General features: G+C 38.7%; 2 protein-coding genes across 2 annotated transcripts in view; both read right to left on the bottom strand.

The window, feature by feature from the left end:
• Positions 1–2,903, bottom strand: part of LOC103049457 (phospholipid scramblase 1-like) — a 21,378-nt gene extending 18,475 nt beyond the window's left edge. Inside the window, exon 1 of the mRNA XM_007420797.4 lies at positions 2,357–2,903. The gene's annotated coding sequence lies outside the window, so the exon portion shown is untranslated. The remainder of the gene's footprint in view (positions 1–2,356) is intronic.
• A 22,289-nt stretch (positions 2,904–25,192) lies between these two features.
• LOC103049698 (phospholipid scramblase family member 5) lies at positions 25,193–36,716 on the bottom strand. Its single transcript, XM_007420798.2, has 7 exons — positions 36,704–36,716; positions 33,984–34,126; positions 30,176–30,218; positions 29,242–29,462; positions 27,999–28,160; positions 26,023–26,184; positions 25,193–25,231 (listed from the first exon to the last, which is right to left on the bottom strand). Exons 1-7 carry the CDS (start codon positions 36,714–36,716, stop codon positions 25,193–25,195), a joined length of 783 nt encoding a protein of 260 aa, XP_007420860.2.
• Positions 36,717–72,089: the final 35,373 nt, after the last annotated feature.

Genomic DNA, 72,089 nt, shown 5'->3' with positions numbered 1-72,089 from the left:
GCTGATGGACGCATGATTCCTTGTCAGCTGCCATTCTACAGTTATCTGCTTAAAAAGCTGGACACAGCAGCAATGTGTTGGGGGCATTTTGAAACTGTAGTAGCACTAGACTGCTCAGCTTTAATCTTTAACTGGTTAGGGAAAATCTGAACTAGTAAAACATGGAATGGGATAAAAGAGAAATTGCAGTGAAATAGCATTCCAGTGAAATGGTGTGATTCTACTCCAGTGTTTCTTACTGGAGAGTTGAATAGCTGGCTGGGGAATTCGGGAGTTGAAGTCCACACTTCTTAAAGTTCCCAAGGTTGAGAAACACTGCTCTACCCTGTTACAGGCTTCAGTGGTGCCACAGGCTGAAGCAGCAAAATGGTGGCAACATGGGACCAGGTCCTTGATCTCTCCCACACTGTCTCCCAAGGGGATCACAGAAGAATTTGGAAGTCAATATTCATTGCTTACATACAGAAGTAAAAGGAAGAGGGCAAGGGAAACACCAAGGAAAAAGTGCTGCTTATGACTCAAGTCCCTTCATGGCTCTGGTCTGTTTTAGTACTTTTTAAAACAACATTTAAAAAATGTAATTCAACTTGGGTTACAAGAGAATGGGGTGCAGGAGGAACAGCAAAGAAAGAAGCTTGAAAGAATGGACAGTGTCCTTCAGCTAAATTCACCCCATTCCTTCTGTGTGAAACAAGCACCACAAATCTCTCTGGGTTAGTCAGAAGTAAAGTTTTATTGGAAGTGTTTGCAAAGGCTGGCAGGCTTCATTGCAAATAAGAAGCCACACCCACATACACACTCCGGCCTAATTATATACATTCCCATCGCAAGTCCCTCCCGTTTTCCCCATTGGCTAAGGTACTCAGGGTGTACAGTCTTTCCTGCCGCTCTATGATTTCTTCCTGGTCCCTCCCACCTCATCCATTGCAAGTCTATGGTAATTTGCTCAAGGTTTCAGCTAATTGCATTATACTGATAAAGATTGCCCCAGGTTAAATTAATTTAAAGATTGCTCCATTGTCCCACACAAGGAGACAACTTCCTCTGCCATTATTTGATAACCATAACACTTAACACTACTTCCTTATCTCTCACACAGCTGCACTCTTAGCATGCTCAAGCTACTATTTCTTTGTCAATAATAACATATTTTATCCATCTCTCACACTTCTGCAGCCCCATAGCTGGTGAAGTACTTTCTCACCAGCCAGTGATACACAGGAGAAGGAGGAGAGCAAAGCCAGAAGGACTTTTTGCTTGTCATGTGCTGTACATGCATAATCAGGCCAGCACCATTCACCCCTGAGTTGGAATTGATAAAATAAAGGCAGTTAAGAAACTGGCAACAGGCCCAGCAAATTTTATACCAGTAGAGTTTTCTACAATTTAAAGAATACGGAGGATGTTACTTTAACTCAGTAGTGCAAAGATGCCCAAAGGTAGCAGATGTTATATGACTTGAGGCTATGGAGATGTCTGACTAAGGTGGTAAAATACTATATGAACAGCAGTACAGCTAACAAAGACTTCATCTTGCTTCCCTCATGGGACGGGGAGCAAGATGAAAACAATGTTGTGGGAACACGGCTGAAAAATCTATTTCCAGGTTGTGTCTGAGTCGTGGTTTGGTTCAGGTAGGGTGAGGCCATATAACCTAGGTGCAAAGACCCTAAATATATATAAGTGTACAGGCTAAAATCTTAAGGACCTATGGGGACCCCATTTTAGGTGACCATGATGTCTCTTTCTTCACTTCCTTCAACGTGTGGCCATCTAGATCACCTCTGTTTTGGGGAGGGTCCCAGGCAGCTCCCAGAGGGCACCACCATGCAAAGCTCCATAGGCCCGCTGCGATAAATGCAGGACGGGGATGACCCTGAGGCACACAGCTGAGTATCCCCTGTTGCCGCGGAGAAGCCAGATGCAACATGTAAGGCACAGCTACCCACTGTCTCAGTCGCCTGCCTGAGCTCGTGATTACGCCAACAAAAGGCGTGGAAAAAGTACAGTAAAGAATCATCATTATCGTTCTTATTTCAGGATGCAGCTGAAGAACGGGAGAAAGAAAGAACAGCAACAGCGAAACCGAAACCACTTTGGGAACCGCTGAGCGCTCGTCTCCCTTCTCCATCCTAAGTCGCCAAGTCGAGGAAGAAGCAACTATCTTGGCCGGAAAGCAAGCAGGCTCTTGGGAACATCCATCTACCAAATGCCCGATTCTGCCGCGGAAATACTGAACCGGGCCGGGCTCGAGTCTGTTTGCAATCAGTCAACGCGCTCCCCGCGTTTTCGCCATGTTCTCTTCCCCATCATTTCGCCAGCCGCCCTCCAGCCTCCATCCGAGTCAACGCATTACCTTGCGGAGCTCCTCCGGCTGTTCCGCCACTCCCTTCGTAACGACCTGACTCAGGCTAGTTAACGCACGATGTGCCCCTCAGATCCTCCTTTACCAGAAAGGCGCACCTGGGGAAAGAGGCGGATCAGCCAGCGGCAAGATCCTCCTTGAACCTCCTCGGGGCAAGACACTGGCGAGCGCAGTTGGAGGATCTCCGGGGCTCTGCTTTCTGGAGACCAAACACCCTCGAGCGCAGGGAGGGGGGTCCCTTCCTTCCTTCCTTCCTTCCGAAGAAATGCACGACGTCGGATCACGTGCTAGACCTGCCTCTAGGCGGAAACACCCGGCTGGGCTTCCCTTGCTCTGGAAGCAGGTTCGGGGACTGAGGGCGACCCTAGGAGAAGGAGTAGAAAGGGGGATTCCCTACGCGCTATAAATTGGAATATTTAACCCCCCAAATGTGGTGTCCCTATTTTGAGGACGGTTGCTCTCCAACTTATATGTTTACTGAGAAAAAAGTTTCACTATTTCCATTTCCCTAGCTTTCCCTTCTAATGTTAGAGGAGTCTTCAGCGCCAAACCCTGCCCTTAGCTTATCACTACAGGAAAATCATTTGCCGCTGGCGTCTTCCTGGATGTATTTTCGACTTCCCTGTTGGGGAGGTACATTCCCAACAGAGAGCCTCCCTTTACTGTCAAGGCAGTAGGGCATGCTGAAACCCCTTAGGGACTTTTGTTGACACAAGAAAAAAATGAACTTCTGATGTATGAGTGTGATGATTAGGAAGGGTAGACTACGGAAAGAAGGAAATTATGTTGTGACCTTACAGAGAGGGGATAAAATATAAAAGTAACTGCTGTTAAGAAGACCGGAAGCTGCTCCTTTATAACTTTTTCTCTTCTCTTTCTTTCGTTGCATTTTTTTCACTTACTTATTTTCTTTACTTTCCTTATTTTCTTTCAAAATTTGTATTATTTTTATTTTTTTTAATTCTTTCATTAAAAATTGTGTGTGTGTATATATATGTATGTGTGTGTGTGTATATTTTATGAAAGAATTTGCTGCAACTAGTCTGTGCTTTGATTTAGTAATTATTTACATCTGTCAACAGGAAAAATATGATAGGGACATACCAAACTGTTTCCTTTGCTGAGATCTGTTTATTCTTACAAGGTGCTGTTGCAATTAGATTAATGTTTATTGAACCAGGAGGGATGTATCAGCTTTGAACAAAAACATCAATACTCTTCCTATCCTGCTTTTTCAAAGTCCAGCTTTATAATTTATATATATATAAATTTTTACATTTTAATTTTTTTTAAATAAAAGCAACACAAATTTTGAAAGAAAAAAAAATATACAGACAGTAGCACCCCAAATCTGAACTGCAAAAATAGAGGGCCCCAAACAGATATTTCCTGGCTGGTAATGGTAGCTCTCTTAAAAGTGAAACAATGTCCATTTGCTTCCTCAAAGGGGTGGTGGAGTTTTGCTAACAAGCATCCAGTAATGAACCTGTAATAAAGAAAGAGTTGTATGTAAATATGTCTATGTGTCTATGTATTCTGGGAGATGTAATCCCAACACATCAGACAGCTGTTCAGTTGAGGATGATTCATATCCATGTCTCATTCAGCTTATGACTCCCATGGGTTAAGCTATGATTTATAAACTACAGAGCCTGGGATTACAAAACATACCAAAACTGAAAACCGGGTTAACAATTGTATTTTGTATTGTCCGAATGATGAAAGTGAGCTTAGTTTTTAGGGCTGCATTGCTAAAGCATGGATGGACAGAGAATTTGAGAAATACCACTTTATACGCCCATTGGCTATTTAGTGAGATTTCTATTCGATTGTCAGCAGCAAAGAAAGATCTTGAAAGTCATGTGAGTCTCATGTGAGACTGAAGAAGTGAATGAAACTTACTAATCCCCTGACCGTTCCTTCCCCCCAGCTTCCTTTATTTACCCAAAAGACAAAAACAGGGCAGAATCCCTCTTCTCTCTCAGTTAGCCCCTGGTAGAATAAAGGGAAGGAAAGCATTTTGAGCGGGGAGCCCATGTTTGAATTTTGAGCCTCTAGGGTGGGCAGACTCTCAAAATGAGGGTTTTGCCTATTTGCTACTTAGGGTCTTGACGGGTATAACTAGCCATAAAATCCATTTACCAGAAGGTGTCTCCCAGTGAGTCCCTTAACTATCCCAGTGCTGCAAGTAAATATGCTAGTGGTTGTTGCTAGTTTGCTTGGAGCCTGCTAGCTTCCTATTATTATTTTTTACATCACAATATTTTTTATTAAAAGATCAGATGGGGGAAGTCTGATATCCCTAAGTGAAGTGTCTAAAGTTGCACCTTGAACATAGTATTATCTACCTCTTTCTTATAGGGTGGGGAAAGTTAAATTAGGTGTAACACCTGGGGAAAAGTGATGCCAAGTTACCATTTATGGTGGCAGCCCCATGTTCTCTGAAATGTGGGACTCCTCCCTATGATATGTATGTGTAGCATTCAGGATAAAATATTTTTAAAGTATTTTTAAAAGTTGCTACATTTTAGTATTATATTCTCGTCTCTGTGTTGCATAGATAATTTAAACAATATTCAAGGAAAGAACGTGAGGGTAGAATAGAGGACTTGGCATGGCAAGATGCATAAATTAAGTCATATAAATCTGCTGATGTAGACTACCATCACATCTAAGTGCCCTTTACTGCAACTAGTGTGTGCTTTGATTTAGTAATTATTTACATCTGTCAACAGGAAAAATATGATAGTGACACACCAAACTGTTTCCTTTGCTGAGATCTGTTTATTCTTACAAGGCGCTGTTGCAATTAGATTAATGTTTATTGAACCAGGAGGGATACAGTATATCAGCTTTGAACAAAAGCATCAATACTCTTCCTATCTTGCTTTTTCAAAGTCCAGCTTTAGTTTATATAGAGTATCACAGGGAAAACTACTTCCTGAATGATTCTGATCTTTGTAAGTATAGTCACATCATGGCATGTGAATATGTTTTCCAAGCCGTCATAGCTACTCTAACAAGTGCTAGTCTGTGGCGTATTTTTGACTGTTGATAGTCAATCCTAAGAGGCAGAAGATACTCATTACTCCAATGTCTTGAATGTCAGTTCCAAGGCTGGTTACTGTATGTGTTGTCATCAATTTGGTGCTTCAAGGACCTGTCAAAAGTACCACTTGTTCAGCACTGTCATAACTTTGAATGGTTGCTGAACAAGTGGCTGTTAACCAACGACTACCTTTAAGGAATATCTTCTCAGGTGTCTTTGATGCTGACTTCTTCTGTACAGAATTTTTGAGTAAATATGCATCACATTGTGCTGTAAAACTGATTCCAAGGATATTTTAAAAGGGCAAGAAATTATTAAATCTCTGTTAAAAGGAAGAGGATAAAGAAAAATCCATCTTGCGTCATCATGATGGGCAGTCAAGGATGTGAGAGGAAAGAGGATATTGCTACAACTGAGCAATAAAACAAAGAAGAAGAAAAAACCCACCATACCTAAAACTTCCTTCTGCTTAACAAGTTCATGAGTGATGGACATTGCACATTAGTCAATGCCACTATTACTTGTCAAAGTGATTCACTATCCAAATGATCATCTCACCTGATTTTTGTTATTTTACAACTGTTGAAAAAAGTTAGAAGAAAGAGTAAACAGTACAGGAGGCCAGAGCATTTTGAATGACGATCAAAGCTGAAAGAAGTTGAGACAAAAGTGTAATTTCCTTGGACTCGCATGCTTCATCCAGACCAAATATATTTTGCAATTCTTTTAAAGCAGTCTTAAGACTGATCAAAGACAACTATTTTCTTACTGGTGAAATTCATTATCCCAGTGGATTTGGTGATCACTAGTTTAGGCCCTTTCTCCACTGTTGAATTAGAATACTTGCAGCTCATCCTAAATTCAACAGAAAACAGTACCAGGATTATTGTACCATTGCCAGTTCCCACCCTGCCTCTATCGATGGTGTTCTGTTCACTACAGTTTCTGAACTTCCCACCAAGGAAATGGGTGACAAAGCCTACAGGCTTTACATACCTTGAGGATGTCCTTGGACAATACCAGAATCAGGGAAAAAAACAATACTTCTTAACCCCAACGCAACTGAGGATGAATTAAGCCTGTGTCATTCATGGGATGGGGATAATATGAGGATATGGCAGAAAAAGGTGCTGCCAGGGTAGATTTGTGCCAGGGTTAGGTTCAATTGGGTAAAGGACCTTAGATCAGCTAATATCTTCATCATCAACAACAAGAATTTTAAGACAGGTTCGTAGGGTATATGCTTATTTACAGCCATAGCAGTAAATATTAAATCCATCTTTAGAGATAATATTATTCTGGTTACCAGAATTATGCACACTCTGTTGTGAATTTATGCATGATACATACTTGGCTGTTGGAAATAATCCTGGCCTCAATTTGACTTGTTTTTCTCTTTTTTCTGCCTAATCTAACTGATCTGTTCTTCAAGTTTGCATTGGTTAACAGCAGGGTTTCTCAACCTTAGCAACTTTAAGACTTAAAGTGAAAAGCTTAACGGTTGAGAAGCACTGCCTTGCAGTGATGTATGAAAATCTTTCCCACAAGACTGAACCATTTTGTCCCCTTGTTCTTGATTCAGGATCCTTTGATACATAATTCTTATCAGGGTTTTTATTCCTAATTCTTTCTTATCCAAACAAGTACTTTCTATGCCATCTTCTCTAATGTTAGCAGACTGCCATTGCATCTATACAATATGGTAACCAAGATTTATGGTTAAGAATGAATGTATGAACTTACGATCATGACTCAAGTCTTTACGTTGACTAGTCTCATGTTCAAAAGGCAACCATTGGGATCATTTTGGATTTAGTGTATCATCTGCCTGCTGCTTTCGCCATTCACCAATGACAGCAATTTTTTTGTAAAAATGAAAAGTACAAGTTGGAGGCATAAAATCCAGCAGTAACCACTAGAGTTTCATCAGGCTGAAGAAACCAACAGGTTATATTAGCTTGCACATTTATCCTGGGCTATAAACCACAGTTGACATGTCATGCAAACGTGGTATGTCTCTGAATAAGCAGAATCCAGTGAGTTATATACTTAACAAATTTTATTTGGCTTAAGAATAAAAGTATCTGGAGTACTCCAAAGCAGCAGAACAATTTTCAGAGTTCTCAGAACAGATCAAGGCCCCTTGCACATCTGGTGCGTGTGCATTCCCAACATTAATGTTACACTGCTGTGCTGCCTTCCTCCTCCTGTGAAGCTTATTTTCTTAAGTCTTGGCTGCAGCAAAACTCAGATAGCAACTTTTGCAATTTGCAGTGTTGGGGCTCTGTTTAGTTTTAGGCTATATTTGTAGGAACTCTTGCTTCACTCTGCTTCCTTTGACTTGAACCCAGATCTCTGTAGTAAATTTTACAGGAAACCTGTGAACAAATTGAATATGAATATTCCAAATTCTTGGTTCAGTTCACCTCCCAGACTCTGAAGTCAAGTAATCTGCTCTCCATCCAGCTAACAGACATACAAAGGTTTTACACTTCAATCTACAACTATAGTTGCAACTGTTGGGAGAAACAACACCTAGTTGCAAAGTGATGTTATACCATTGTCACAGCTTTCAATGGAATTTATAGGAAGGAAGGATGTCATCTTGACAGCGGCAGCTTTCCCTTTACGCAACCACTCAGATTTGTTTGCAAACCAGTCAAATGCGTACAGCATGCTCTGAAAACATGGGACTTGGGTGGAGTGGGGACTCTTCTACCCACATTTATTTCTTCTCCTTTCTATGTGGAAAGGTGAGAGGAGAACATGCCTTTGTCTGAATGATAATTTTTACTCTCTTCTTCTGGTCAGATGGAAGCACAGCACACACCAAAGCTGGCTGAAAGCAACTAAATATCCTAAGCACAAGATAACAAAAATCTAAATAAGGATTAGTCTTAAACAGTGACATGCTTAGTTGTTTCACTCTTATTCTGTTCAGAGCTGCCACTTTCTTCCTCTTTCTCAACTATCCACTTGTTCTGAATTGTGCAATATACAATGTGATAACACAAACAAAACTGCCTTTGATCTAGAAAAGCTGTAGCCTGTATTCCTGGAATCTCAGTAGTGAGATTCCAAGGCTCTGTTCACACAACAGGCTTAACCAGATCAATTAATAGCTAGTGGCTGCATTCTTCAACATACTAAGCTTGGTTAGTGTAAAACTTAGCTATTATTTTGTCATGGCTTAGCATTTTGTGCAAAACTGGTTCCTTTGTGTTTTTTTCCACTGTATTGTGCAAACCAGAAAAAAAATTAATTCAATAACCAGGTTCAGCAGGTTGAATGAACGCAGCCTCTGTGACTTGGCATGGATAGAAACAGGAGAGTTCTTTCATTTCTAGCTCCTCTGCTTTACAAGTTTTCTCCCCAGGATGATAAGCTGCCAGGAATGCTCGCAACATACCCACGTCTGCCTACCTGCCTCCTGAGTTTCTCAACCCAGATAAAGTGGCAAGAGGAAGTGTAAAGGAAGGCAATTCAGATTTATTTCCCCAAATCTCAGGAGACAGATTTTAACACAGCCTTGTGAAATGATACAAGGAGCAGCTTAGCAACTGTACTTGTACATGGAGAATGCCGTGGAGAGAAATTCCTTCTCTTAAAACAATTCTGCCAAATGTCAAGACATAGGGGGAAAATAACATGCATGAAAAGAAAGGGACAGAATGTATGAGGAAAGTTGAGTCATAATGAGCATTGCTTTTCTTTCTTTCTTTTATTGCCCAATCAGTATGAAATACTTACAGGTCCTTCCTGGAACAGTTCTGCTACATGTGTTTTCCGGAAGTCTAAATGTCCTCGGTTTGCACATAATAGTCAAGAGAATTGCAATATGACCTCTTTCTTTCAAACAAGGGTTTTGAGAGGCTGCTTGCCTAAACTTCCTCTTTTCTCACTTTAATGTTCTAATTTGGTGATCTGAGAATCAAGAACCACCAGTTTTGTCTGCTAGTTTAAATGGGCTTCAAAGAAGAGATCCATCGTGTGTTCCAAAATGTAATTTGTTTGATTTTGACATAGCTTGTTATAAATCTAGCCACTATGGCTTATTCAACAAGCATGGTTAAAAAAACTACAGCTTGGCAGAGGCTGAGCAAACTTGATTCTCACTGTCAGAGCATGATTTTTTTTTTTAGGAGGCTGAGAGTCCAAGTGGGAAAGGCAAAGCTACAACACGGCCTAAGATTTTCAGGTTTTTTTAAGATAATGTTTTAGGATGTCTGATGGGTAGCTTTGGGGCTGTCCCTATCTCTTAGCCCAACCCACCTTACTGTTGTTGTGCAGGGGAGAATAGGAGGAGGGAGAAATATGCTTTCTTCCTTTGGCATGACAAGATGGAGCCTATAGAACCGTTAAGCAGGCAATTCTGCTTTTTTCAACTGCCATGGGACGGGGAAATCAGATTTAATACTACAGAAAAGCAGAAGAATTCATCCCAGAATTCACCCTCATATTACGCTTATTGGGAACATATTGGGAAATATGAAGAACAACCCTTTGAAATTAAGCCTATAGCTTCAATTATAATCAGAGAGTATTTTAATGCTTGAGTAGATGGGCACGATGCCATGCATTTTAGACAGTTCAGACATTTTTATTCATTCATTCATTCAATTTATATAGCTGTTCCATTCACAGATGCAACTCTGGGTGGCTAACTTTGGGTTAACACTGACAATAAAAAACCCTTCAGAACAACAGGGATTAGAAGCTATAATACACCTGAAACCAATCTCAGTCAATTCAATAGCTCCTAAAGAAGGGGTCACCTGGTGCCCTGGCCCAACATTGAGGAGAAAACTCAATTTTTTTGTATCTTACAAAAAGCCAGCAAAGGCAGGACCATTCTAATCCCAGAGGTCAAGGGGTAGAGATATTTTCTTTTATGGGGCAGGCACTACAGTAGAGAAGGCACATCTCCTGGTCCCATCATAGGGCATTGTTTAATAGAAGAGACCTAGAACATCTCCATCCTGTCAGATCTTGTGGACAGGCAGAAATAATCAGAGACAGTCAGTCCTGCAAATGACCTGAACCTGTGTCGTACACTGAGATGAACCTTTCCTTCCCAGAACAGCAAAAGATGAAAATGGTAATCTAGCAAGATTTTGCTTGAAATAGCTGGTCATTTGCTTTCATCTGTGCACAGTTAATGGTTCATTGAAGGAAATAAACAAGCTGGATTTTACTTTCAGGAGTGGATGTTCTATGTTATTAATTGGGGTCTTACAACTTGCCCTTGGCCTAAGTGAACATGATGGTTGAGTCATGCTTAGATAGTGATCACATTTCCCTGGTTCTGTGCATGTGGCCCCCAGATAATTGTAGAACCTAATGTTAAAGGCCAGGGACATTATTATCTGGGTCAAGTGGAACAAAAGATGTACTAACATTTCTGCAGCATGGCTAAATTTTCCATTGATAGGAGAAATCTGATAAAGCTTAACAGATGAGATGACATCACCTAGGTATATTGGACCATATAATTGCTCTATTGACTATTTATAAAAGTTCTGTGTTATTGAATAAATGAGCAGTTACTTTAGACAAAGAAATAAAGGCCAGGCATGTTTTGACAAAGACTGTGTGGAGTATAGAAAGAAATTTATAACCAGTTTTATAGTCTACCAGCATAATTTGTTATTGGTTTCTGTCCAGGAGTTATCAAGTCTTGAAAAACATTAGAATACTCTTCTTAGGGAATAAAAACAGGTGGCCATTATTAAAAAAAATCCTGGCAGTGTTGATCCAGGCAATTAGGAAGACAGATCCTTCTTTTTTTCTGGCAAATTAATACCAACAGATTTGGTAAACTGCCAACAAGCCCAGGTAATCAAGCTCCAGTGCACAGGTGGGAGGAACACTTCACAGCTTGGAATACATTCTCCAACCTCAAGCCATCTGCTGTGGAACTGGGTAAAGATCTTCCAATTTGTCCAGCAGCAACAATATCAGAAAGTACCTGTAATGGGATGTGGGAATGACCTGAGGAGACAGGGAGAAGAGGTGCAGCCAAGGGAACAATCAGATAAAAAGGAGCTTAGCTCACAGCAAGAATGTGGGCAGTGCAAGGGACCCTGGCTCAGAAGGGACCCTCCCTAGTTTCTTGGGCTGTAAAAGGGACGGGGGGATAAATCTACATTCAGACTTGCAAGATTCTGTTAATGTAACCTTACAATAAAGTAGAATTAGCTTATCTGGCCATGTTTCCTGTCTGGTTCTCCTTGCAAGGCTGACACTACTAAACTTGATTGAGTCTCTGAAAGTAGGGAAGCACCAGATAGCAACTAGTGCTCTCTGAGCTAATTAAAATGAATCTAGATTGGTGGGCACCTATGTTAGCCTTTATACATATAGATCATACTGCCCCCGTCCCAAAAGACTGGGCTGTAGCAGTAACTGTACGAATTTATAAAAAATGTAACAAAAGTGAGCTGTCTAGGTACTATCTTATCCACTTACTGAGCAGAGTCAAGGCATAAATGAAAAGCTACAAAATCAGCTAGATTTTGAAAGCATATTAGGGGATGATCAAGGAAACTTTAGATCTGGGTATTCAATATCTGACCATATTTTAGTTTTATACCATTTCATAGAAAAATATACTTTTTAATTTAAATGATCTCTCTCTCCTTGTTGGACTTTAAATTTGCTTTTGAATCCACTCAATGGCAATTTCATGGGACAAACGTAAGAATCTAGGAACTTAAGAACATCCCACGTAGGGGCCCCTGCCCTACGGAAAATCCTTCCCCCTTAGATCCTATTCTCCTAACCTTCTGGATGGCCTTGAAAAGCTGGCTTTTCACACAAGTCATTGGAGGAGAGTCAGGCTGGAGCCCTTCGGTACAGTTGAATGCTGATGTGTGGAGGAATGCTCGCCTTTGGGATTCTGGGAATTTACGATATGGTTTTGTAGTTTTTTAATGTTTTCATTGCTGTTTTGGGAGCTAACTAGGGTTGTGGCACTTAAGATGGGTGACATATATAGATATCATCTTCACATCACATCACATCACATCGTCTGTTAATAGGCATCTTCTTTTTCTCAACCAGAACCTCTTTGCTAACTCCTCCCTAAAAGTGAAATGTAAGCCACAAGGAATGCTTTTGAAAATGGTATTATGCAGAAAGAAGTTAAGCGGAGATATGGGGCAAAAAAGTGGGGCAAAAAAGTATTTAGTCAGCCACCAATTGTGCAAGTTCTCCCACTTAAAAAGATGAGAGAGGCCTGTAATTTTCATCATAGGTATACCTCAACTATGAGAGACAAAATGGGGGGAAAAAATCCAGAAAATCACATTGTCTGATTTTTAAAGAATTTATTTGCAAATCATGGTAGAAAATAAGTATTTGGTCAATATCAAAAGTTCATCTCAATACTTTGTTATATATCCTTTTTTGGCAATGACAGAGGTCAAACGTTTTCTGTAAGTCTTCACAAGGTTTTCACACACCGTTGCTGGTATTTTGGCCCGTTCCTCCATGCAGATCTCCTCTAGAGCAGTGATGTTTTAGGGCTGTCGCTGGGCAACATGGACTTTCAACTCCCTCCAAAGGTTTTTCATGGGGTTGAGATCTGGAGACTGGCTAGGCCACTCCAGGACCTTGAAATGCTTCTTACGAACCCACTCCTTCGTTGCCCGGCCGGTGTGTTTGGGATCATTGTCATGCTGAAAGACCCAACCACGTTTCATCTTCAATGCCCTTGCTGATGGAAGGAGGTGTTCACTCAAAATCTCACAATACATGGCCCCATTCATTCTTTCCTTTACACGGATCAGTCGTCCTGGTCCCTTTGCAGAAAAACAGCCTCAAAGCATGATGTTTCCACCCCATGCTTCACAGTAGGTATGGTGTTCTTTGGATGCAACTCAGCATTCTCTCTCTTCCAAACACAGCAAGTTGAGTTTAGACCAAAACGTTGTACTTTGGTTTCATCTGATCATATGACATTCTCCCAATCCTCTTCTGGATCATCCAAATGCTCTCTAGCAAACTTCAGACGGGCCCGGACATGTACTGGCTTAAGCAGGGGGACACCTCTGGTACTGCAGGATTTGAGTCCCTGGCAGCATAGTGTGTTACTGATGATAGCCTTTGTTACTTTGGTCCCAGCTCTCTGCAGGTCATTCACTAGGTCCCCCCGTGTGGTTCTGGGATTTTTGCTCTCCGTTCTTGTGATCATTTTGGCCCCACGGGGTGAGATCTTGCGTGGAGCCCCAGATCGAGGGAGATTATCAGTGGTCTTGTATGTCTTCCATTTTCTAATTATTGCTCCCACAGTTGATTTCTTCACACCAAGCTGCTTGCCTATTGCAGATTCAGTCTTCCCAGCCTGGTGCAGGTCTACAATTTTGTTTTTGGTGTCCTTCAACAGCTCTTTGGTCTTGGCCATAGTGGAGTTTGGAGTGTGACTGTTTGAGGTTGTGGACAGGTGTCTTTTATACTGATAACAAGATCAAACAGGTGCCATTACTACAGGTAACGAGTGGAGGACAGAGGAGCCCCTTAAAGAAGCAGTTACAGGTCTGTGAGAGTCAGACATCTTGCTTGTTTGTAGGTGACCAAATACTTATTTTCCACCATGATTTGCAAATAACTTCTTTAAAAATCAGACAATGTGATTTTCTGGATTTTTTCCCCCATTTTGTCTCTCATAGTTGAGGTATACCTATGATGAAAATTACAGGCCTCTCTCATCTTTTTAAGTGGGAGAACTTGCACAATTGGTGGCTGACTAAATACTTTTTTGCCCCACTGTATATTGATACCCAATTTATATTAATTTTGTAGCCCACACCTTATATAAGCCATATTTCCATCTTCCCCAACTTGCAAGCATCAAAACTCCCATCTTGCTATATGCTGATGATGCAGCAATCATTTTGCTATTCCAGTTGGCCTTTAGAGAGCTGTAAAAGCTATAATCCATACTGCAGGGAGAACATGCTGGCCATTAACTTTCACAAAGCAAAATTATAGTATTTGCCAAAAAGATGAAACCACAGAGATGGATAATCAAGGGAAATAAAATCAAACAGATCCATAACTTCAAATATCTGGGGTTTTTCACCATCTGGGGATCTGGAAAGGCCACACTGAGTAGGTCAGGCAAAGAACACTAAGTTCCTCAAGGGCTTTTAAAAGATTTTTTTTATCTAACAGAGAAGAATTCATCCTAGTTTTAAAACTTTAGAGGCAAAATCCCTAGCCTAAACTTTTTATGGCGTGCAAGTGGGCCTCGACATAATGGAGAGGAAATCAAGACTGTGCAGACTAAGTTTTTCAGGGTGATTCTTTCTGCTCATAATGGGCAGACTAGATGACCATCCAACATAGTATTTAGACTAGAGATTGGGATCTCAAAATAGAAATGGGAACTTGGTAACAGACAATTAATGGATTTTCCCCTCTTCAGATACAGTCCCATTGGCTTTGGCAGATAAACATTTATCCAAGTGGAAAGCCAAAATTGTTGAGAAGCTACTGTTATAAGACTTTGGGCAGAGTTCCTTACATCTCTAGGATATGGCCAGGCTAATCAGATTCTCCTTCAAAGAGTCAAAGGTGTAGAACACCAAATCAAGGTGAAGAGAACAAGACTTGGGCTAAAAATTCAATCTGAATCAAACTCACCTTTCCAAAGATGTGAAGAAAATGCTTTAGGGCCATATATAATCTTCTTCCATCTGCATTTTTAATGGACAAGAGAACCTGCCATTGTGAATGTGGGGAAATTGGAAAAATAAGTTGCATTTTATTATACTGACCTTTCTATAAGAACTTGCATTTAAAATACATTAGGCCTATGCTATTAGATTATACTTACTTTGGATGTGAAGTAAAATATAACTCTCGGGGAAGCCAACTTCTGTGTAGTTGTTGCGAAGATGGGACAACAGGTTATTCAACATATCTTGGATGGGACAGATTCTTGTTAACGTTCAACAGTGTTTTACAAATTTGGTTTGATCTTTGATTGTAAAAAATAGATTATGTTATATTATTATTATTATGGAATAGCAGAGGAAAGGACAACCACATTTGCAATTTGTGCCTGAATTACTTCCTGTACTATCCAGTTTTCAATGCCAGTTAATTGGCTCTTTCTGGAAACTGCACTATATTCTCAGGCTGCCATCTGGTGGTGCTATGAAGTTATGTTTCCATATTCCTTAGCTTTTAGGAATATGGAAACATAACTTCATAATAAATTGAATAAATAAATACATACATACATTATACTTTATAGGAAAAGGATATACATGTGAATTAACTGCTTATGCTCTAAGTTGAAACTGAAGGTACATCAAATACATTTCTTGTCTATTCCTCATGTATTTAAGAATTTCAGGATGTTGGTTCAGAGTGCAGTGTCATCTGTATCCTAATGATATCCATGCTGGTATCTCCATGCTGGGCCATAGAGGAGGTGTCTTGATCTGATGCCTGAAGAGTGTGAGGGACTGGATGGTATGCAACTGTCCCTGAATGAATACACTTGCAATCTGGAGATCCTTCTGAACTCACGGTTCCTGCTAGATCAGCAGGTAGAAGCCATGACTAGGAGAGCCTTTGCCTAGTCTTGTCTTGGACCAGTTGCATCCTTTCCCGAATTAGACCCTGGCAATAGTAACACATGTCTTTATCATCTTTTGCTTAGATTACTGCAGTTTGTTTTATATAGTCTAGCATGGAGATATGTGTCCTTGAAGCAGCGGCTGGTATAAAATGTGTGGTCTTACATGCTGACTAGAAATAACTGGTTTAGTTGAATAAGACCAATTCTGTGAGAGCTGCATTTATGATTTGAGTCCTTGTTATGTTCAGGAGTTTCTGCTCAGATACAATCTACCCATCCAATATGTTTGGGCTGGGACAGCATGTTGCAGAATCCCCTCTTTTCAGAGTATGAAAAGGGTGAGAACATGAAAGCAGGCCTCCTCAATCATAGCCTCTTTGCTTTGGAATAGCATATCCTCTGAGGCCAGTTCTTATTGCTTCAGAAGAGCACCTTCCAAGCCTTTTTAGTGCAGAAGGTGCTCCTGGATTGTAAGGAGTTGCTGAGTGGGGATTTGTTTGGGCTGAGTTGATATTAGGCTATTCTGTGTTTTTAATTTGTATTTTAGTTTTCTTGATTCCAAGCTGCCTAGAATCTAGCATGAATTGAGTGGAGTCCAAGTCTATGTAATAAATAAATAAACCACATGAATGCTCATGGTAGGCCTATCACTAGAGTCGACTTTAGAGCCAACTAGGAAGATCTAGTGAGCTAGGGAACCCCAAACCAGATAGATTAGACTGTATTAATAAATTAATAAATAGGGCTTCTCTACTACTGTGAAAGAAGGGGGTGGCACTGAGATTTGAAGGCTCCCAGAACAGGTGGATGGTTTGGAGAGTTAGTTGGGTAATTAGTTTTAGGTACTGTGAGTATGTGGTTGAGTGCCTTAGCCAGGCTGAGCCCAGATGGTGGTGGGGTGTAGGTGGGGCTGATCATATGAGAAGGGCCTGTTGTTTGGGATGATGCAAGGGGGCCAAAATCAGGTTCATGATGGGCACAGCAGGTATGGCAGAAAACACTGAGTAAGTCACTGAAGGAGAAGGGGACAGTACCCAGGTGTCCAAATTGTTGGGCGCCTTGGTTTCCGGCTACTGCTGGTATATAACATGCATGTGTTGACCTACATTGCATCCACTTATGAAGATGATGAGTATGCAGACCAAGCATGCATTACTCAGACTTATCTGGGCATCAGAAAAGCCTTGTCAGAAATATAGCCCTGTCGTCTGGGTTTCAGATCTTGCAGCAGCCACAACACCAAGGCCAGGGAGGAGGGTGTTGCATAAGATACTCACAGTGGCAAGGAATTCTGCCCGGAAGGTGGCTGGATGTGAGTGTCTTTGGGTGGAACTGGACTGCAGAGAGAAGCCTTAACTACCAACCACCCTTCTGCCCAGCCACAGCCCTTCATGAGCAACTGCATGTTGGCTTAGTGCTGGCATTGGAGTTCCTGAGGCTTCTTTTCTTGGGTGACTTCAACCTCCGTACCTTGGGGAAGTAGGCTGGTGTTGCTTATGAGTTCATGTTCTTGTCACAAGTAATTGCAGCCCCAATATCTCCGGGGGAAATGGGCGGCATACAAATTTAATAAATAAATAAATAAATAAATAAAGGTAGGCAGGCAGGCACAAGCTTAATTCATAGCATATGATACATGATTTAAGAATGGAGGACACTGATATCTGTCCTTCAATATGGCCAGATCACTTCTTTGTCAGATGGAAGGTGCCTTAGAATGGTCTTCCCAAGCCTTTTATGGATCTACAGATAGCACTTGGGGTGGGGGACATTCTGAGAATTTAGTAGGCAGTTTCATCTCTGAGTGATCTCTGGAACATAAAGACTCAGTAGTGGATGAGACTGCTCCTATAAGGTCTTTGCCCAATTACCAATTCCAAGTGGCTCCTTGATTTACTGAGCAGTTAAGAGAAATGAAGCAAATAAAAAGACATTTGGAATGATAGTGTATGCAAATTACTAGTGACCAAGCACCACAGGAACTCACATTTAAGTCTACACAATGGTGATAAGAGCACAAAGCATCAGTAGTTCTCTGCATTTACTGCATCTGCAGATTCCTTCCTAGTGGCCCTATTCAGAATTATTAGGACCCTTTTAGGGAAAGACCAGGTGATATAAAGTGCTCGCAAGCTGGGTGAATTTTCAGTTTTCTAGCCAGATAAAGCCATTTGTGTGCCCTCTGCATTAGATACCAGTTTGACAGAGCCCACAGTGATGAGTAAGGTGAGATCTTGGGCTATCATCTAGGATTCCTTTAAGCTGATAGAGACCAAGGTAGTGGACAGGATTCTTTCTGTAGTATGAATCCTGCCACCTGTGAGCTAGATCCACGTCCTTCTTGGCTCCTTTGGGTGGGATTAGGAGATGAAAAATTACTGTCCCAAAGTAGATCCTGGTGGGCAAGATGGACCCATTGCCTGCTCAGAATATAGTGTCCAGCTCTGTAAATACATCATGATATCAATCACTATCACATCATCATGATAACAATGATTTTTCCAATTATCATAAGCTTTCTAAACAGTTTACAATAGATAGTAACTCAATCACGGAAATTAGTGTACAGCACCTAGATACTATTCTGATAAGAGTTGGTAGTATTTGTGATGAAGTTGGTAGTATTTGTTAATCTGTGATGAAAAACAAAACAAAGCAACTTGGCTTCTCATGTTGTGTAAAATTCTTCAACAAAAATGTTACTTTATAATTGAATAATAATAATAAACTTGCCTTCACATAAAACTCAGTGCTTGGCACTTATAGGGACATATCTATGCAGTTTTCTTGCCAGCAACACAAAAGTAGACTGCTGTTGCCAACTTCCAGGATTTTCTATTTTAACCAGCCTTGAGAGACGGACTTCTCAGACTGTCTCCTGTCCCAGTAGTAAACAGGGGGAGCCTTGTTGAGTTCACTCAAAAGTGGCTAGGTGTTGCCACCTAGTGGGCCTTCATATACTGGTGCCTCGTTGAGACCTTTCACTGCCTCCCTGCCTTCCCTCCTGTGTAGCTAAATCACAGGTAATTTGGTGGCTGTGGAAAGGAAAAGCTAATTTCAGCAGTGACTTCAGCAGATGCTCTGCCCCTTTTAGGCAGCAATCTAAGGCCATTTCAGGGCAAGGTCAGTTTGAGTCTATTCTTTTCAAAAAATACTTTTGTGGTGTGCCTTTGTATGAATTGATCCAAATTGATCATATTCCATGGAGTCCTTGAACTTGGTTATTTTCTTGCAAACGTTTCGTTACCCGGTCAGGTAACATCTTCAGTGCCGGAATGGGATGGGGTTTGCTCTCTGTTTCTATACTGTGGCATTCCCTGCCAGTGTTGGTGGGGTGTGGGTTTTGTGTTGTTTTATTTTTTTTCTCTGATAGTTCCTTGATTAGGGCATTGTTTACTGCTTGATTGTATGTCTGGTGATAATCCTGGTGTTAATCTCTGCTTATCTGGGTGATAATTGCTGGTGAGGAGATGTTCTGGTCCTTTATTTTCCTTTCTATTATCTCTTTTGACTAGTGTGTAAATTTGTTTATCTCTATGTGCCTGTGGATGGCTGCCTTAGCTGAGTACCAAGCTTCCAAGAATTCCCTCGCATTTTTGGATTCAGCTTGGTCTAAGATGCTGACAGTTTCACAGTTGAAGCTATGGTTAAGTCTGTCCATGTGTTGTGAGATTAAGGAGTTTTCATCGTGTTCTGACTGCTAGTTGGTGTTCATGGATGCGCTCTGGAAGCCTTCTGCCTGTCTGTCCTACATAGTGGTTGTTACAGTCCTTACACTGTATGTTGTAGATGACTCCTGTTTTTTCTTCTTGGGCTACTGGGTCTTTTGGGTCTGAAGATGTTACCTAGCCAGGTAATGAAACATTTGCAAGAAAACGACCAAGCTCAGAGAACCCCAAGGACTCCACAGTTCAACCCTGAGCTACACATATTCACTTTTATTGATCATATTCCCCTTACTGTTCCTACGCTGCACAATACAAGTTTCCCATGCATCCATATTTTAATATTTTCAAGGTTACTTTTTAAGTGCTCTTCCTTCTTCCTTCTTCCTTCTTCCAAATGCTACTAATAGAAACTTAAACCTAGAGATCAGTATGTTAAAAATGAACCAATAGTGCCCCCTGCTGTTCATATTTAACTTTGCAAAATATTGTTATTGCATATGCTTTGAGCCTTTAATCTGTTCTTTCCTTTTCATCTATTATGGTGCAGGTAGGGATTTACTATGCAAAATAACTGCTAAAGAAAAACCTGCCCCAGTATTAAGAGAAGCCCATTTTTCTCTGTAAATAGTAACTAACTAGTAGACTGTTCTTGTGGACTACATAAGAGAGATTGTAAGACTGACACTTTTTGGTTTGGTTCAGTGTAGTTTTTTCTTCCAACAATTATAAATTTGTTTCCAGGTACATTTTAAAGTGCTGGCTTTGATCTATAAAGCCATTTATGTCTTGGCATCTGGATACCTGTAGGACTGCTGACTCCAGTTAGAATTAGCCTGACCTATAAGGTCATATTCTGGAGGAACTGCTCCCACTGCCTTGTTTTCAGGAGCTGGGGCCAAGAGGCACTGCCTACTTCTCTGGAACAGTCTCTTTTTGAAGATCAAGCTGCCCCCCTCCCTCCCTGATTGCATTCAGCAAGATGCTGAAGACTGAATTGTTTAAAGATTGGGGGAGGGAGGAGAGGAGTGGCTAGCCACTGGTGAAGTTGATGTGCTGGGCTGTTGCTGACCTAGCTCTTTACATACATTTAACCATTGAAATCTGTTTGGAGACCTCTTAAGTGTTAAGATTAAATAAGAAAGGTGTCCAGAAAGGAACTTCACAAAGAAGCAGAGGAATTAAAGTCTAAATGGACAAACCAATGGCACCAGAAGTGGAATTCTCCTTCAGTAATAAGGAAGAAGAAATGGAAAAGGAGAAAGGTTTTTGGGAGGGTGCTAGAAAATTATGCATCGTCCTGGATGAGATTTGGATTTTGACACATTGGCATATATGATTAAGCAACTTAAACACGAAGAATATGAGGGAATAATGAGGCAAGTGAGCTACCAAGGTATGAAAGGGCTTGGAGACGTTAATAAACAACTTAAAGAAATGTTTTGCCAAATACCAGATATTGCTCAGACTTCTAGCATATCCTATTGCTATGAAAAATGAGCTTGATATTGGAAAAGTTCAAAAAGATATTACAGATATTAAACTAGATTTGGCAGACGTCTAGGACCGGAATAGAAGAAATAGTCTGAGACTTAAAGGCATCAGAGAGAATGTAGAAAAGACTGATTTAATTGGATATCTTATCTCTAAGATTAATGACTTCTTGCCACATTTATAGCTTTCAGACAAAGATGCAGAATTCTCTTAGATTCATCTGAATGCAAAAGCCAAGAAACATAATTGCAAGATTTGTAAATATTCTGTACGAAAAACAAAGTTGTTCAAAGAACTTGTGAGCTGGAAGAAACAAACTGGGAAAGAGATTATTTTTCAAGATATCAATTAATTCATTTAAAAGATTTGTAAGACCGCCCATCTTAAAAGATACAACTCTGAGCGGCTGAAAGCATGGGTGCAAAACCAAAACACCATAAAAACAATAAAGGCAAAAACCTGGCACCCCAACTAATCTCCTTTGGTGCAGCCAACATCACTACCCTCAGGGTCTGTGCTAACTCTATCCAAGTACTTGGAAGGAAGAACCAGCTCTTTAGGCCTTCTGGAAGGTCAAGATGGTGGGAGTGTGCTGGATCTGAAGGGAAGGGTGTTCCATAGGGCAGGGGGCGTTATGGAAAAGGCACACTACCTAGGTCCCGCTAGATGGCAACATTTAAGAGAAAGGACCTGGAGCATGCATACTCTATCTGATCTGGTGGGATGGGCAGATACCCTCAGTGAGAAGTGGTCCTGCAGATAATCAGGCCCTGTTCCAAGTAGGACTTAAAAGGTAATAACCACCACCTTGAGTTTTACCTGAAAAAAAACCTGGGAGCCAATGCAGCTTGCGCAACAGAGGATATAACATTGGTGAACCTAGGGATGCCCAACCCTGTGCATGCCGCCACATTCTGGACCAGGATGGTATTCAAGGGCAGCCCCATGTAGTGTGAACTGCAGTAGTCCAATGGGGATATGACCAAGGCATGCGTGACCATGAGCAAGGCTGCCCAGTCCAGGAATGGGAGCTATTGACACACAAGATGAATTTTTACAAAGGCCCCCTAGCCACTTGCTCCTCATACAGTAGCTGTGAGTCTAGGAGGACACCCAAATTGTGCACCACTTCTGTCCAGGAAAGCGCTACCCATCTAGAGTCAAGGATGACACATCACCAGACCCTGAGGGGCAAAAACTCAAAGCCACTGCATCTTGCCATGGTTGAGACAGAGTTGCTTCCTCTTTATCCACACCCTCACAGCTTCCAGGCACTGAGTCAACACTGCAGTAGCATCTCCTGCCCAGGCAGGGGTGGAGATGTATAACTGGGTATTATCAGCATATTGATACTACACCCTGTGCCATCAAATGACCTCATCCAGTAGTTTTACATGGATGTTGAAGAGGAGTGGCAAGTGATCTGAGCCCTGAGGAACCCTAAACTGCATGGGCCTGGGGTTAGACTTCTTCCCCCCAGTAGCAGTGACTGGAACTGGCCATGGTGGAAGGAGGAAAGCCAGCACAAAACAATGCCTCCTGCTCCTAATCGCCAGAGCCAGCCCAGAAGGATACCATGGCCAATGATATCAAAAGCTGCCTGTCCAGGAAGGCCAGGGCAGTTATGCCACCTCCCTCCTGACCCTTCCAAATGTCATCTGCAAGAGCAACCAATGCTGTCTCAGTATTGTACCCTGGCTTGAACCCAGAATGAAAAGGGCCAGATAATCTGCTTCATCCAGAGCCCTCTGCAGCTGAACACCAACCACCCTCTCAACAACCTCCTCTGAAAAGGGAATGTTGGAAACTGGATGAAAGATATCCCACATTGTTGGGTCCAAGGATGGCCTCTTAAGATGGGAGTGTGCCACTGCCTCCTTTCAAATGCAATAAGGGTGAATGACTGCTTCAACACTCATAGAGGAGCACTTCATTACACGCTTGCAAGACACCAGCCCTAATTCTGAATACTTCACTCTTAAAGTGCTTCCCAGATCTGAATTGCTGTACATTCAACTATGTTTGTCATTCAGATATGGGGCTGCCATTCCTCTTTTCTGACAAATTATGCCACAGCAGGCTGGCATAACATATTCTTTGGAATAACCATACCAGTTGAATTTGGCTGGAACCAATGAGCAAGAATTCATTCACTTTGCTTGTTTTGTAAGAACTTGCCCAAATGTTTACATATCTTCATGAATGGATTGGAGAGGATTAAAAAACAATTGAACCAGAAAGGAGTAAAATGGGCAGATTAGCTTATTTTAAACAAATTGCTCAATGGTAATGTGTGTCAGATCTTTGAACTGTTTCATTACATTGCAAAGGAACAATAACCCAGTGGCCATCTAATAAAGGAGGTTCTCATCTCATCATAAGTAACATGTAACATGTAGGAAGGAGATTTAGAAGAAGCAAAAGAAAGCAGTTCCTCACTGCCAGCCCTATGAGGTAGACCAAACGAAGAAACAGACACCACATATGCCTAAAACCATTTTTATTAAGATTGGATGTAGTAACAGAATCTTGCAAGTCTGAATGTACTTCTCTCTTTTATTTATGTAAATTCAAGGGGTATCTGTCTGAGACATTTTTGGCAAAGTTTATCTCCTTGTTACCTTGGTATCAGATCTTCCCTCTCCCCATCAAGGTCATCCTCTTTACTCTCTACATTCACACACAGCATTATTAACCTAGTGAAATCATTACCACAAGACATAATTATGGCCACTGATTTGGATGGCCTTAAAGAGGATGGGAAATTCTTGGAGGACAGGTATAACAAAGCTCCTTGGTCCTGGAGACTCAATGTTACTTTGCAGTTAGGTGCAGAATGTCTCTACTTGCAACTGCAGGAGAACAATAGTGGGAGCCTCCCCTTTGGCCTACAAGGATGTGGGAAGCAACTGGTTGACCACTGTGAGTGTCAGCCCTTTAAGGCAGTCCAGACAAGAAACCAATACCATGAGTAGTAACACTACCTTTATTGTAAGGTTACAGTTACAGAATCTTGCAAGTCTGCAAGCACATGTCTCCCACCACCCTTGCCTTTACTTTCTAGGGAGCCAGGGAAGGTCCCTTCTGTGGGCTGAGATGGCTCTTATCTGACTGTTGCCCTGGCTGTGGCTCTTTCTTCTCCTGTCTCCTAAGGATTATTCCCACAGATCATTACAGTGAGAAACAAAATGTGGGAAGAAGATAAGCTTTAGCTTTTCCTAGCACAGCTATTCTTGTGCATGTCAATGGCAGCGTATTTCAGAGTCACAGTTGTCAACCAAACGTCCTTGCCACTCTGTACATTTTGTGTATCATGTTTCATGCATTACAGTCCTTCACATATTGCAGGAAGAAAAAAATCCAAGTTTGTGAGTGGATCTATAAATAGGTACTGTGTTGTTTATGCAATTCTTAAATTTGAGCAATTTATACCATCATCCACCTTTGTCCCAAGAGATCACTGTCTTAAACTTTCCCAGTAGATGATGTCTCTATTAGTTACTGTTAATTGAACTCTAAATCTGAAAGCTTCTTGGGGTATAAGGAAATAAAACTCTCTCTCTCTCACTCTCTCTGTTGCTAATAGCTGGGCCCAACACTTGCAAAACTTCAAAGGGGGTTGTGAATCAAAGCTTTTCAACAGCGGGCTGCTCGTCTGAGTTCTAATCTTTCATGCTTTCTAATGCAATAACTTCAAAGGAATCCAAAGAGAATTGCAGTGCTCCAAAGCAATGATGTACACACTTAACAGCAAAATAGTTAGCAACCATCCCACAATTAAAATAAGAAAACAATTATTTACATAAGTTATAGTTTAATTATCATTATTGCCCCCTCCCCTTAAAAAACATCAGATTGTACAGTTCAAAAGTAATATCCAGTGCTCAAGGGGACTGCTGGAAGAAAATGAAAAAGAATTAGGAAGTGTCTTATGTATAAGTCTTCAAAGCCAAAGCAACCAATTTATGTTTCATTCTTACTTACTGAAATGTCGTTTGCATATTTTATTATTCCTATCATCTTGCTTGTTACAATCCATCCAAGGAATTCTCAAAGAACATTAAGTCCTACAAATAAATAAACTGTGAATGATGAGCAAGATACAAAAAGGCAACAATTAATATCAAAAAGCTGACTTGTAAGGTTTCATTACACCAAAGACTTTTATTATGCTTATTATTATTTTTATTAGACAGCTGCTCTTCTGTGTGATGCCTCTGGGCAAAGACAATTTTGTGCTAGAAGAAATTGGAAAGCTTTAAGTATCAGGAGGATGTTATTTCTCTTCTTGTAAGAATAAAGTAGTGGAATAACAACTAGTGGGTGTGCAGTGGTTTGTTTTTTTTTTAATTTTTATATCACAGTTCTTGGGTTGTGGAAGGGGAAGCATAGGTGGAATATAGCTTTTCTAGCTCACCATCTTTGCTGATAAGATTTTCCAGCAGGGTTTTAAAAATGTCATATAATACATTTCTATCAGTACTACATACTGTCCAACTGACTGCCTATCTGATATGTTAGGGTTACAACTCCCATAGTTAATCTGCTCATCCAGCAAAGGTCCTGACATTCCCTGCCCGTTGACTTTGATGGGACACAGAACAATAATTCCAAAATAGGAACAAAGGTACAGACATCCCAGTATAAATCTAGTGTATTTAGCACAGACTTCGCAAGTCTTAGATAGCAGTGCAGATGATTATCTGGATATATCTTTTATCTGGATATCTGGATTATCTGGATATATCTTTTAAAGCCACTAGGAGACATGTAGCTTGTTTGTGTGATGCATCAGAACATTATAAAGTAATCAGAAGAGAAGACTGGACCTTTGTGGAAGAGGGGGTAATATACTTACTAGGAGAAAGCAAGCACCAATCATCACAGCTTTGATTTTTACATCAAGGTCCACAGGAATCTGAATGCCAAAGTTGGCTGTATTAGTGAATATGTTATTGACAAATCCAGACCAATACTTGGAAATCTTGCCAATAGTTGACATATCATTTACAGATTTTACCTGCAGAAAAGCAAAATAGCATACCAATTATTTGGAAAACTTCCCCCATGTATTCCTGAAATATTTTGATAATTTCTCTAACTGTGATGAGTCTTCCTGACATATTGTTGGTTAACAAAGTAACATACTGATAGTTACTGAGGGTTTCCCCCTTAGCCTGGCCAAGGATATTTTTAGCACTCTGGTGAGCACGATAAGCATTGGCATAGAGTGAAGCTGAAGCCTGATAAAGTGGAATGCTGATGGCTGGAGGGGTGCTGTCCTGGTGGCACGGGAGTTTTTCCTATGGTTTTATGATTTGATGTTTGGAGCATTGTTTTGTGATCCACCCAGGGTTATGGTACATCAGATGACTGGGAGGGGGGGAATACATGTCTTAAATAAACAAATACATGTTGGGATGGGCAATCTGTGTTCCCAGGGCTGCGTATAGCTCCCAACCATGTTGTCTGTGGCGAGCCTTTTTGATCGTACTACAGAATTTTATTTCCCTGTCACTTGGAAACAAAAAAAATTGTGCATGCCTCAAATAGATTTAACATAATTTAAAATGAAAAACAAAACAAAAACCCCAAACCCTAGGAAAAACAAAAAATAATGGTCTAACCTGTACATAGATAGGATTGCCCCTGACTCTGTAGGCCTTAAGACTTGGTTCTTTCCCCAGGCCTTTGAGTCCAGATGAGTGGAGTCTCAAATACTGCATTTAGTACATTTTAGCCTGGTTGCCATTTTCTGGCTTTAGTTGGTTTTTAAAGTATTGTGTTGTTTTTGTATTTGTAATTTGGCTTTTGTAACTTGCCCAGAGTCATTTTGTTGATTTGGACAGCAATGTAAATGTTATAAATAAATAAATGCATACCATGGACCCACTTTTCCTCATCATCCTATTCTTCATGGTCCTTGCTGCTCAAGACTTGGCCACCCCTCTTTTAAGTGATGGACAAGTGAGGGCAAGAATAATATTTCAAGATGGATACAAGGTTTAATAATACCATTTTCTGAGAAAGCAATAGCCTTTTTCAGCTATTGCACCTCTGCAATTAACATTCAAAGACTCCCTCTTTTTAACTAGCCCATAAACAACATGGAGATGCCATATAACAATTATGCTTAATAATAAGCCATTGATGGACCAAACTTTTCTGAACTTGGATTTATCTAAAACATGTTAGCTATTTAAACTAGTGACCATCTTGTGACAGCTACTTGCAATAATTGATTTTCCATTCACTGAAGAGGTGCTTTCGCTTATCTGTTCTGAATGTTGCCAGTGTTAGCGTAGGATCCCCAAGTTCTGATATTGTGCGTGCGTGTGTGTGTGTGTGTGTGTGTGTGAGAGAGAGAGAGAGAGAGAATTCCCTTTATTCACTTTTTCAGCAGTAGTACATCATTCCTCTCAGCTGCTCTAGAAATGATGGAACTACTAGAGCTCACATTGTTGATAACATATTGGTATGAATAACATACTGTGGAGAATGGATGTTGCCTTTACAGACTTTCACTCATATACCTATCTTCTAGGAGCTATTTATACTTCAAGTAGAAGACAAGGAATATAAGGGTGACCTGCACAAACTGCTAATTGAAATTGCATTTATGGACTGCAGATCATAACCTTCCTGAAATTGGCATCCTACAGAGGATGTGGGTACTGTGGTTCCCACAATTTCCAGTCAGCTTGGCCAAGGGCACCCAATATGGAACATTCTGGGTAACAAAAGGTTGATTCATTCCACTCTCTCAATCTTTGGCCTACCATTTCTGATTCAGATTCTTATTACTGAAAACTCAAGTAATGTTGCCAAAAGAACCTCAAAATCAACATCTCCAAAGCAACCGCATGTGACGTAAGGACCTGTGATCTTCAACACATCTTCATTATTCCCATTCCTGATTGTAAATACTGGTAGCAGTGGGTCCCATTTCTGCACAACGTAGCCAATTGTAGTTCCAGGAGGTGACTGAACTTCTAACTAGCAGACAATCAAAAATACAATTAACAACATATGGCTAAAGACTGTGAGGAGAACACACCTGATGCATACATTCATTTTTCATTTGTTTTATTTTTTAAGTGATACAGGTATAAAATGAGCATCCCCCAAACCTTGCATTTAACCCTAAAGATCTTCTAAAAGTTGGTGCTAAATTATTATGTTGGGCTGCTTATTAAGCTTATTATCTCAATGATTAGCAAATCTCTTGATGTTTTATAATGAAAACATGAAACTAGTTAAAACTGAAGAAATTAACATCAAAATTAAAATATAATAATGTATAATAGAAGATGAAAATCAAGAAACACCCAGGTTGTACTAATTAATTGTGCTAATCAATGTAATTTAGGTTAATTAAATCACTTTTCCTAGTCCCACCCACCTTTGTCCTGTCTCTTCTCTGTTTCTAGAAGGAGAAACTCCAAGACTAAGTCGGGCCCCCTGCCATAAAAGTTTACACTCTCTTATTTTAAGGCATAACCTATTATTTGTTATTGATCAGGAAATACCTGTTGTGTTCCATTAACATGGAATATCTGGTATTTTCTCAGTATATTACAAGTGCTTTAGTCAATGGATACACACACACACACACACACACTAGAGAGTTACATTTTCCATTTCTGCCTTTAGATCATAAGATCTTTGGAGACAGGGATGCTGGACACGTTTTTATGCTATAAAGTTGGTGCTATAGAAATGCTATTATTGTTGCTGATTATATTATCATCACATCACTCCTTAGTGAGATAGACTCACATGTGGACTGCTGGGCACAGAAATTATGGAAGAAATAAAACTGAGAAAGAATATCCCTAGAGATAGGAAGGCTTGCAAGACATTTATGAGCTTCGTTTTGTTTTGTTTTTTAGCATCGCAGGCTTAAAAAAATCTTATTCTGTTGTATTGAATTGTTTTCAATTGAGTGTGCACTAGGATGCACTTCCAAATACAAAACAATTTCCCCATTAAATCTTCCACATTAAAGTATACATATAAATCCAAATTAATCTAGCTAATGTATAAATAAAATAAACTCTTCTTAAGAATTACAAACCTGTTGAAGATAACATGGAAACCAGCAGCTACTACATCTTAAAGGTCTGTTCACAGTGATCACCTCTTGACCAGTATTGTCTGTGATCCTTATGGTAAAAGACCGTAATGGTGCACAGAAGTTCCGATCAAAGAAATCATTCTCTTCCACAGCAAAATAAACTCTTTGCCCCATGTGGTTTTTTATCTCATATTTGCTGCAGGTTTCAGTTCCAAGTATAACTATGGTCAAAGGGATAGACATTTTGAACAATACTACACTTACATTTAGACCTGAGCCAAATGTAAATCTTTTAGATTAGGTGTTTCAGCTACAAAACAGTCTGCGTACAATGAGGTTATGTTATTACTTCTGGGTTCATTTCATTGGCACAAACCCATTCCAGTAGAGTTCAGTAGTTGATCTGCCTTATATAACAGACTGCAACACAAGGGTTACATTAACCTCAGATGAAACTGGGTAGCCTAAGAATTTATTCTGCTAAGTTTCACACCCTTTCAGATTTACACGAGCTAGTTCATTCAAGGCATGCACCAGCTATATTACAGATTTTCCAGATTACTTAGTGTTAGTGGGAGAAGTAAGCACACAGTTAGTTCTGTTACCTGGAACTATGTGACAAAACCAACAATTTGCTTAACACTCTGACTAAAATGATTAGCCAACAGTGGATCACAGTAGCTTTTTATACTTATGGTAGTAATGTTAAGGAATTTAATTTTTATTGATTTCATTCTGATCTAACATTGTGGATGGCAATTACTTATCTGTTAGAGTTTGCTCCCCTTAAAAATTCTGATACATGTCTCAGCTTAAAAAAAATGCAGATTTTTATATATTAGTCTTACTGTTAAACAAATGAAAAGTTATATGAACCAGAAACAGACAAATTTGTCCATCCTCAATTTAATGTAAGAATTCAGATTTCAAATACCTTGGAGAAGCTCCACTTGCTGGTGAATAATAATCTGATCCAACTGTTCAAAATTGAATAGATAGTTTGAGAATAGTGAAAATCTGAGAACAGTTAGAAATGTTCATACTTGTCAACTACCCACGTTGATAAATCAAACAGTTTTGCATAGTATAATAGAAATACAGTAATGTAAACTACTGGAAGTAGAACTAAGACAAATCTGTATTGGGAAATTCAAAGAATCTATTTGAAAAAATGTGTTGGAAATGTCTACAGCATCCTTTCTGTAAGAATTCTGCACGTTTCATGTGAAGAAAGCCTAGAAATAGAACATCTGAAATGCAATAGAGTCATACAGTAGGAAACTATAATGTCCTTCCATTGCTAACTGGTGGTAGTGAGTATGATTCTTGAGTCACTGGCTAATCTGATGAGGACTGATAATACCACTCACAGAGCTAGGCCTGTTTATTATGCTTCCTCTAATTCCTAGTGTAGAGAAAGTTACACCAGGAAAACCTGCTTTGAGAAAAACCAGAAAAGCCATGGTTGGTTTACAAACTTAATTTTCTTCAATTTACATTGGAAAGCAAGTAGACATATTGTATCACACAATAATTTCAGTTATTGAAATGATTTGTGGACATCTAGAACAGGCAACCATTCAGAAGCAACATTTTTACAGGCATCTGACATTTGGTGGGAAGAGGGAGGGAATCAGAAACTTAATCAGGAAGAGGAGAGACATCTCTCACAACCGTGTCACTGGCACAAACACTTTTGATATTATACAAGTTTATTTTCTTCTTCAGATATGGAAAAATCCAAGTCCAATTCTCATTATTTAAGGAGAGAGAGAGGGCTTTTTGAATCTGCTCTGCCGTTATTACCGAACAAGATTTCTAGCAATAGTTTTCATGGAGTATTTGGAAGTGTTTGATCAGATTTGATAGGGCTAGGCAAGGAGCCTTAGATCAAACTGCAGCAATGGTATGACAGAATTTCTAAGGTTTCACAATTTGGATTTGATTTCACCAGTTAGGTCCAGCTGTAAATCAAAAGTTTTGCTTTATAGAAAACTTCAAAACCAGCTTCTTTCATTCTATAAATCTGAGCCTGGAGCAGAATATTAGATGGGTTAAGCCACTTTTTTGCAGAAGCTAGATCATAATAAAATACTTAAAGATGGTTCCTCAAACCTTTACTCCTCTATCAGGAAATATGCAGTAAGAAAGAAAATGGAAGTAGTTATGCTGGCTCATTAGAAGAAAAAGATCCAAGCTCAACAGCAGGCACTGGCAAACTTTGGGCTTGCAAGATTCACTTCACTTTTTGCAAGAGCATCAGCCCAATCAGTGAGACCCAGTGGTAAAGTAATATTGGGCCCTCTCTGTTGGCAATTCTTACAATCACTACATGACTGTTTCCTTGACATTTTGATGTGTTTTCTTCTTGATCCCTTTGGGTTTTGTTTTCTTCAATCGCCTTAATAAATTAGCTAGGGAAGTTTGCTTGATGTGTTTGGCCACATTCAAATTTGTTCCTGAATTTTTCCAGGCTAGAAAACCACAGGCTTTAATTACATTCTCAATGTTTTGATTTTTTTTTTCATCTTGATCTATTGGCTTTATTAGTTACACCATGGCTTCTTCAAAAAACCACAATGATTGACTGGATTCACATATCATGATAAGCCATAAAGCAAGGTTTTACAAACTCACATTGACAGGTGATATTCAATCTGTTAAGCTAAAACCAAATAAATCATAGTATGAAGTAGCAGAGAGCCACTTTGATGTAGTGGTTAAGGCACCGGGCTAGAAACCAGGAGACTTAGATTCACTTCTAGTCTTGCCTTAGCCATGAAGCCAAGCTGGATGACTTTGGCTCACTTAGTCACTCTTTCTCTCAGCCCTAGGAAGGAGGCAATGGCAAACTACTTCTGAAAAACCTTGCCAAGAAAAGTGCATGGACTTGTCCAGGCAGTCACCAGGAGTTCTGACATGAAGGCACCAAAAAAAAAAAAGAAAAAAAAAAGAAAGAAGGAAAGAAAAAGAAAAGAAAAGAAAAAAGGAGCAAGATATGTGACCTTAGTTATTATTGCCACATACTATTTCTTTATGAGTAGAAGGAAAGAATTTCACACAATGTTAGTCTGTTTTGTTTCCCAAATATTAATTTCAGAGTGAATCACCACCACCATCAGTTGTGCTCTGGGACTGCAGAGTTACAGGCAGATCCCCAAAGTTTATTAAAGACCAATGTTGCTATGTTTTTTCCCTGCTTGAAGAAGACACGAGGGAAAGGAAAATACTTGCTTTGGAGAACATAAAACATCTTTGCAATTGGAAAGGTACAGAAAACAATAAAGCATCCTTGAATCAAGCTTGATTACTAGTAATTATATAGATATCCATGCAGTTTTCTTGGCAGCAATGTGGAAATCGTTTGCCATTGCCTTTTTCCATGATGTTTTATTGACTTTCCAGCCTAGGCTACAGCTCTGGGTTTCCCTGTAGTTTGCCATCCAACCTTAGCCAGGTGCTGCCATGAAGAAAATTCTGAAAAATAGTATTCCTATTCCATCTTTTTTCCTCATTACTAGATTTTTGCAGTAAAGTCAGAAGCAGCAGTGGAAAATAGGGGCTTATTGCAGATCATATTTTCTGGGCCATCTGTAAAATTCATGAAAGAATCGGGGGTGCTTCCATTTAGTCCAGGCAAAGTGCCTTACCTACTGTTTAAATCAGTGTTTTTCAAACTTGATATCTTTAAGATGAGTGGACTTCAACTATCAGAATTCCTATCTTGGGAATGTTGTCCCATCTCCTGGCTCCCCTCCTTTATCAGTTTTACTAACATGTAAAACAGGTTTTCTGCTCAGTTTAACTGCTTCATTTCTGGAGTCTCTCAATTCTCCCCACATCCCCATTTAGTAACACACAGCCTTCCTGCCAGGGTTTATGGAGGCTTTGGAAAGCAGGCTTGTTACCATGGTAATCATACAGCTTTTAAATCCATTCATTCATATTGCAAAAATAAAGACACACACATTTGCACTAACGTGAATATCAGCATAGATATGGGGGGAGAAAAGGCTAAATCAGAAACTTTCTGATTTGATTTTAACATGGATTGTAAAGGCTTTGGAAATGGAAGGCCAGTGGTCTGGAAGAGCCTAGGATGATTACAGTATAAATGTTTCAACTGGACAGGCTTTCAATTCTTATAGATTTTTTTACACTGTTTCAGTCATTAAATAATTGAAAGACAGACACTATTGCTGATTTACACAAATCTTTTAGAAATCCACCAGCAGATATTGTTGGCCTCACTTGTAAACCACTATTTACAAGTGTTCAGGTCCCACCCCCTTTTTTTTCTATCAGTCTGAGCAAAATGGGACAGAGAAACTTTAAAAACTAAACAGTGTTATATCCTTAACGGTTGAAAAGCAAGAAATGTTTTCTATAATCGGAGCAATTTTTCTAGGGGGCAGACAGATACAGGACTATAAAGATGCAATCAAATGAATAAATAAATAAATAAACCCCTCCCTTATTCTTAAAGTATATATTTTAGTGACTGCATGTTTCTTCTAACTAGTGCTGTAGACAACACAGATTTTTTTTTTTTGAGACAAAACAGAGAAATAGGAAGAATAAAGTATAGTAGAAAATCTGGATATTAATTTTAGCATTGTATTATTGGCAGAAAAACATAACAAATAACAGATAATTTTGGTAATATGAAATAAATTTAAAAACAGGAGCTCATAATGTATCTAATATAATTTTACAGTTACTATTTGGAATGGGAACAGGACCTGTCTTAAGTATTCCAGACCAGGAGGAAAACCAGATGGAAGCAGGGTTTGTTTCCAGATTATGGTAGTTTCTGAAGGCTTTGATTGCTCTGACAGTTCTGGAGAACCTGGCAGAAGGTCTTGCATGGTTTTAATAACTGGGCCTAGAGCATTTGCATGAAACAGAATGTTTATGTTAGTAATGAAAATGGATTGCAGTTTGAACAATTATGTCATATATAACATTACATGTAAAACCACATAGCCTGATCATGTGTAATTTTTCTATGAAGTAAGGTCTTGAACCAATGGAATAAGAGTTGGAGTCGGATGGCGTGAACATATTTTATATTATTTCTGTAGTAGTAGCATTGGTTAGATTAGTAGGTGGATTAGTAAATAGGACTGCCTAATCTCCATCATGTAATGCAGCGAGTTCACAAGGTTTTATTTTTTTTCTTTCCAGCACTTTCCCATCCAGCCCCTTCTTCCTATCTGTAAGAACAGAAGAAGGCAATGTAAGATCTCCAGATGTTAGTTTTTACCAGGATGCACATTCCCTCTTATCCTCCAAAGCAGTTCAAATCTGTTGTTTCTCATTTCCACTATATTTCAATGGACTGTTTACAGTACACATCATAGCCATGAAACTAATCAGTTATCAACTGTTTACATCAGTGACTTCCCTGCTGTGATAACCACTGGCTCTCATGTTCTGTTACATCAGCATGGCCAATAAGGAGACATGAAGGGATCTGTGGTCCGCTATCTAGAGGGCCACATATGGAGCAGACATATGGAAATCTATCACCCTCTACTAGCCAGCATTCTACATACCCACTAAAGCAGAGTTCCTCAATGTTGGTGACTTGAAGATGTGTGGACTTCAACTCCCAGAATTCCCCAGCCAGCCATACTGGCTGGGGAATTCTGGGGTTGAAGTCCACACATCTTCAAGTCACCAACGTTGAGGAACCCTGCACTAAAGTATGTAAGTACTAAAAGTGTTTAAGGTACCGAAGCCTTCAACCTTATAATGTTTCTTCCTACTGATCTCTCATCTACAGCTTTATAAACTGGGGGCTCAAATTCTACCTTCTTTTTTCCTGGCTCATACTCTGGTTACCATTCAAACTTTTTCTGAATTAAAGATAAAAAGAGGTCAGGCACCTCATTTGAAGAAACCCTACATGATGATATGTCTTTTCCAATCTGAACTGAAAAATTAAATCCGTCTTTCTTGCAGTTGTAGATTTAGATGAATCTCCAGTTCTTTATTTGAATGCAAGCATTGGTCCTTCATCCTGTTAATTGTATTGGGATCTTAATTATCATTGCAGCCACAGCTTTCCTTCAAGGCTGAAGACCACAGGAAAGGAAAGGAATCCCTTTGAACTTCTTTTTCTCTTTAAATATACATAACTGGAGTGTAAATATTTCATTGGTTCTCCTGTATCATGTTACCTCACAGGGTAGTGCTATTGCCAAAACCTGTGTTACATGAACTACTGTGATGTTTTATTGGTTAAAAGTTCTATCCTCTCAGTCCGACTCAAATTAACTCCAGAAAATCAAGTAGCAGGTATACTGGAAATATTAGTGGAAAATGGAGGCATTTTGAAACATGATTTGCATTATTTTCTCAATCTGCAGATCTTATTTCTCTATCTTTCTAGGTGCTTAAAATATATCAAACTGCAAATAAAGCAAGTGATTTAATCAAAATTTTAAAAATGGATGTATGATTTATACTCCTTTGTTATGGGACAGCTGCTTGGAGCTTAATGATTTTTCTAACACAATTGAAATGTTACATAGAGCAATTTCTTTTTTATCACATAAGCTAGAATATTAATTCTGCAGAATGCTTTATAATAGCTGCCTGGATTTTACAGTTCCACAACTGTATGAGGCTGACCATTTTCTTTCCATTTCACAATAGTATCTTTTTGGGGGAACTAGAAAGTGCCAAGATGAAAGTATTTTGATTTCATGGAGCAAGCAACAAAAACCATGAAGGAGTATTTCATATATAATTCTACCATGTTGGGGAGAGAGTGGGGTGAACTTGTTAGTACTTCTAGAGAATTCTTCTACCAAATTTTCACACATGCTATTTAAAGAGACAAGCTGCAAGGTGTAAGAGAGAAATTTGACTTCATTTTTAAGTGTAACACTCTTTTTTCAAAAAAGGAAAAAAAAAGATTTGAAAGGCTTTTCAGCCAAGCTGCAATTTTCACCTTTAATGAGAAGTTAGCTGTCTCAGACTAAAGGGAAGATATGGCATGAACTACCCTTCAGTTTGATTGCACTCAATTGTCCTTCAGATGCTTGTTAGCAGGAATTTTGTCAAGCATGTTCAAAATGATCGGGACTTGCTGATGTGAGATTTCTCAGGTGAAGTGTGCTTGAAGGATGCAAACCTTTTTTAATGGAAGCCTGACATTTCTGAGTTTTCCTCCTGTTGAATAAATAGCATGGATATATACATGCAGACTAGAGAGGCAGTGGAGTATAACCAACATCAAATACTTATGAGGACATTTTCAGATTTAAATTTATATATTATACTTGACATTCTAGTCTATTCTACCTCCATTCAGAGCAGAAATTACCATGGATTGTCACCGTCCCATTTAATCAGATTACTGACTACTATATAATGCAAGGGGATTATTATTATTATTATTATTATTATTATTATTATTATTTCTTTTTATAGGTTATATATAATCACTTACCTTGCGAGGCCATGAAGCTGCCTGAATCACTTCTTCAAAGTAAGCAGGGTTAAAGGGAAAAAAAAAAAAAAAGCAGGTGTTATTTGCTTGCAACGGGGGAGTGGGGGGATAGAAAAAGCACAGCATGCAGAAAGTTCAGAAGATGTCTGTCTACTTCAAGTCAGGTTGCAAAAGAATAGCATGGAAACACATCGCCTTTCTTATATTACTGATTCCTGCATTTTACTGGTATGAGCAACAGGGGGAGATAATGCCTGGAACTGAGAAAAAGAATTCTGCATCCATGTGAATAATAAAAAGGAATAGGATACATAAAGCAATCACATTTAACAAACTGACCATAGTATTAATGGGCATGAAATTGAATCTCGCCTGTATATTGCATGCAGTATTTGCTTTTGCATTATCAGCTATCTATATCAACACTAAGATACATGAATTAAAGAAAGGTGGTGTCACAATGTTTTCTATGGGAACAGAAGAAAACATGCACGTGTGATGGGGGTTTTGTCCTGCTGTCAGTCAGCTTTTGTCAAGGGTGATTGTTCCTTGACGGAAGAAAATCATATCCAGAAAATAATGCTGTTTGCCTCGCAATAGAAATGGAATTCAGATATGGAGATCTTTCTTCAGAATAGAGAGACTAAATTATAAAGCTAATGGTCATCCTAAAAGCATTAGGAGAAAATAACCTTGAGTTGCCAGCTTATATTTCTAACTCGTAATCAAGTTGCCATGGTGATTGTGTCCATGTGTGACTCATGCAGCCATGATTCACAACTATTAAGTGACCACAAAAAGGGCAATAGAGGAAAAAGCTGTCATGCAAATCTCAGCAGGTTGAAAGTCATTGTTACCTAACATTGATAGTTATCTATACATGTTCAGGCTCATTTTATGATGTCTTTTTAGTTCTCTCTCAGGATAATTACATATAAATTGTATTTTCATGGCTGATGGCAGAACTACAATCTAAACCTTGTGCCCCCAATTATTCAGAGAAATAGCCTGTGGCTTGGGATTCATCCTTTTCTATGCACACTGAAAAATTCAGGACGTACAGTAATTTTAATTTATAGAGTTTGTTGGCACAAGATGGCCACTAGCTCAAGGTTGATGGATACATTACTCATATCATACATTAGTATATGGAAGACAGTTCAAACCATTTCTGTGTGATACAAGATGAGTTGACTACACAACTCTTAATGATTAATTAGACGTGTTTACAGAGAATAAATCAATTAGAAGGTCCCATTGAAAGAAAGCATGAAGAATGACATGAAGCCCTGATCAGTATTTAAACTTTTTAAGAAGGGGTTCTACATACATACCAGACAAAATTTTGATTCCGTGGTATAAAGAGATGGAGCATGATTTTAAAGTTATATTCCTAATCCCAGAAGAATATCAAGAGAAGTTATTTCCTCTGGTACAATCTGAGGTATGCATAAAAGGCTGAAGTATATATAGCTTGCATAGAGACATAAAAGAGAGGAGACAAGGAGGCTTTAATTCAGCATAGATAAACAAAACAAAAATGCCTGGCTAGAACATATTTACCAGTTTCTACAGAAATAGTGTATTTTTCTTGAACATCTGTTTTTTCCCCTGCTTCCTTTCATCTGGACTTCCCCCCCCCCCCCCAACCAACTGTTGGAAATCCCAACCTTTAATCTGAGGCTCTGGGGGATTACATTAGCCCCTTCTTTTCTCAGCCTTGGTCCAGCAACTTGTACAGGTTTTAAAAGGAGAAGCAGTATTTTTATCTCCCAAATAAAAGGAAGGGGTTAGGCACTCTTTGTGTATGTGACAAACAGCACCTCTCCCTCCTGAAGATGTGGATTCTACATCTGCCTTATCTGACATGCTGGCTGGCTGGCTGGCTGGCTGGCTGTGAATTTCAGGTTTGTAGCAGTTTGAAGTAACAGTTTTTTCCTTCCTTCCTTCCTTCCTTCCTTCCTTCCTTCCTTCCTTCCTTCCTTCCTTCCTTCCTTCCTTCCTTCCTTCCTTCCTTCCTTCCTTCCTTCCGTCCTTCCTTCCTTCCCTCCCTCCCCCATCCCTTTTTGATTAATAAAAAAGAATTCTGAAGAAAAGTACCAATGAAGACCAAATACCAGAGACCAAATACAAGAAAGTTCTCACCATCATGTGTATCAGTGGCCAGGAACTAGAATTATGTTCCAGATCAGGTTATTTCTGATGTCAGGAAGCCTAACATTTGAAGCCCCAGAAGGGGTGGGATGGAGCAGCTGAAACCTCCAACTAATCCTCTGTTGTAAGGCATAGGTTTAGAACAGTCTGACAGATGGTTTAAATTTCTTCCTGCATTACATGCTCTGGAAAAGGAAACTAAATAGAGTAATAAATAAAAACATGGAATAGGACAAAGAAGCATGAACAACTCCCCATCTTGGAAAACTCAAGTTGGAATGCTCTAACCTAACATTAGTCTGATCTCCTTCTGACAAGTGACATTTGATGAGGGAATTACATAGAAAAGAAGAATGCGGCTGGAGTTAATACAAGATTTGGTGTGAGAATTCAAGGTATATGTAAGAGGAAAAGAGACAGACAAGTTCAACACTCTTTTTATTTCAAAAGAGAAGTTTCTTAAAAAGCAAAAACAGGCTAAAAAGGCATGTTTGGGCTAAAGTGAAATGGGAATAAAGAGCCCCAAGGACCAGACCATTCCCATATTTTCTTAATGTTTGAATTAAAAGCCACAAGAAGATCAGCTAGAATGTATAGGATCAATCTGGAACATACATACATACATACATAAACAGTGTGCAGACTGTCCTTCCAAACAGATTTTTCCAGAGTAGCTTACAACAATAGTTAAAGAGCATAATTAAGAAAGGATCCATTTACTTTTACTGAATGCAATTAAACATATGGAAACTATTCACTATGACTCTGATAAAATGGCCTTATCAAATGAGGGGTTATATACAAATTTGTGCAAGCTGCCTATAAGGATCCAGTTCAAAATCTGACCTTTTCATATTATACTTATTATAATTCAGAGAACATCAGTTCTTTGGTAAGCTTTGTTCCTAAGCCCCTCAGCTATCAGAATCATTCAGCACTGACAGAGAAGGCTCTTATTATGGGATTTGCAGCTGAAACATGTTTTACTAATGGAGTGATTTGCTATTTGAAGTGTCAGAATGATTTGTTATCATGGGCAGCTGATGTTCATTTGATTGTTTCAAACATAGTTTCCTTTTTCCTTTTCAGCAAAGATAATGTAAAAATAAAGACCAGCATAGGAATATGTAGCCTTTACACTTGGGTGGGGGGCAATATGTTTATTCTCCCCAACAAATGATTTCTGTCTTTATTCTCACCTTATCCCAATGGTAGGCTTGCTTTTGACAAGTAATCAGTAAGAGAGAAGGAAATTGCTTTGGCCTGCATGGTTTCTGAGGGTCTCTGTACAGTGAGAGAAAAGGCTGGTCTACAAAACCAAGTCTAACAAATTGAAGCAACAAATCTGTTTGTAACATAAAAAGGCCCTCTTCTGAAGGAGGGACCAAACATTATGACCAAGATGGAGGAGAAGAGGAAAAATGTTCAGTGACAGGAGAAGGAAAGGGGAGTATAGCAAAAAGAAAGACAATTATGCTTGTGAAGTCATACCAGACATTTACAATAACATACTTTCCCCCAAAATAATACTTACATAAATAGTTAATGCTACCTCTTCTATGCTTTCAGGGTATGCTTACTAATTACATGGTAGAGGACAGAAGAAACTTCTCTCCTAGACAATGGCTTCTCTCACCAAGTTAGATTTCTAAAAACTTTCAGCACTCAAAAAAGCACCATTGTGAAGGAGGATATATAGAGCAATAATATACTGTCACTCATTTCAGCCATCTTCCTGTTTCCTTCAGTGCCGTCAGTTCAAGTACATACTGAGGAACCATAGAACCATTGGAGGAACCTTCCAATACTCAGTGGAAGAAGACACTTGAGAGCTCTTTTGTTAATTGTCTATTCTATAAGATAACTACTGCTTCAAAAGGATTCCAGATCATATTAGCTACCAGTTTTCTACATTAGGATCCATTCACCCCTGGGGTCAAATACCTTGAATAAAGCAGAGAGCTGCATAGGAATTCAGATAATCACAGCCTAAACTGCAACAGGAAATGATGATAGCTGAGCCTTTCACGAAGGAAGTCCCAGATTTAACACTTGACATCTACAATTAAAAGAATGTAGTGATGAAAGGAAAGAATTGTCAATGCTTGGCTAAATGGACAATTAGGGCAACCATAATGTGGTTTTGCATGTATGTTCCTAGGTTCATCCTTACACAACATTTTAGCTGCTCTGGGCACAGCTCTTTTGGTGCTTCCCAGGCGACCTACCCTATTCAGTTTTCAGAATGTTGCAAATGCTATTTTAACTGTAAACATAATTGAAGAGAGCTGTTACGCAGCAAAGGAAAGTGTGACTATATGCATTTCCAAGAAAGCCATTGCATTATTCATAGACCTAATAGTCTTGAGAGACAATTTGATGTAGGGGTTAAAGGCACCAGGGTAAAAACTGGGAGACACTGAGTTCTAATCCAGCCTTAGGGACAAAGCCAACATGGTGACTTTGGCCTAGTCAGTCTCTTTCAGCCCCAGGAGAAAGGCAGTGGCAAACCACTTCTGAAAATGTTGCTGAAAAAACTGCATAAGCTTGCCCTTTAATCCAGGAATCAAAACTAGTTGGAAGACACACACACACACATATACACACACAAAGTTTTAGAAAATAAATATGATCAGTGACTGAATCCTCATGCCTAGTTTGTAAATTTATCTACCTCTTTAGAAAAAAAAGTAAAGGTAAGGCTGGTATTAATATTACCTATTCTGGGGGACTAGAGAGGGTATGAGGGAACATCCTTTGCACTGTGGATACTCAGCTTTTGGGCTTCTCATGATGTACTCTTAAAATATCAACTATCTCTACTGGTTCTAAAAGGTTGGAGACTCTTGTACTAGAAGCCAAATGGCTTTAAAAAACTCAGAACTGAAAGGTTTGGTGTCCTCTGTCAGTCTGATAAGCATTCACTCACCCTCTTCATCCAACTAATTAATGGGCATTTTGATCAATACAGAGAGAGGACTGATCCCTTTGGCTTCCCACTTGATATTTCACTACACTTTGATAAAGAATTATTGATGAGTATTTTTGAGTAAAGTTTTCAAGCCAGCTGTTTTTGAAAGATTATGTGCCATCAACTCTTAGCAAAACTTAGGTAGACCTTCTCCAGTATGACCTGACCTCAAATTGGCAGGTCTCAAACACGTCTCCCAACAGTGCACTCATCTCCGTCCACCTTGGATGGTAGAAGAGTCCGTCCACTTTGCTGCTGATCATCCTCTTTTCTTTCCTTCCATGATTCCAATATTATGGACTTCAAGGGAGCTGGTATCTGCATATTGTGTCTAAAATATGATAATTTGAGCATTATCATTTGTACCTCAAGTGAGGCCTCTGGACTGATTTGTTTTATGATCCATTTGTTTGTTTTTTCATTATTCATGTATTCTCAGAAGTCTTCTCCAACACCAGTGTTCAATAGTGTTAATACTTTTTCTAACCTGCTTCTTCAAAGGTCAACTTTCACTTCCACAAGGTGTCACAAGGAAAGCCACTGCCTTCATGATTCTGATCTTTATAGGTACAGACACATCACAATGTCTATCTTTTCTAAGGTCGTCATTGCTATCCTACCATGTGCTAGTCTGTGGGGTATTTCTTGACTGCAGTTTCCTTTACTGTTGATAGTTGATCCTCTTCAGTGTCTTCACTGTCATGTCTAAGTCTGATTGCTATACCTGATGTCATTAGTTTGGTCTTTTTCATGTTGAATCATAGCTTTTTTCACTGTGCTCCTTATCTTTCATTACTAGAGCTTGCATATCTGCTATTAGAGCAGTGTCATCAGCATAGCACAGGTTATTGATACTTTCTCCAATTTTAAAACCATGTTCAACTTCTTCCAATCCAGGCTCTCTAAATATATATTCAGCATATAGGTTGACTGAATAAGTAGAGAATGTACAGCCTTGTTTCACTCCTTGGATGACCTGAAACCAATCTGTTTTGCTATGTTCCATCCAGACACTTCCTTCTTGTACTATGTATCATTTTTGCATAAGAACAATGGGATGTTCTGGGATTCCCATTTTCCTAAGGACATTCCACATTGACAGCTGACACAAACATCTTCCTACAGTGAAGCACACATTGACCTCTTTTTATATTCTTTTACTTATCCAGTATGCATCAGCAATAATGTATCCTGCTTCTTAGCCTTTTTAAAATCTATTTTGAACATCAGGCATTTCCCTTTCCATGTAGGGCTCTAATTTGCATTGGATGATTTTAAACATTATTTTGCTAGAATGTGAAATTAAGAATATTGTATAATAATCTGCACATTCTTTAAAGTCTCCTTTCTTTAGTACTGGTATGAGGACTGGCCTCTTCCAGTCTGTTGGTTATTATGTCATTCTCCAGATTTGCTGGCATACTGTGGTTAGAAGCTTTTCTAATTCTTCTTCTGCTGCTTGCCATATTTTTGTGGGTATTCCATCAATTTCTGTAGCTTTCTGACTTAGTAATGACTGGAGTGCTGCTCTAATTCCAGACTGATTGGTCTGTAGATCCCTGCATTCTTCTTTTTCTTAGGAACAGCCTTTGCCATCTTCCAGTCATCTAGTTATTCACTAATTCTCCAGTGTTTCTCAAAAATAATACATAGAGATTTAAGTAGATTATTAGGAGGTTCCTTCAGTATCCTAGCATTTATTTATTTATTGGTTTGTTTATTTATTTATTAGAAAAATATGCATGGCTGCCCATATAATATAAAGTAACCCTAGATGGCTAACAAACAAACATACAAATAATAAAATACACAAGGTTAAAAAAAAATAACTCCTATATACCACCAGACATAATAACAATATCCTCTCAAAAATACGAACACTGGGTTCACCTCCCATATTATCATACCTCCCATATTATCATTATCAAGGCTCTATTTCACAAGCTAGCTAGTTAATTTCATTTTGATTAGATGCATATACCACCTTTCACTCAGGAATTCAATTAGTGTAAGTAAATACTCCATTTTTTACCACCACCGCAACCCTGTGAGGTAAGTTGAGCTGAGAGAGAATGATTGGTCCAAAGTCACCCAGTGCGCTGCTGTCCCAGAGGTGGACTGAATCCAGATTTCTCCACTCCTAGTCCAACACTTAACTATACTGGCTCTCTAAATAAAATATCCATGTTCAGAGAAAGCATTTACACTTACCAGGAAATAAGTATTGGGAATATGCCAGGCATAATGTCATGGCATAATATAATAACTATTAAGATTGTACCTGAGTTATATAATTCTCAAAAAGATCTGGGTAGATATTGTGGGAGACAGAATACCTGACTAGATCAACTTTTGACTTTACCAGCCAAAATATTTTTAGTCACTTGTGAAAATGCAGATTCCTTCTCTCAGGCACTTCCAGATTTTCTTATGCTTGCCAAAGAATGTCATATAGGCATTAGCTGTTTTAGAAACAGCATAAGATTAATATCCAGCACATGATCTTCCACATTAGAAGATATATATACTTTTTTCTGAGTGCAAATTCTTTTCCTTATTGCATACTTTCTTATGAACTATGTAATTAATTTTCACAATTGTTTCCTATCAAAGCCTTCTATGATTTGATTTTAGAAGCTGGAACTAATGACCAATGCCTGAAGTACTGGGGCTCCTGAAGACTTTTCCAAAGAGATAATTGCTATCCGATCACCAGAACGTCTTTCTTCAGGTAAATCAGCACTTTCAGACAATTCTTCACAATCACTTTCACACAATTCTTCAGCTTATAAATTGCAGGATTGCAGCCAGAAATTCTTGGCTAATAATAGCAACAGAGCATTCAAGTATATAATTTTCAGAAAGCAGAACTTCAGAAATATGAACTTTAAACCAATACCAAATACCAAATTCAGATCTTTAAATCCACTTTTTATGACAGGATTTTTTTTTTTTTAATATCGTCTGTAGCCACAGAGTTGGGGTGATGACATGATGACATCACTGGAGGGTGAAAGGCTGGAATTTGGGGGACTTGTGTTTTTTAGCATTATAGAGGCAAAGGTATTAAACTAATACAAATATAGTAGCTTAAGCCTATTGGAGGCTAAATGCCCCTGCTTATTTTGTTCTCTGTTTTGCAAACTCCCCATGGGGTTAAATTTCAGCAGTAGAATTTGGAGAGGTCCAAAGACTGTAAAAATAATATGGAGCCTGTAGGGAACTAGCTTACACCCTTGACTTAAACAGTTGGGTTATTTCAAACTTTTCTTTTAGTGTTTTAGAAAAATTGAGTGAATAATTTTACAAATACAAAACCAGGTTTGATATTTTGATTTCACCATTCTTTGTGAGTTCAGAGAATTTGCTTTGATTATTGGCTTTCAAAAATAAAGTCTTCTTCAAGCACTGCTCGACTCCTGGTGACTTCATGGACGTACCCACGTAGTTTTCTTGACAACAGTATAGAAGTAATGTACCATTACTTTCCCAGTCTAGCCTACAGTTCTGGTATTCCCTTGAAAGTAACTTATCCAACTAATAAGCAAACCCCGATTAGCTTCTCAGCCCAGACAAGGTCAACCACAAGGTAAGATTCATTTCTTTTGGTTATGGGATAAAACAAAATATAAATCCTACCATATTATAATAGAATATAAAGTACTAACTGGGATTTAACTTGGAACAAACCTTCTCAGAATGGAGGTCTTAGAATACATGTCATCCTTTGATAAATCCACTGTTCACAGTTATATATGGAATGGGATCATCTCAGGCTGATAGACCACCAGCAGTTTTACAAAACTAAGGCATAGCAGGGTATTTTTGTGTAATTTTGTTACTCCTTCAGAAGTAGCTACAGTACTGGAGAATTCTAACATTTCCACATCACTAAAAGCTTCGCTTTGTGCATTCACCTTTGATTGACTTCATCTAAAAGGATAAAGAGATGAAACAATCTTGTTAAGTCAGGATGTCAGTCCATTGTTTTCTGTGTCTCTTATTTTACAGGGCTTGTTTTCAGAAATACTGAAACCAAATGGTAAATACAGGTTAGATATTTCTTTGTAGCTGTGCTCAGACTTATTGGTCAGCTTGAGCACAAACATTTATAGGAACAGAGAGGGAAGAGTTGGGAGAAAAAGGAACAACAGGCAGTATGTACAAAATAGTTACCTCTGATCCTCCTTTAGTGATCATATATCAGGCAATACAATTATATAGCAATATTTGGAGGTTTCTAGGACTAGCTGGAAGCCCAAACCTCAGGGTTCTTGCTCAAAGAAGTATGGATTCCACCTTGATACTCAATTCCTACTGGATCCTAATTGTGGCTATATGTCAGAATGATCACAGCTATAAGCAGAACAGGTGCAAGAACATTCAATGTTTGAAGCAAAGAACAAAGCTGTGTTCAGTCCATGTACAAAAGCCAGTTGAACTAGCAGATGAGGTTGGGATAATACTGCTACAGCTTAGAGACACAGTTCTCCATTCCAGGGCTTCACTGCCACATTCCAGAGTCTATCACTTGAACTGACTCCCTCATTTTTATATGCCACCCATTCTCCTGGGGGAGACGGGCAGCATATAAATTAAATAAACAAATAATTTTCTGGCTTATGGAAGCATCAGATCTGCTTCAAGAGGAGGAGGGTAAGACTGAATAAGTGACTCCCCCCCATCGTAGCATTTTTCCCACAGGTGCAGGGTCTACTTTTTTTGGATCAACTGAATGTTGATCCATTGGTTGCAACAGGAATAGACCCACTGGCTTGTTACCCAAGCCTGATGTGGGCTGAGAGAGAGTGACTGGCCCAAAGTCACCCAGCCAACTTTCATGCCTAAGGTGGGATTAAAACTCACAGTTTCCTGGTTTCTAGCCGGGAGCCTTAACCACTATGGCAAACTGACTCTCGACTGAATAGATGACTATTAAAAGAATAACATTTAAAGCAGAGATCAGTAATTCAATGCCCAGGGTACATATAAAGTGCAGTAATTCTTGTTTTTAATACTTTCTTATGAAGAAAAAAAAGGGGAACATTTATATAATAAGTATCTGCTAACCTTAACATAGTACACAGGGGGCAGTCTGGTGTAGTAGTTAAGGCACTAGGCTAGAAACTGGGAGATTGTGAGTTCTAGTCCCACCTTAGATGCAAAGCCAGCTGGATGACCTTGAGCCAGTCACTCTCTCTCAGCCCTAGGAAGCAGGCAATGGCAAACCACTTCTGAAATCTTGCTAAGAAAACTGCAAGTACTTGTCCAAGACTGACTCAAAGGTGTGCATGCCCACACACAAACCCTTAACATATCTATATTCCTTTTTTAAAAAGGAAAACCTAATATTACTATAGATTAAAAAAAAAATCTGTAAAATTTGGTCCTGACCCTTCTGGTAATTGTATTCCCAACATACCCCTAAGTGTTGTTTTGGAAGATTCATAGCCTCTGATGTACAGATTAAGTCTCTTTGTCTACTCTCTACTGCAGTATCACATATGGAAAAACTGATCTACTAAAATATGGAATATGTGGTGTTATATAACCACAAAGCAAAGCTCAGTCCATCTGAATTTCCAGACTTGAAGTTCAACATATGATATTGGTGAGCCTGTTTGGTGCAACTGCCAAAGTATTAGACAGAGAAGCTAGGCTCAAATCCCAACTTTGCCATAGGGCTAAGTGAGTAACTTTGGACCAGTCAATTTTTCTCAGCCATCCCATTCATAGAATTGTTGTAAGGATAATATGGGAGTCCACTGCCATGACCTCTTCTTACCAAAAAAGAAAAAAAAAAAGCAGGTACAAAGATAATACATATACACATAAATTATATGCCCTGACTCAGGTTACATTTACTATTGTGTGCAAACTTAATTGAAAAGCCATGTTATCCAGCCAGGCTCTCTTTTGTTACTGTCAAAAGAAGAAGAATTATAGAACAACTGAAAGGAAGGGATAAAATATGAATAAGCTGTAACCTTATACTTGGGAGGCAGCTTGACCAAATGCTGCCATACCGTACAAAATGTCTTGAGAAGTAGGAATGTGTGCACTACAGAGCCATTAGTATTGCTGTGACATTAGTAGGAATTATTATAATCCCCATTTTTTCCCCACATCAGTTTGAATTCTTAGCAAGTAATACACCTCTGAAATCAGAAGGATTTAGAGAGATGCCAACAGTCTCTACTATCTGAAAAAAAAAAAAAAACCCTTTTCATAGGCACTTCCCTCAGTCACATACTAAGATTTCAAAGATTCACTCATCTCTGTGTGAAAACTCCTACAAAGTTTTGTCATTTTGAGACATATTGTTATTAAAAGTGCTAAATCTAAGCAAAAAGCAAGAAGCTGCATGGGAAGTTGAAGCTATTGCTTTCTTAAAAAGTTCCCCACCCCCCGGGCTATTTTTTTCCTTGTTTTGGCAAATAACTCTGAAAATTTCTCAGACAGCAAGGTTGTCATATTCACCTTAGAGGCAGGGGAAAAAAAATCTGTATTAAGGTAAAAGCGTTATTGGGTTGAACAGTGTTTTCAAAATACTTGCTTGTATTTTGCCTTCTCTGAATTCTCTTCCTACAGCTGGTACCTCTAGTAACTTCGCTGATGTGAGTCTGTTTGCAGAGAAATTGCAGATAGTCTAGTAGTAGCTGTAAATGCTGCACCACTATTTTGATTTTTCCTAGCTGCATTTAATTCACAGAACTCACACACTGCTTGTACAGCATGTTCTTGATAGTTTATCATGGAGGGAATAAAAATCTTTCTTTGGAGCTGAAATCAGGACTTTTTGCAAAACATAAAGAAGAAAATCTTTAAAATAACAATTAACAGTTTATTGCAAATTTTCTTAGTAGCTATAGCTAATTCACTATTTATGTTGGCAATTAACTGAAATGAAGAACTAGGTCACAGTGATAATTTAACCATAGATTTCAAATGGCAGGGCAAAACAAGAGCAAATGTTTAAATCCTACATACTAATAGTAATGAATTTTAGAGAAGGAAAACTTTTTGCTTTGTTTTCATCTTCTGCAATGTCATAAAAAGGATTATGGTCTGAAAATGGCTTTTTCTGAGTTCTTGGAGTTTCTAAGAGAATCAGTTGACCATTGGCTTTTACTCTATTCAAATATTTATTGAATCAGGTTTGCAGTTTAATCCTCTTCTAAGCTTTACCCCAACTTCCAGTGCTAAGCACAGTCATTTCTCAGCACTATAGACAAAAATGCTCTGGCTGACACCTGCTTGTGAACCTCTGTGCAATCCCAAGATAATATTGTTCTCTGGCAAGGAAAGGCTACCTAAAGCCTTCCAGATGTTTTGGACTTCTATTGCTATAATCTCCAACCAATGTGGCTAATGGTAGGGAACTGGAAATCATATTCAAAAACACTGAGAACAAACCAGACTGTTTATTCCTGAACTAAAGCGACAATACATTTAGGACTGGCTTTAGAGATGGACAAGCAGGGTCTATGCCCTAGATGCCAAATTCAAGGAAGCTTTGGTGAGTCAGTGCTTATTAAGCATGCAAGCTGCAGGGAGCTACAGCAGAAGGAAAACAAGCAAACATATAACTACCGTTAAATGTTGTCAGTTAGTTTATATTTCTTTTTCTATTTCCACTTAGATGTATTTTTGTTCTAATAAAAATTAATAGAACATGCTTTTACTATGAGTTAACATACTGTATAAGTACTACATTGCTTCTCAGCCTTTTGGCTAAGATCATGTGTAGTATCAAGTGTACTACAATAGTAGAAGAATCAGAAATGATTTTCAAAAGTAATAAGTTGACTGATGTGGAGGAGCATCAAAGGCATTCCTTGCCCAGGACATTGTTTAACCTTGGGCCACCAGAGGAATTTTGTAAAAATAAAAATAGTTCACTGGCAGAACACATGCTTTCCATGCTGAACATCTCATGCTGAACATCCATGTTTCTAATTGCTAACTTCATGCAATTAGCATGAAGGATTCTGTTGAGACCGTGGGCAGGAACCTAAGATAAATCAAGAAACACAAACCATGGAAGAAATCTAGGACTTAGGACCAAAAAGTAAATCAAAATTTAAGGACAGATCAAGATTATGGGTTGAGGAAGAAATCACGAGTCAAGAAAAAATAACAACAAATGATATGGACACATGCCTTAGCTCAAAAATACATTGGTGCTGAAGAAAAAATTAACTAGAGATTTCTATTAATACTTTTATCCAGGAGGACCAATAACAGTTGGGTACAACAGACATAGGATGCTACCCTGCTTAAAATATCCAGACCTGGAATAGGACAGTGAAAAGTTCAACTAGAAGTCACGAGAAAGAGAGACACATTGAAAGATCCGGACTCTGGCAATATCAGGACTCTGGAGAGTTCTCTGAAGGAAGTTCCAGGGTCACTACTTTTCAGGGCTTGGCTATTAACACAAAAATATTGTCCCATTTGAAGTATGGACTCCAAACCAAGAGGCTGCCAATGATCTGTTAAAATTGGATAATGATTTACTCTTAGAGTTATCAAGATTTTCATTCTTGTTGCATCCACAATTGCAGTTCTACTGACTCATCACATTTGCCCACATTAGAACTGTGTCATTCTACAGTCCTATTACAAATGCAAACTACATTAAAAAAAAAAAGCATTTACTCTGTCTTTTTTAAAAAAAACAAACAAACAAACAAAGTATTGGGGAAGATTTAATGACATAATGGTAGCTCGATTAGGACATCAAAATTAATTTCAGTTTCCCTGAGGTGTCGTATTTTAATTAACAAATCCATGATCTTACTCTATTAATTAGCATACTGAAAGAATAATAAGTTTCAGATGAGTTTAATTGTAATAAAGCATTTCATCTCCTAAAAAATAATAAAAGGAATTAAAAGTCTCCATCCAATTTATTTTCTGCATTTAATAGCAATGTTTAGAGACACTATTCAATGTAGCTGCAGAGTAATCTTTTTTAATTCATAAAAGTTTTATTTTTGGGTGCTTAATTCCTTTCAAATATCTTCCTGATGGCATGTTGATGATATTATTCTGTTCCCCTGCAGTAGTTATTTCTGCTAGACATCACATCAGTTCATTCCTCATAATGTTTTCTCTGCCATTAATGCAGATAACAAAAAGAAGGGTATATGGTCTGTTAAAGAACCTTTTGCACCGATCAACTCAAGTGGCTGTTTTCCATTAACATTCCACTAGAATGAATAGGAGGTTCAGAAGTTGCTGATGCATTCCCAGCACAGCAGGTTCACTATGTCTGAAGATACCTGGTAAATTCAGTGGTCAGTAAGCAACTGATAAATTACCAGGCAAATCCCTGAACATTTTTTTTCCTAAGTACAAGGAACAGGATTGCCCATTAAATACTGTGAAATGCACAAGAGACAAACCTATCTCCTTAATTTATCTCTGAATGTGTCCTGTTATTTCTTTTCCCCATGTGTAACCCACAGGGAACAGTTGCTGCACTCAGCAAGATTTTCAGATCTGATCAGTAGTTTTTGAATAAACAAGCAGAAATACTGGAACATATCCTGCTCCCAGTTATTTGGGGGGGGGGGGCTTTTGCTACATTAAAGGACAATTGAACTCTACCACCAAGTGAAAGAAATGTATTCATGAAAGAGAACAGACAACTTAAATTAATGATAGGCAAAACTTGTCCTGAGCAAATTTTGTATTCCTACTCTAGTAAATGCATTTGTGGTGTGGGAGCAGAAAGGAGGACAAAACTATGCTCATATTTATTTTTCAAGTTTGGCTTACTGAAAATAGATGTTACCACAATGTGGTATTTTTCATGCTCTTTCTTTAATAGTTTACTGTTGCAAGCTATGACAGATGTCACTGGTACCTTCAGACCCCATTTTGCCTATTTGAATCATGCTCCCTCTCGATTTGCTGTTAACCTAGATGACAACAGGAAGGAATGTGGTTGCCTGAAAGCTATAGGTGCTGCACAGGACCAAAAACTCTTTAATGAGTTTTCAAGATACAATTTTTCTCCCAATAAGGTTGGAGCCTGAATATCTACATGTACTTTCTATATCTAAATAGGTTCTGTTCACAGAGGAGCATTGCCCAGCCAAAAAAAGAAAGTAATCCTGAATAAGGTCCCAACACCAAGGCTACTTTCCTTCTGTGCCACCATAAGTCTATGCTAGATTTTCCTAACTTGAGAGCTTCTACCTACATCAGTGTTGTCCAAACTTGGCCACTTTAAGATGAGTGGACTTCAACTCTCAGAATTCCCCACCCAGCCATGCTGTTTGGACAACACTGACCTACACAAACTCAATTATCAGCCTTCCTAACCTGCATGGCCTTTTCCAAAATTTCTTAAAAGTTGAAGGCATCCAGGTTGGGGAAGGCTATTCTGAAGCAAGTCTACGTGAGGAAATGAAGTTGGGATTGTGGTCTGCACTTGGGAAAAGCAGCTGCAGCCAGGCAGAAATATTTCCCACCCCACTTCCCCAAGGCTCAGCACAGCTCATGCTTTTTCCCAAAGGGCTGTAAGAGTTTACAGTCCCAGAAACTTAAGAGATGGGCTCATTCATTCATTCATTCATTCATTCATTCATTCATTCATTCATTCATTCATTCACCGTTTACTTACAAGCATCCACACTGACAGAGTGTGTGTGGGTATGTAGAAGAAAAGGAGATAAGGAAACGGCAAGCAGGTGAGGAAGTGGGAGGCGACATCTGGAGATTGGTGGCTATTACAGGCAGGCAAGAGGATTGTCAGTCAACTGCCAGGACCACAAACTACAGTAAGCAGGATATCCTGGTAGGATTCCTGCCTGGAGCTTGGATTGGGAGCTCAGCTAGAGTGCTCAAAAGCAACACTGCTTAAGAGCAGAGCTTGGAGCTTGGCAGCAACCAGAGAAGGAGCAATCACATTGAGGCAGCCCCTCATCACAATCAGTGCAAGAACCTTTGGAGGGAGACAAAGATTGTATGCCACTTTACAGACTTTGAGACTTGTTTGCTTTAAGGACTGAGTATTACAGACATATTTACTTGGCTATATCAACTTGCAAGGCCTGGGAGGGTGGAGTTAACCCAGAGCAATAGTCTGTGTTGGGGAAGGTGTGTGCCACAATATAGCACTGTGTGCAGATCTGCTACGCTGTGGTGTGTCCAATCCTTGGAAAGCAAAGAACCCTTACAGACCAAACCAAGATGACTCAGTATGATTGTTCAAGTTCTATACCACCTGACAATTTATTCAGGATCCCAAGTATTCAGGTTCTGAACAGCCTTTGTTAATTTGACCCTATAAAGTTCTAGCTTCAAAGCTTGCTCCTCACACTGAACAGTGTCTTTCAGCCAAGGAGATCTTGTTTGGCCAAGGTCTTGCTCTCTTGTTTTGGCACATGGAACTTATTGCTGTGACTCTCTACCAATCTGACCTACTTCTAATTACTCAGAACTTTGGTTCTGCCTCTGGAACTAAATGTTTTGTCCTATCTAACTATGAGGGGCAGTGGGGGGGGGGTGTAAGTTGCTACATTTTGGATCAATTGAAATTCGCTATTCTCTCTCTATTTAAGGTACTGTCAGATTTTACAAAAGTGACTTCTGGTGGTTTTATTCTGTTTGTACCACAAAAACCTACAAAAAGAATATAAACATAAAAACCAATAGAAACATAAACACTGGTAAAGCAGTAACCGTAATGGTGACTTTTCATTCTTCAAAAACCCTTCAGAACAATTCTGTCTTTTACAGAGGCCAACAATGAAGGTGCTCTAATCTTGACGGGAGAGTATTCCATAATATAAGGACTGCTACAGAGAAACTTCACTTGTACACCCTAGCCTCCTTCATCTCCCCTGCATGGCTTCAAAAAAGGGTTGGAACAATTCATGGAGGTCATGGGGAGCAATGGCTATTAGATTTGATGGCTGCGTGACTCCTGGTTACTCCCATCTGCTGGGAGACTAGTGGGATTTCTTGTGCAGTGGGTTGCCACTGTGAGAACAGACTGGTAGACAAGATGGGCCAAGAACATGTTCTCATGTTGTTACATGGGGGACCATTAAAAGGTGTTGGTGAGAGGTCCATACTGGACAAGTTGAGTGGACTACCTCCATGCAAAGGAGGGGGCCTTGTAAATATCTTGGGGCTTTATAGGTCAAAATCAGCATTTGGAGTTGCACCCAGAAACTTATTAGTAAGGAATACAGCAGCCATACAATAGGTGTTATATGAGTATAAGTAACTTTGATTCACTAATATACTGTATACGTGGTGCCACATTTTGCACCAACTGCAGTTTGCAGGGGGTCTTAAGAGGCAGGCCCACATAGAGTTCATTACAGTCATCTAAACAGTGATGACAGCATGAGTTACTGTAGCAAGGGTCTTCTGCTCCAGGTAGGCCCACAACTGGTGCATTAGCCAAAGCTGGGTGAAGGACTCCTTAGCCAGGGCCTTCACCTGCCTATCAAGCAGTAGCTGTGAATCTAGGAGAACACTTTTTTAAAAATATAATTTTTATTGAAGAAATTTTTAACAAGATAAAAACAATACAAATATTAGAAAAGAAACAAAGAAAATGGGGAAGAATAGTGAATAAGTAAGAAAGAAAATAGAAAAAGAAAAAGAAAGAAAAGAAGCAGCTTCTGATCTTTTTGACAGCAGTTATAAATGTATTTATATTTTACCTTCTCTCTCTAGGAGTCTAAGACAACTCTTAAGTCATGGACCTGCTGTTTCAGGGGGAGTGCCACCCCTTTAACAGTCACCACTGGAGCTGACAGAGATCCCTTCTGGACAAACAGCAACTCCTGCTTACTTGGCTTCAAACATTGGTTCAAGACTATCATTGCATCTCTGTATAGCCTGGGATAGAGATGTATAACTAAGTGTCATGAGCATCTTGATGATATTTCACCTCACCCTGATGGATGACTTCCCCCAGTGGCTTCGCATTGGAGGGGTCAGAGAATCAAATTCTCTGGGACCCCAGAAGTGAGGGTCCACAAGGCTGCCATCTCCTGTCCAACTGCCACCAAGTGGTACTGGCCACTTAGGGGTGGTCCAAACTACTGAAGCACAGTGTCCCTCAGTGCCAGCACTTGAGGTTGGTCCAGGAAGATACTCTGATTGATGGTATTAAAACTGAGATTTCTAAAAGGACCAGGAAGGGTACATTCCCCCATCCAAGTCCCAACAGATGTCATCTACCAGATCAACTAATGCTGTTTCCATTCCATGATTGGAAATGAATCCAGACTGAAATGGGTTTGCATAATCTACTTCCTTGAGAGTGCTCAGACACTTACACACCATTTTCTCAATTTTATTTGTTTATTTATTTGTTTATTTGTTTATTTGTTTATTTATTTACAATCAGTGAGCAGCCAGGTAATGGCAACAATAAAACCAACAAACAAACCAATAAAAAAAACACACACACATAAGTAGGCTCAAATACAATAACAGCAATAAAACCGCCATATTACCTACCAAAATGAGCCAAAACAAAACAAAATAGGCAAAAATAAAATTAGGATATAAAGAGTTCCTAATGACTGTCAGTCCTTGAAGGTAGAGCTCACTAGGAAACTGAAGTCATGCAAGCTAACACCATACCATTGTATGGTAACAGGATATTGCAAGTCTGAGAGTAGACAATAAGCCACTTCATTGAAAACTTGATTTCTCTCATTAAATGAGACTTTATGAAACTTCCCATCTAATACTGCTGAGGGTAAACCATTAAAGCAGGTCCAAAACAAGGCTACATAGTGTCCTGAGCAAACCAGGTGCTTGTAGGTCTAAAAGGATATCATGAAGGAACCCACCCCTGTAGATTGTCTGTAGCACTCAAGTCTGTATGATGTGCAAAATTGAAGACTCCGGTGAATCTCAGCTTTTGCTTTCTGAAGGCAAAGAGGTAGCAAAGAGTGGATAGAATGGCCACAGTAGCACAGGTCAATTGAGTTTTGTTTTGTTTTTTACTTTCCATCTTGATGCAAAGTCATCACGAAGAATTAGAGGGACCAATGGGCCATCAGAAAAGGGAAGGGAAGGTTGGAAACTAGGTGATAATGTGGGAGTGCCCTATCTTTTTCACAGCTAATGGAATTGTCCCCTCTCCCAAGGAGAAGTTCACACACTTAAACTATGTTACCTATGTTATCTATTTTTGGTCTCTTTGATCTTCTATTGCTGCCTTTTGAAGTGATTCTAGGAATCTAGAGAAGTGTTCCTAAGCCAGGCATGGAAATGAAACTTAAGCATTTTTTTAAAGCCTATGTCAAACTACATGCTTTACCATGTTTCCAATTCTCCTCTGCTTCCCAGTTTTCCAATATCCTTCCCTTGTCCAATTTTCAAAGATCATGGAAGGGTGGGGGAGAACCGAATTCATGAAAACCTTTAATTTTATTGGAAGCAGTAGTAGAGAAACAAGGAAAGGAGAGTGGAAGATTTTGGGAAGGGGGGGGTGATGCACAAGAGTTCTTCCCAGAATTTCTGCAGTCAGAAAATCAGAGGGAGGGAGGGAGGGAGGGAGGGAGAGAGAGGCATATAAGTACAAGGAAACTATTAAACAAAGGGCAATGAGAAAAATGGGATTTGTTCTGGAAAGGAACACAAAACTAGCACACAGAGCTGTAGCATCTCTGCTAATAATATTAAGTTGTATCCTTTGCAACTTAATATGATTAAGGATGGAAAAAACTGCATGTATCACAGTAGCAATAGAATATTTTCACCCTTATTCTGGAGTGTTGTATTTCTTATATCAGTGGTCAAGGGAATTTGACACTGCCTGTCTGCTGCTCGGTGAGCCACAGACTCAGGCAAGCTATGTTTTGCTTCACCAGCCCCTTCAGAGTCTTGACTCAGGTACACGTACTGTATATGTATGAAACAGTTATGAACTTATCCTGTTACTAAATATTGTAGTATTTGGGATGGCTCTGCAGTTCAAACATGGACATCCACAAGAGTGTGTGTGTGTGTGTGTGTGTGTGTGAAGTGATATTGCATGCTTCATGGTACCCCACAAATATGTACATTTGCATGAAGACATCATTGCAGCTTCTAATGGATAACTATGAATTCAAATCATTGGCAAAGGCTACCTGGTGAAATCAGACTACAGTAAACTAAACTTTGATTAATTGAAAATGTAATTACAGTTACAGCTTCCTCATGATTACATTCAATGTAATAAGTCCCACTTTTGTCACAGGAAACATTACAACCCAGGAGCAACTTTTGGAGATAGGCTTGGGAAGTTAGTCAAGAATTTGAGGGGCTAATGTGGTCCTGTGTCCTCCAACATGTATCTAAGTATCTTGAACCTTTTATCTGAAAGATGAAATAGCCATGGTCAGTCTTTGTGCTTCTTCCTCAGTGGCTGTGTGGAACAGAGCAGAATCAAAACAGGATTGAAAAAAGAACAACCCCATTGCAATCCAGAGGATTAGTAAATATACTCAAGGCCTAAAGAATGGTCTGCATATGTCAGTGTTGTCCAAACTTGGCTACTTTAAGATGAGTGGACTTCAACTCCCAGGATTTCCCAACCAGCATAGCTGGCTGGGGAATTCTGGGAGTTGAAGTCCACTCATCTTAAAGTGGCCAAGTTTGGACAACACTGACATATGTACTTTTAAAAAAATGTAATACACTTGACAATATATATTTAGAACAAAATATGCTACACCTCTCTTATGTTTGTCAGTATCCCTGGGTGGTTTCCAAAATGACAGGCAGAGACCTACTAAATTTGCTCTTAGTAGTATGATAGGAAAACAGATCACTGTTCAAAGAAAGGCCACAATTATATTCTCCATCAGTCTAACATAAAAGTAACAATAACCTTGGTTTTCTGAAGCAGAACTCAAGCATATATAGGCTCCAGCATTTGGAAGTAGTTACTAAATCTGACATTTACAAAAAACAAAACAAAACAAAAAAAACATTAGGAAAGCATTGTTGATATTCAATGCAATTTTATTTCTTTCTAAGTGATACATAGAATTTATACCACTTCACAATGGAGATGATTATAGCTGCTAGATAAGGAGACCTCCTGGGAAACTAAAAAAAATATCAATAGCAGTGTTTAACTACATCAACCTTATTTGCATTATTAGCTCTGCTGTGCGGCACCCTCAGAAAGCTAATGGCATGATTTTGAAGAAGCTTTTTAGATTATGGGTAAGTAAATAACCTTCAGGGTTCCCATTGACCACACAACTCATTTCAAATTTTGCACATTATAGTTATGAAAACTATTTTTGTTTACTTTTACATTTTACATGCTATGCAAATGTGTTAGAAGATTTATTCCTCCTATCCTGATCTGGCTCTTCCTGTATTTTAATGGGCACGTAGAGTAGAGGGAAGGATAAACAAAGTCTTTTTGGACATTCAGAACAGAGGAGGCAATCCTGTATGTTCATAGGATGAGATGTAGGGCATAAGGATAGCCAAAGGTTAGAAATTTGGGGAACAAATTCAGTCAGTATTCTGGGCACAGAAATAGAAGGAGCAGCTACTGCAGTCATAGTTTCTGGCAACCTGCCTGGTCTTTCATATCAGCTCTTAAGCTTCAGGCAGATCAGTGTTTCTCAACCTTGGCAACTTTAAGATGTGTGGACTTCAACTCCCAGAATTCCCCCACCAGCATGAGGTAGATCTTACTAATGAACTGAGGATTCTGTTCCTTTCAGAGCTTGGCCTCACAGACTGTCCTCAGCCCTCAACACAGCAACTGTTCTGCCCTCATGTGCTTTGAGGGTGCAAAGCTTTTCTGAAGCAAAGATTGATTGGTTGGTTGGTTGATTGATTTAATATGCTACTGGCTTCAACTAACTTTCGGAGGTTTATAGTCATTTAAGGGGACACAATACAATAATTATAAATGCATATAATATAAACAGAAAATTATGGTGCGGCACAAATATACATTAACAATAGGGACTATGAAGGAACCCCATTTTCAAGGGGTTTCTAAACTGTGTCAACATAGCTTTGGAAACAGCAGGGGGAAGCTGTTGTATGTGGTGGAAACTATTTTTAAAAAAAGCACTGCCTTTGGGTTCTCCCTCCTCTTACCTCACAACTATGGAGAACCCAACCTGATGAGCATACAGGACACATGGTGCCACCTGGAGAAGAAAGTCCTCAAAAGAACTCTGGTGCCATTTAATTTAGAGCAATAAAGGTTAAAATCAGCACTTTGAATTGGACAGGAAGTCTATTGGTAACTACTGCAGAATTGGATCCTCTTGACATTTCATATTATGATCTTCTGACAAGGGAAAATTCACAGCCTCAGTGTGCTCACTCTCTGACACTTCTTTTACCAAGGAAACCAATGAGGTGGTCATGAGAGAAAAATAGGGCAGAAGCAGCAGGTGATAACAAATGAAGCTGCAATCCTGACTTTTTCTTCTGAAAACAGAGCGAAAACTCCAATCTTCTGGGGGGGGAAGTGAACTTGTTCAATAAAGTGTTGCCACCGCGTGGTGGTTCTGGCATACTGAAATATCATGTGACATGGTTGAAGCAAATCTATATTCTTTCACCAGGATATGTGAAATGGGCATTATATAAATATAAAGAAGTCTTTTGGCTAAAACCCAGTGATCATATCAGAACAATGAAGTTGTGTTTTTTTTTAATGGTAGATAGAAAACAAAATGATGCGTCAATAACTGTACATACTGGATAATTTCAGAACAGCCAAAGCATAATGCATTTAAAAAGGTGGTATTTAACTGATATAAATGCGTGTATCTAATACCCATAAACTATAAACAGCATTAGGTTGTCATTATAGTTTTTATAACTCAGCCAAAACTATTGTGGGTGAACACAGAATCTTATTATCAATGTTTTAAAGTCTAAAGTAGTTTTTAAAAACTCTAAAGAAAGACATATGTTGCATCATTGGGCAAATCTATGCATTGTTTGTGTGCTTGCTTGCTTATTTATTTATAATATTTATTTCATCATATCATCTATAGGGTTCTTTTGTCCATGAACAATGAGATTTCCAGTAAATCAAGGCCACTGGTCCCCATAAAAAATTACAAGAGTGGAAAAATGTATGTCAGACAAAACACGTTGGAAAAATCTGCTTATAAATAAATGAAATATTTAGACCCAATGGAACCACAAAGCAAATTACTTTCTTATGACCCAGAATGACAATCCTGATCAGAGAAGTAAATTTAAAAAAGGTTGTTTTTTTTTTTAACAAAACAGATCTTTAAAATGTTATGACATTAGAAAAGTCAAAGAAAAGATCACATCCCGAAACATAGTCTCTTTGCAAGCATTGGTGTTCAACTAATCCCTAAGTGAATGAACAAGTAGATAGTTCAATGCTCTTGACACCTACAAAAATGTTATCAACTGAAAGAAAGAGAGAGGAGGCCATCTAATTGTATAATATCGATAGAATACTTGCATAATTATAGAGCTGCAGTGACAGTTGCTTGCAATGTCCACTATCATGTACTGTGAGTGGCAATTTATCTTTGGATTTCCTATTCATTTGTATACGAAACAGCAGGAGGTGGTCCCTTGGCATCCTGTGTAATGGCAGACTTTTTAAGCAAAACCCGATTGTAGATGGTCTGTTTTAAAGAGCTATCACATGTGCCATTTACAACATTTTTAGCCTTCCTCCTGCTGCTGGTGTACATATATGAAAGATAGAAATATAATTTTATAATTTGTAAAAAGCTGAATTATAGTTGTTGTTGTTGTATTGCCTGTGAAGAAATGTTTTTTACCAGAAGTATGATTTTTAGCCCTCTTTTTTTTTTAACCCAGTACATGGTTGGGATTGGTAAATTTAAACTTCTTTAAATTTGAAATAAAGTATAGTCTTTTTACTGTCCAGCAGAATGTAAAAATTCCAGAATCAGGAAAGACCCATGTCAATTTCATCCTTGGATATGAGCCGTCTTATCCAGCATCCTGCTTTCTAAATCAGGCATGATTTTCTGATTTTCAAGACTAAGGGCTGCATTTGACCTTTGAGTGGCATGTTAGGGACTGTAGTCAAATTTTGATGTAATGAAAATTTTCCTTGAATTCAAACTATATTAATTTTATATACTTAATATAACATTCTTCATGTATATAATAATTTTCCCCTTCTGCAGATTAATTTGTAGAATCTCTGAGAGTCACCCCCACAAGGTTTTGGAGGGTGGATACAACTCTGGTGCCACAAATTGTACACCTTTGTCCTGGATAATAGGTAACTCTGGAAAGCCCACATTAGGATCTAAAATATATGGCCACCTTCTCTTGCACTCCAGCAGTTGGTGAAAGTTCTGTATAACCATCAAGTCTGATAGTCAATGTTGGCTTTATCATGTGCCTAATATCTTTTCTAGGTTATAAAAACTAAGCCAAGCAGAGTAGAAGAAAACTAAATGATCTGGGCAGGAGTTTGTTTGTATCATCCTCTTTCCATGAAGCCCAGAGCAGCATACCTGGTTCTTCTTTCCCTTTTATTTTGTGAGACAAACTACATCTCACATCAACTATGTGAGATGAGATGAATGACAAAGAGTGAGGAACTCCAAATCACTTGTTCTGCTCTTGCTAGAGATGGCACAGTATTCATTCAAATCACTGTGCCATTTAACTCTTCCAAACATTGACTGGCATAGCAATGTTCTTAGCCCCTTATCTAAATTTCACAGGCAAAAACATCTTCATCATTTAATATATATGTATTTATATGGAGATATATAACCCATCTTACAATATGCTATACTTATCATTATAGTTTTGAAACAATCTCAATCATACTTAAAATATGGCACAATTAATGGCACAAGATCTGCCATTAATTGCTATCTCTACCTAGGATCTTTAGTTAAAAAAAAAATCTGTGACATGGTACTATTATAGTCAGTTAGTCAAAAATTAAGCACGAATAACACAAATGTGGATTTCCTTGATAATATGCAAAAGGCTAAAGTTATGAACAGAGTGGCATAACAAAATGAAAGCAAAATCAGTGGGACGAGTTAAGAAGGACAGAATTTCTATATGTACATTTGTATTTGTATACAGGTAATCCCCAGGTTAAGAACGCCTGGTATATGGATGACTCATAATTAAAAACAGAGCCTATTGTAGCAAAATTCGAGTTAAATACACAATGATTTGAATTAAATACACAGTGGTTTGAGTTAATTACACAATACTACTTATACAATATGATACAATAATACTGTTCTGGCTTACATACAAATTCAACTTAAGGACAGACCTTGGGAACGGAACTCGTCCTTAAACTGGGGACTACCTATAGTTCTGAAGCAGAACTTTCACTTTCTGTGAGCTAAAAAGCTGCAATGGATTGTTCATCATAAGAAGATAACCGTATAGATCTTTTCACAATAAAACTGCTACAAATAGAAACTGCATTTTAATTATCTATGATTGATCAGAATGGCTAATTAACATATCAACTAATTAAGACTCTCATATGTAAAGAAATTAACACCAACAAAATGCACACACCTCCAGGGGGTTTGACTTTAAAATAAATTTCCCTATTTTTTCACATATTTTGTTCCCTTTCTCAGTTAAGTATCTCCTACAAATATAACTCTGTGCGCAGAGTATGTGTCAGAGTGCCTCCTTTTCCTTCTTTAATGCATAGGGGTATACAAAATGAACCACAGGGTAGGCAAACAAATAGTGATTATAGCTTCAGAAATGACATCTCCTATATAATGCTTCACGGTGCTGAGCAATGTATACTCTTTATCTCTTCAATTTCCATCTACTTCTTTGTTAATAAGCACTGAGTACAAAGCAGAACAAAGCCTTAACCCTAGAATTAGTCTGAGCCTACTGTGGGCTGGTCTCACTCATTCAACCTCTACTGTCGTAGTAGCAGCATCTACAGGGTCAAGTATTCTTTCAAATCTTTGCTGTTCTATCATCTGAGTTCATGGATGTCCCTGGATTGGTGTCTCCCGCTTTCATTGAACCGATGTCTTCCCTATATTTGTTCATTCTATAGACATACAAATCTCCCTTATGCTTGCTGGATTATGTTTTTAAAGCATGTATGTTGGAGGGAGAGATGCCTGTTGGTTAAACATCCAGTGTGGTTTGTGTACTGTGTAAACCAGCCAAAATCATCAGTTCTAACTTTAGCCCTTCTGCTGATCTATAAACTGAAATGAAGAAGCAGATTTATTTTATTATTTTGTGGGAGAGCTGGGTAACATTGTAAGAATTGTAAAACCATTGTTATCTTCACTCTAAATCTGAAAACTAACATTTAATAGCAGAGTTCTCTCTTGTATAATTCACGGAGTTAATGAAATGCTCATGAGCAGATAGATCATCATGTTCTTCAGACCAATTCATTATAAACGGCATGCCTCATTTACATGCATTTCAGATTTTTTTTTTCCCAGAGAGATAGCAAAACAGAGGTCTCTTCTGCAAACAGATAAACACCTTCCTCTTGCAAGAAATAACTCCCATGGTATCCGCATAAGAATTATCATAGAGAAAACAAAACATTGAGACAGGTAGAATTAAATATAGATGACTAGAAGTAATATAAGGAGTTTCAGATAAGTTATTTTTGCTCACACTGGACAGGAAAGGCCCAGATATGAACTGTGTGGGATTTTACAAACCAATTTTCTGGCTTTTACTGCTGCTGCTGCTGCTGCTCGTGGCCTATGAAAAAGTATTAACAGGTATGGTATTAATGTCTTTAACGTGGAGATCATATGCATAGTTGAACCTGGTCTTTGGATCATGAGAAAATATAACACAAAATGCAGAGCAAAGGAATAGAGAAGGACATGGCTGTATAATAGAAACTGTGAAGTGATTTTGTGCAGATTTTACTTATCTCTATAAATGAGAGACTATTACTTCTCTGCTTTTCTTAGGTTAACAGAGGACCATGGAAAGGTTATCTAAAATCTCTCATCCAGCCACCTGTAGAAGGAACAACTATCTATCTTTGAGTCAGACTCAATTCTCCACGATTCCTTTAGATGAAGAGTTTTCCAACTCTGAAGCATGGATATTTTAAAAATGTAATCACTCAAACATACAAACAACATACAGGAGGCTTATTTCTAAGTACTAAACTCCTACTTTTAAAAATGTAAGCATTTTCATTAGGACTTATGTAAATAGACCTAGCAGACATTTTTTTTTTTTTTTTTGGTGAGGTATGTACAGTACTAATACTGAAATCAGAATTTTGTACTAGAGAAAGACAGTCCTAAGACTATATTTGTAAAACTCTCTTTTGCAACCCTCAGAACTCAGAACAAAGTATTAAATATCAGTTTTCTATTTATATTATATGTATTTATTATTATTGTATTGTGTCAATTGCCAAAAAATTGAGTATGTGGTTTCCCACCAGTTTGATGAAGGAAACACATGAAAATGTTGTAAGCCTAAAACAGGCAGTTACACATGAAGAAAAATATCTTCTTCCTGCCCAGAAAACTCCCCTCAAAAATTGAATATCTCCACTAGCCCACAATCTTTGCATCATTGTCCAACCCATTGCTGTCTTCTACCCCCCCGCCCCCCGCAATTCTAAATATCCCCTGACTTCCAAAATATCCCCATAACTGTCTTATGATGATTTTGGTACCAAGATTTACATAGCTTTTGAGAGCAGCAGGTTGGTTTATGGAGTGCAGAACAGCTTATGTAACTCATACAGCTTTGTAGTCTAATGTAGAATAATAGTTTGGGGCTCTCTGCTGACTTAGGCACCTCACCTCCTCAAGAAGTCATCCCACTGAGCCCTATAGGAGACCCAGTTGTACAGGTGAGGATTGGGACTGTCTTCTGAAATCCAAGGTAACCCACAGAGGCTGATGCAGTATTATTTGCCAGGGTAAAGATAATGACTGTTCATTCCAACAACTAGAATGATTTTGGAAGTAAATACGCATGCCTCACTCATGATGTTATTTCAAGAAATTCCTTGTCACTAAGAAGAAATGCAATCTATTAAGAATTGGGGTCAGCAAATCCTTATTTCCATTGATCCAGAGCAGCTGTAAAATAGCAGAGTTAAATGGTGGGCGGTGGGAGATATTTTGTACCAGCATGATGCTTTCGTGGCTATACAGAAAGGAGGATGGCAAGCAGTTGCATGAGAATGTTAAGAAATTAAAATAAGCAGAATAAAAGGAATAAACAATGAAAACCACTTTTCCATCTTCAGAGAGAATAAGAATCAAGGAGATCAAAGCACAATTGCTTATTTTACTAGTTGTCCAGCAATCAGTTCCATTTTCCGCAACAACTGAATAAACACATATCCTTCAAATGAATGCTTTGTAGGACCACCTGCACCCAACTCAAAACTGAACCTAAGTGACATTTTAAACATTCTCATGAGAAGTCTATTTCTTTCTCATAAAACAGGATATAGTATTCCAACAGATGATTGGAACACATGTAGTATTTTCCGAGCAGGTTATTGCAGTTCAAGTTGTATTTCTTTTCAAACCATGTTCTCAGAACTTCTCCAAGACCCAGCTCATGCAATCTGAAGGACAGGGAGAGAATATTGCTTTTTTATATAATCCCTATGAATAGAAAAATAGAAAGTGCACCAATAATTCACATTGCAGAGATTTGCAGAGCTGCAGGGGCTTCACCATGCGCCATCAGAGTTAGAAAAATGTAACTCTGTTACATATCGTTCTGTGCGTGGGAATGGGAAGATTGCAGGGAGAAACAAGCTGTTATGTTAATCTGTAAATGGATCCATAAAGCTAGGATTCTACCTTACATCAAGTTTGAATATTGGCCCATCTATCTCAGAACTGTGTATGGTTATAGTGGCCTTGCCAAGCTAAGTACCTCCAAAGACATTGGAACTAGAGCTTCCAGAATTCCCACTCAGCGTGGCCAATAGGTACATAGTTACAGTTCCAAAATCTGGAAGACATCTGGATGGAGAATGCTGCTGTGCACTTTCATACTGATGCTTTTCTCAACCATAGCAGGTGATACTTAATCTGGATCCTTTTTCATGAAAATCATGGGTTATTTGATTGAGCTGGCTGTCACATGTTGAATAAATGTTTTTGATTTTAAGCTGATTCACAACCAAATTTGCAATTAAGCAAAACTATATTTTTTGGATTTGCTTTCTCATAGGCAGCCATGCCAATGCAGCTCTCTTACCGGGACCTTCTGCACATCATGGGAGGAATGTGCACACATCCACTGGCTGTTCTAAGTGGTAGTCAGTACTGTGGTGAACATGACTGATCTAATCCAAACCATCCTGTATACTTTCAGAGATGTTATAATTTCTAAAATTATAAGCAGGCTGATTAACTGTGCCACTAAAAGCAGCTGGAGAAGATGGAAGCCAAATTGTTTCATTTTGTTTGCCACTATATATTTTTTCATACCTTCAGGACAAACATACATTGGAATATTATTTAATATTTTAAAGTTGTCTAATATATAGTTCTGGAAACTCCAGTGTTTCTTAAAGTTTGCTAATACCCCAATCATGATATGTTGGTTTCATAAGAATCCTTGCTCATTGTAAGTCCCACTTATTTTTATTTTTATTCACTGAAAATATTTGTAGCCTGGTTACTCTCTATCTTGTGGTGGATTACAATTTATTAGACAAGCTACAACAATAAAAGCAAGTAAAATAAATGACTTTAAAACATACAATTTAAAATGCACAGTTATATATATAAAAAAAGTAGCACTAAGGCATGGTCAGACTATAGATGTTTTGTGCCCAATGTCTTCACCTAATGCTAAATAGTAGATAATGGAAGCCCCACCCTGCCTCCAGGGGAAGGGAATTCCATAGCTATGAGGACACAACAGAGAAGGGCCTCACCCGCAACCCCACAGAACAAACCTTCTCTAGACATGAGATTTTGAGTAGCCCCTCTCCCCCAGATCTTAACAGGTGGAGAGTTGGAAATGTTCTTGTTCAAGAATTGGGGGACTTAAGAAGCATTAAGGGCCTTAAAAATCATTACTAAAATCTTGGAAATAGGCAAATGGGGCAGTTTATTAAAGATGATATTATGTGTTATCTGGAGGTGCTCTAGATAACAGTCTCAGTGCTGCATTCTTCATTAGCTGCATTTGTAGTAATCGAGGTGGGAAGTTACCATGACATAGACTGTTATGGCCATGCCATCCCTTTCCAGTGAGAATTGCAGATACCACATCAGGCACGATTGGTCAAATTTTGGTCTGGGCCACCATTGCCTGGACTTTGAAGAAGCAAGATAGGGTGAGTATTGATGCTTCTGAACTTTGTTGTTGGAAAAGAGTCTTGAGAACACCATGGACAGCCAAGAAAACAAAGCGATGGACCATTGAACAAATCAACCCAGAGTTCTCACTCGAAGCACAAATAACCAGGCTCAAATTATCCTACTTTGGACAAATTATGTGAAGACCCAGTTCTCTGGAGAAGGCTCTAATGCTGGGAAAGATGGAAAGAAAGAGAAGAAGAGAACAACCAGCAGCAAGGTGGATGGACTCAGTTACAATGCTGATGAGTACACTGTTTGGAGTGATCATCATGGAGAAAATCTATCTCTGTGGTCACTAGGAGTCGAAAACAACTTGATGGCACGTAATCAATCAATGAATCAATCAATCACTGTTTGATTCATGAAGCTTGCTAAAGTCACCTTTGGAGTCCTTGGGGTTCTCTGAGCTTGGTTGTTTTCTTGCAAATGTTTCATTACCTGGCTAGGTAACATCTTCAGTGCTAGAATGGAGTGGGGTTTGCTCTCTGTTTATATACAGTAGTTTGCCTGCCAGTGTTGTTTTCTCCTCAGTAGTTCCTTGATTAGGCTGTTGTTTACTGCTTGATTGTCTGAGTTGGTAGTTCCTTGATTAGGGTATTGTTTACTGCTTGATTGTTTGTCTAGTGGTGTTAATCTCTGTTTATCTGGCTGTTGATTGCTGGTGAGAAGATGTTCTGGTGTTTTGTTTCCATTTTATTGTCTCTTTTGAATAGTGTGTAGATGTTGTTTATCTCTGTGTGCCTGTTGATGGCTGACTTGTCTGAATACTTCCAGGAATTCCCTTGCGTTTTTGGATTTAGCTTGGTCTAAGATGCTGACAGTTTCCCAGTTGAAACTATGGTTAAGTCTGTCCATGTGTTGTGAGATAAAGGAGTTTTCATTGTGTCTTCTGACAGCTAGTTGGTGTTCATGGATCTGCTCTCTTAGTCTTCTGCCTGCCTGTCCTACATAGTGGCTGTTACAGTCCTTACACTGTACGTTGTAGATGACTCCTGTTTTTTCTTCTTGGGCTACTGGATCCTTTGGTTTACTAAGAGGGCTTTAGCTGGTTTGTGTGCTACAGAGATGCCATATGGTTGTAATAGTCTGTTGGTAGTTTCTGAGACATTTCTGATGTATGACAGTGTTATCCTTTTCACAGCTTGTGTTGGTTGTGTTGTAGTTGGTTGAGTGGTCAGGCACTTTTTGATAAAGTTGTGTGGATATCCATTTTGTTGGAAGATGTTGTATAGGTGGTCTGTTTCCTTTTTCTGCTGTTCTGGATTGCTGCAGTGCATTTGTGCTCGTTTGAATAATGTTCTTACACAGCTCCTCTTGTGGGAGGTTGGGTTGTTACTTTGGTAATGGAGCACTTTGTTACTGTGGGTTGTCTTTCAATGGACTTGGGTTTCTAATTTGCTGTTGTTTCCTCTGTTGATGGTAGCGTGTTGTTTTCTTCTTCTCTGGTGAATTTTATTCCTTTGAAGATGTTGTTGATAGTTTCATGTGTCTTCTCTAGTTGTTCCTTTTTTATTATGACAAGTTTTATTATGACGAAGTTCCTTTTTTATTATGACAAAGTCACATTTAGAACCAACAGTGAAGGCAGGAATAGCACAGTGCCTCCTACTCCAGCCCCCAGTAGTCAGTTCAGCAGGATATCATATTTGATGGTATAATCCAGGAATATCAGCACAGTTGCACTCACCAACTTTTCTCCAGAGCAACTATCCTTAATAGCCAAGATACGCAAGGATTGAGACTAAATATGCTTGCCTGAACAGATGCATGTATCATTTCCATATCCTAAGGACGAATATATTAGTGTCTTTTTGAATAAATGTACATAACTGATGCTCTTGCACTGCAATGGATTTTCTTTTACAACAGTTTGATCCATTCTGCTCTTTCCATCTTTGTAATCATATTTCTAATTCTTTCTTCCTAACATTTCTTTTGTGGATGCAGATCTCCCCTAGATCTTTAAATAAGAATAATGTGTAGCAATATTTCACTGTCACACTTTTGCTTGTCTTTTTAATTTATATTTATTAAGACCTTTACATGAAGTAAAAGATGAATCTAAAGAAAAAGAAAGAAAAGGAAGAGAAAAGAAAAAGAAAATAGAAACTAAAGGTATGAAGCAAAATTACTTCCGACCTTCTCTTCAACAGATTACAATCTTATAATCTTCCCTCCCTCTTAGATGTTATACAAATCCCTTCAGCCCCTCACTTAGTCCACATCTTTTTAAATCTTCAAACCCATAAACCATCATATCATTTTTTTCTTTTTTTCAGCAAAAAGTCCATATAAGGTTTCCAGTCTTTCAGGGAAAAAAAAAAAATGGTTTCTCTGACCAAACAGGTCAGCTTTGCCATCTCAGCAAATTCTGACATTTTCACAATCCATTCTCCCACTGTGGGAATTTTATTGTTCTTCCATTGTTGAGCATACAATAATCTTGCTTTAGTTACCACATACAAAATCAATCTGCCATTAGTCTTTTCTAATTCCTTTGCTTAATTATTTTACACCTGCGTCCCATTGTTCAGCCATAATTTTTTGTGATCAACACATATTTCCTTTATACTTTCCAGGTGATGGTCTAGATAATAGCAAAACAAGAAATTTGTCCTGCATTTAGTACTGCTGAATTAAATTTCATTTATTGGAGCTTTATTTGTTTCTCACAACAATATAGCTGACATTGAAGGGTTCCTATGAAAAGAAGAAAAATGTAAAATTAATCTGCAGCTTTTATGAGAAAAAAACTGAAATGTTTCTTTAATTCTGCTCTTTTCCAGGTTATGAGCCTCCATGCTTCAGCAAGGCAGCAGATGATTAGAGATAAATGTTCTTTGTGTTTCCAGAACTTGCATTTATGTGTACGTAAGCATGTAACTATGTAAGTAAGTAAGGGTGCAAGTTTCTTTGTCTCTGAATGCTAGGTATAATCCAACACTGGAAAACTTACTACTGATAATACAATTCAGTTGGACAATAAAGCTATACGGGGTGGTCATGTCTAGGTATTAGAGATTTGCTTTATTGAGGCATGGAGACAATGTAATTTGTTTTATTAAGGCACCTTGCATTACCTAATACACTTGCTTGGCAGTTCCATTAGCTGGAAGAAGATTCTGCCTGTGTGCAATGCACGCACAGAAGTTTCTTCTAGTAAATGGAATTGCCAAATGAAGCATTAAAGCAAAGTAATAAAACTGTTTCATTTTTGCTGTATGAAAAGCTTCAAATGAATGTTTGTTGAAGTAAGCTTTGCATAGTCCTAGTCTGTGATCTTCAACTTAGAATTGACTTTAAAGTGCACCCCTCATATCCTAATTTTTGGACTTACTTTCTTTTGCTCTTTTATAAGATATTGCCTCAAGAGGAGTTCTGGAGAATGCAAAACTTGCACATTGTTTTGTGCCCTTTTGCTACATCCCTAATAAGGCAATTAGTATATAGTGTATATATACTTAAACTCAGAAAATCCCATCAAAGTGATTTCATGGGGCACAATATACCTACTCAGATCAATAATTGTGATAGAAAAAGGTGTGAGAGCTTTTCATGGTATTTTAAAATCTATCTTCATGGAAAGCAACTCTCAGTGCAATGGATGAGTTAGTGCTTCATTGAATCTCTAAGGAAAGTCAATAAATTTGAGGTGATTTTCCATAAAAGACCCAAGCACTGTTATTTTGAAAGCAGATATGAATTTTTCCTTTTTATTGCATTAAATTTAGAGAAAGAGAGAGACAGAGAGAGAGAGAGAGAAAACTGGAAGATTTGAATAGAAAAATACATAACTGCAGATGTTTACTAGCAAGATCATATCTAAGACAAAAAAAGAAGTCTTCAATAATTACATTGCAAAGTCATTTTGAAGCATTTTTCTCCTTCTGTCATCTCGTGTGACAAGCTTTATGTATTTTATTTGTATGCAAGTGAAAGGCATTTTATTGTGTCCCAAAGGAGAAGGTATTAATGATCATTTGCTTCCTGCTGTGTGGCCTGTCATAATTTTTCAGAAGACTGGCAAGAGTAACAACCAATCAGTATGTTAATATACTGCTTGACAGTGGATAGTCAAGTCCATTTTATGCAAGGCTATTTTGATAAATCCTTAATGTAATTTTTAGCTGGGATGGGGGGACTTTGTTTTTGAGAAGATCTGTAAATTGCTATCTAGATGCCACAAATGGCAGCAAGAGTGTCTCTCAGTAGGTGTTTGGGAGTGGGGTGGAGGAGTCAGCATAAGAAGGAGAAAAGAAGTCATTTTTTTTCTCACTGAAAGCCCCCAAATTACCAATTTGTTATATCAATATCTTAACATGAAAAACCATTTTTGCAGCATCTGAGAATTAAATCGACTTGCTGACAAGTAAATAGTAGGCAGAATCTTTTGAAACGATGGTGGAAAAGTCAATTGTCAAAAGCCCTTACAGATTTCTCCAAAAGTACTCTATTCATTCCCTGTCCTGGGCGGCATTGTATGTTTCATTTTACTCTAATGCTGGTGGAGGGAAAATACTAGGTAGAAGCAGTTGTTCCCAGCTCTGACATATAAAAAGCCTAAATTTCATTAGTCATTTTATATCATGCAGCTTCTTTTCGATGCATGCTCCATGCCAGTCAAATTGGGTTTGAAAATGACTTCTGAGTGTTTGCACAGCATGCCAAGCCATGATTATGCAGAGGATTAGTGGATTTAGACAGTGATGGTCCAATAACATGAGGCAGTATATGGAATGGGCTGCAAGCCTTCCTATAAAAATCACCCTAAAATTACTTTTTAAAAAATTGCTTCCTCCCAAATAGGGAGGGACTGAACATTTAGCAGGTGGGTGTGCATCTGCTTCATTTATAAAAGCCAACAAACAGGTCTGAACAACATTCGTTCTGTGCGACACATAATAGTCAGGAAACTGTTACT

This window comes from Python bivittatus, unplaced genomic scaffold, assembly GCF_059951505.1.
Source record: "Python bivittatus isolate LINGU-HERP-01145 unplaced genomic scaffold, Pbiv_v1 ctg000980_np1212, whole genome shotgun sequence".
NCBI classification, from domain to species: Eukaryota; Metazoa; Chordata; class Lepidosauria; order Squamata; family Pythonidae; genus Python; species Python bivittatus.
Note: the sequence above shows the minus strand (reverse complement) of the source record. Positions and strands in the feature narration are given on the sequence as shown.

Bases quoted from the DNA above. Each gene is read 5' to 3' on its own strand.
- LOC103049698 (XM_007420798.2), bottom strand. The intron at 30,219-33,983 runs GTCCTGTTCCCA...AATTTTGAACAG, and splicing joins GTCTGGAATACTTAAGACAG to TTGGATCAGATTATTATTCA. The intron at 25,232-26,022 runs GTAAGTATATTA...ATTTATTTGTAG, and splicing joins TTGGTGCTTGCTTTCTCCTA to GACTTAATGTTCTTTGAGAA.